The 60,948-nt window shown below is 48.7% G+C and overlaps 1 protein-coding gene across 1 annotated transcript; it reads left to right on the forward strand.

Annotated features, from left to right (window-relative positions):
- The first annotated feature begins 35,889 nt into the window (after positions 1 to 35,889).
- On the forward strand, positions 35,890 to 56,048 carry ADRA1D (adrenoceptor alpha 1D). Its single transcript, XM_037147840.2, has 2 exons — positions 35,890 to 38,068; positions 54,618 to 56,048. The coding sequence occupies exons 1-2, from the start codon at positions 36,958 to 36,960 to the stop codon at positions 55,217 to 55,219; spliced, it is 1,713 nt and encodes a 570-aa protein (XP_037003735.2). The 5' UTR covers positions 35,890 to 36,957; the 3' UTR covers positions 55,220 to 56,048.
- The last annotated feature ends 4,900 nt before the right edge of the window (positions 56,049 to 60,948 follow it).

Here is a 60,948-nt window from a genome sequence, read left to right on the forward strand (position 1 = left end):
ACTCAGATGCCCAATTCCACAACACATCATCTGTACACTATATTGTGTTCAGCAATCCAAAACAAGTCTCCTTCCGTCACTATTTCCTTTTGTTTTTAAGTGATGAAGAAAGTGATGGCTCACAGAATAACCAAAAGGAACACCTACATCAGTTCTCTCTCTCCCCTCTGCTCTCTATTTAATGTCGGCTTCTCTCTGAGCAGATCTTCATGTCTTCATGGATCAATGGTAGTAAGGTCACCAGTGCAACTTCAGCCTTACATCATCTTACATCTTTCTCACACCAGAAATCCCAGAAGAAAAGCTGTACCTTCCCAAAAGCTTCAACAAATATCTCAGACCAGCCTAAGTTATTTGCCCATGCCTAATAAGAGCCATGGACATAAAGTAAACTGGTTTAAAGCCTAGAGTAAGTGACCACCCCAGAGATTTGGAAGTTGGAGTTAACTCCACAATAACATAGACAGGGTGAGAAATCAAAGGTCTATAAAGGGATAGAGGTTTGCTCAAACTCACACAGCCCTTGTGTACAATCAATAAGAAAACAACAGACAAGCCAACAGAAAAATGAGAAAAGTTTTGAATAAGCACTTCACTAAATAGGACATCTAAATGGTCAATAAACACATGAAAAGGTACCCAACATCATTAGTCATAAGAAAATTAACAAATTAAAACCACAATGTTAAACTGGAGTACAAACTTCCAGTTTTTTGTGGGTTTGTTTTTTAATTTTTTTTTAATTTTACTTATTTATCTTTAGAGAGAGGGGAAGGAAGGGAAAAACATCAATGTGTGGTTGCCTCTCACGTGGCTCCCATTAAGGACCTGGCCCACAACCCAGGCATGTACCCTGACTGGGAATCAAACCTGCGACACTTCGGTTCACAGCTCGCACTCAATCCACTGAGCTACACAAGCCAGGGCCAAACTTCCAGTTTTAAAATAAGTCACAGGGATGTAGTGTACAGCATAGGGAATAGAGTCAATAATATTGTAATACCTATATACAGTGATAGGTGGTTATTAGATTTATTATGGTGGCTGCTTTGTAAAGTACATAAATGTTCAATCACCACTTTGTTATACACCTGAAACTAATGTACTAATATATGTCAACTATAATTAACATAAATTTTAAAAAACACAAGGTAATGTTATTATACAACCATCAAGATGGCTAAGTGAAAAAAGAACAAAAAGTACCAAGTATTGGGAAGAATAGGAACAATTGGAAACCTCATACATTGCTGATAAGAGTGAGGTTGATGGAAACATTTTAGAAAACCACCTGGTAGTATCTACAAATACAAAAAAGCTGCCTACCCTGTGGCCCAGCAAGCCCGGTTTTTGGTGTTTGAGGGATAGAAAGGCCAACACATATTCAACAAGATACGCACAAGAACATCAAAGGAGTTTTATTCACAACAGCCAAAGACTAGAAACAATTTACATGTCCATCAAAAACAGAATGAATAAATAAGCCATGGTATGGTCATAAAGTGGAACACTATACGGCAATGACAGTGACCTGTTGCTACATCCAACATGAGTAGATCTTACACCTAATATTGAGGAAAAGCTGTTAAACATAAGAAGAACATGCACCAAATGATTTTATTTACATGAATTTCAAGAACCGACAAAGTGAATCTAAGTTATTAGAAGTCAGGACAGTGGTTACCCTTGAGAATGCAGTATCTGGAAAAAGAGCACAGGACAGGGTACAGGGCTTTTGAAGTGCTAACCATATTCTGTTTCTCTAACTAGGTTATGGTTACATGGGTGAGTCAGTTTATGAAAGTCCACCAAGAAGTACATTTTGTTCATTTTTTTGGAATGTATTCTATAGTTCAATTTTTTAATTTTAATGAAAGACCAAAAAAAATCCATCCCATGAATGAATGAACTGGAATCAATAAAACCAAGGCCTTTATCTCCCAATCACAGGGTTTGCCACCAAACAAATTGCTCAGCACAGCTTCAGGGGCTCCTTTAACTTGTGCCAACCAAAGCTTAATACCTCCTATGTTGTGGTCTGTTAGACTGGAGTCCCTCCTGACCAGTTTGCTAAGGCAGCTTCCCATCCTGACCCGAATTATTCCTGTAAGCCCGTTCTGCCCTCCCTGCTCTGGGAGGGAGGTGGCTGCTAGTATTTCAGACTCTTTTTTCACTAGCTGTTTCTCTTCTGGAATTTCCTTGGGCTAAATGTTCTTTGAGTGTTTGGCTGGTCTTGCTGAGTTCTTTCCAACTCCTGTTTAATTCCTCTAGTGCCTTATTATTCCTGGTAGATGGTCTCCTTTCTTCCTCCAGTGAGCATCCACAGCTGGTTCCCACAGCCCACTCTGGCATTTCTGCTTGAGGGCAGTCTCCGACCAGGGGAGGGTGCTCCTGAGCACGGGGCAGGCTGGAAGTGCCCAGTGAGGTCAGGAGCTGCTGGGAAAGCCCCAATTTCCCACTCTTCAGGGGAACTGTCCTGAGGTTTGGTCCACACACTCACTCAGAGGCCCCCAGCAGGAGGAAGCCCCAGTGGCCCATCTGCTCGTTAATGCACTCTTCATTGATGTTTCCTCCCTTCCCAATCTCACTTCCCCACTCCTCATAGTGACTCCCGGGATTACCTCCCAAATAAACCCCTTGAATCTAAATTGTTGTCTCAGGGTCAGGTTACTATGTACGGTGCATAAAGCTCAAATATGAGAAATTCCTAGGAGTAGAGCTATTTTATCATCTCTCTTCTGGACTGGTGGGATTTAAGAGCAGGTTAAGGGGGGCTGAAGGCAGGGAACACAAAGAAGGATTGTCAAATATTTTCTTTTCTTTTTTCTTTTTTTTTTTAATGGTAAGAGCAACTCAAACCTATTCATAAATTACTGCGTTAAAGGAAGAGTGTCTTAAATAGAACATGCCTTGGGCACCACCAAGTCAGAGTGTACATTGAGGTAAAGCATAAATTGCCAGACAGAGATGTAGCACCTGCCTTGTTTTTCTGTCTCTCCTCAGACTCCATCCTATCCCCATCCCTATCACCCAACCCCTTCACCCATCCCAATTTCAGCAGTCTGCTCAGTTTCCTTGTACTCTGTCTATAGCCACGCTTCTCTCTGCCCTACAGTCCACCAACATCCACCACTCCCTCCCTGGAGAGTCACACTCAACGCTCTCATTGGAGAAGGTCTGGAAGCCAGGACATCTAGGTCTGATCTATGGGCTGCAAGACATAGAAGGAGACATGGAAGGAGACACTGACAGTGCCCCATTCACAACCCTGTCCTTACCACTGCAGCATCCCACATCCAGGAGCCAGCACCCACTCTCTGGCCACCAGTCTACTTTGCTGCCTGCAACACAGCCTGGCAGTGCCAAAGGCCCCTGAGATCAGTTCCAACAATGACAGTTGAGCTGGTGGATGAATATGCAGCTTCCTCTCCCTCACATGAGGACCACCCTGAGGCATGTGCACTACACTGCCCCCAGGGTTCCCTGGTGGGACAGGGCCCCAGCTGTCTCAGTAGTTAAGTGGATTGAAAACACCCCTGTATGGACAGACTTCCCTTCCTTGTCTTACTTCCTGGGATCACCTCTCTAAGGAAAGTACTTGCACTCACATCCTCACCTGAGGGAATCTTCTTGGGGAACCCAACCTATGATAAGAGTTATCAGGTCCCCTCTCCCCTCAGAGTCTCTAGTCCAGGGATACCTCCTGTCCTCTCAAGTGAGGGTACCTGGGACAAGATGAGGCTCACTCAACACTTGAACACAGTAGGAGAACAATTAATATTCGGCAATGATGATGAAAGATAAAAGCTCAATATGGGAACATAACAGCTATTGTCTCTCAAATGTTTTGTGCAAGTCAGGAATTTCTTCATCTCATTTGAGCTGGGTGGCCATCCAGGGAGGTAGGATTTATTATCTTAATTCACAGATGAAGATGTTGATGTTCAGAGAGCTCAAGGTCACTAAGAAAGTGAGGAGCTGGGACTTAAATCCCATTTGACTGCAAACTCTGTTCTCATACCCTTATGCAAAACTATCTTTCTAAATGAAAAATCATCATCTTTATATCCAACCTTAGTTGTATACTGAATTTGGAGGAAATTACCTTTTCCTACTTTTCTACCCTGGAAACTCCTATTTACCTTCAACATTCAGCTCAGGCTTCAGCTGATCATGGAAGCATTCTCTGCCCCACTCCAAACACAAGACTGGGCTAAAATGTTCAGGGCCCCACTGGATCCCACGCATGTGCCCCAAACCCTGCTGTCACTCTCCACTTACCTAGCCACTCACGCCTCCCCTCCCCACCCTACTCAAAATCCTAAGCCAAGACTTCTGCCAAGATGGAGGCATAGGTGGTGACGCAGTGCTTCCTCACACAACCAAGTTTAGAGACAACTAAATATTAGCAACAGAAAACACAGCCAGAACACAGAAAATTGAACTTTTCAGAAGTCTGATAACAACAAATTCTTCAGCCTGACCGGTAAGAGGGGTGAAACCAGCAGCTGGAGGAGCAGGGTTGCACAGGAAAACTCCGTCAGATGGACTCAGGCACGCAGAATCCAGGCGCAGGGTTGGACCTGGTGGGCAACTCAGCGAGTGACCGCGGGGAAATAGCAAGGGAGCAGGGCTGCGGGTTGACTGTGGTCTCGCATCCGTGCGTGGATAGACAAGCAAGGGAGTGGGCGATTGGACCGGGACCCAGCAGGTCCCCTCGGTGAGCGGTAGCAGAGGGCGCCGCCATTTCCCCGCTCTGACCCCGCCTCCACAAACAGCGTCATAACCCAGCGACCAAAGTGGCCCTGCCCTGGTGAACCACCTGAGACTCTGCTCCTCACCCAGCGGCAGGAAACATCAGAGGGGGCTACCATTTCCCCACTCTGACCACGCCCCCACATACAGCGTCACAACCCAGTGACCTGGGAGTCCAAGGCTCCCCTCCTCGTACTTAACGGGCGTGAACAGAACAAAATGGCTCAAGAAGATCTCAAAGCCCCAGAGCCTATAAATCTAAGCGATGAAGAAATAGCAAAACTCTCAGGCACACAGTTTAAAACACTGGTGATCAGGATCCTCACAGAACTGGTTGATTATAGCCACAAATTAGATATACATATGAAGGCGAAACTAATTGAAATGAATGGAATTACACAGGAAATCAATAGCGATGAAAAGGAAACTGGGACTCAAATCAAGGGAGTGGACCAGAAGAAAGCAAATAATTGCCAAACAGAAAAGAGTGAAGAAGCAAGAATTCAAAAAAATGAGGAGAGTCTTAGGAATCTCCAGGACATCTTTAAACGTTCCAACATCTGAATTATAGGGGTACCAGAAGGGGAAAAGGAACAGCCACCAGTAGAAAACTTATTTGAACAAATAATAAAGGAGAATTTCCCCAAACTGGCAAAGAAAATAGACTTCCAGGAAATCCAGGAAGCTCAGAGAGTCCCAAAGAAGTTGGACCCAAGAAGGAACACACCAAGGCACATCATCACATCATCATTACATTAGCCAAGATTAAAATTAAGGAGAGAATCCTAGAAGCAGCAAGAGATAAGGGGACAGTCACCTACAAAGGAGTCCCCATCAGACTGTCAGCAGATTTCTAAAAAGAGACCTTACAGGCAAGAAGGGGCTGGAAAGAGGTATTCCAAATCATGAAACCCAAAGACCTACAACCAAGATTACTCTATCCAGCAAAACTTTCATTTAGAATGGAAGGACAGATAAAGTGCTTCTCAGATAAGATCAAATTCAAGGAGTTCATCATCACCAAGCCCTTATTATATGAAATGTTAAAGGGACTTACCTAAGAAAAAGAAGTTAAAAAAACATGAACAGTGAAAGGACAGCAAACTCACAGTTATCAACAACCACACCTAAAACAAAAGCAAACTAAAAGGACAGCTAGATCAGGAGCAGAACCATAGAAACGAAGATCTCAAGGAGGGTTAGCAACAGGGGAGTGGGAGGAAGAGAAGGGGGGCGAAGGTACAGAAAATAAGTAGCATAGACAGTAGATAGAAAATAGATGGGGGGGGGCAAGAATAGTATGGGAAATACAGAATCTAAAGAACTTGAGACACATGGTCATAAACTAAAGGGGGGTAATGGTGGGGACGGGGAGTTAGGGTGGAGGGGAATGAAGGGGGGAATATAACAACTGTAATGGCATAATCAATTAAAATAAATAAATAATTTTAAATAAATAAATAAATAAACTGAAAAAAATCCTAAGCCAAGAACTGAGCTTGCCTGAAAGACAGGACATAGGGTCTCTCACTCAGAAAGATTTCAAGGTTTCCAACTACATGTGCCAAAGGCCTGAGACCCCTCAGGATACCACATAGCAAGAGGATTCATAGTAACAAAATATCAATAAACCAAACTGAGTATCATGAGGACACAATGTCTCTCTGCACATCTCAGCCAGGAGAACAAAAGAAAGTTAACATTTACCCAACATGCCCCTTAGATTTCTGGGACTCTGTTTTCTCATCGGACCTCAGTGACCCCCCCCCCACAGCCTTCCACCTTTGACAAGGGGTAATGGTAGGGATGTCCTAGTGCCTGTGGGGCATCTCAGGAAGACAAGGGAGTGTAAGATCCCTTCTAGGGACTCACACTAAAATCAGGAAGGCAAGGCTCTCAGACATGGCCCAAACAGTGGTATGTCCAATTGATGCCCAATTGGTTCAGACTGGAGGAAGTGAGAAAATAGAAGAGAATGAATCAGAACCATTGCCTATCTTCCCCTCAGATGAGAATTCTTATGAATGTAGTTGATTAGCCATGTTCTTGGTAAGGGCTGAGTAGACTAATATTGATAGAATGTGAGGAAGTGGGAGTAGAAAGAGAAGAGGGTCAGACAGGGTGTAATATCAACCAAAGTGTCAGAAGAGTAACTCTGGACCAATACTTCAGAGGGTTACATTCCAGAGTTATCCAAATCAGGGACAGAAGAGCTGGCATATTGATACCTTCACACCTGTCAGTCTTTAGTTAGAGCAGCCCCTAAGGTGTAAGATCCCAAGTTAATTCTCTGAACACAAAGTGGATTTTGTGCGCAAGGGAGTCTGGGAAATGTAGTTCTCTACAACTTGGAGAAGATCAGGGAGAAGGGCATGAATTTGGTACATGAGCAAACCAATGACAGGCATGCCTGGTGACTTAGGAGACTCAGTCTTAGAGTCATAATGCTTAGTCTGGTTCCCAATCTCTATATCATGTTTTTAAAAGATACTCAGAGTTACCCAGCGAGTTCTCAGAATTTCCTAAAATTAGAACCTGATTGCCTATGATTATAAGGTTCCAAGGTAGATGTCACCCTCCACAACTAGACAGTTGTTCAGCCAGGTGGTGTGCTCAAGGGAACTTCCAGCCTTGAATTTTCAGTTCTCTGAAATTCCACAAGGCCTGGCTTCTTGCCACTGGAAAGGAGATGAGGACACAGTGTTTCATACAGTTAGGAGACATTGGTGATTATGAAGAAAAACCAAGACTGCCTCTATGACGGCAGAAAAGTAGGTTTTGAAAAGGCTTTTCTAAAAATTGTTAAAACCAAAGAAATGCCTGTGTTTCCTTTCAGTTTTTTGAAAATCAACCTCCAAAGCATCCAGATGTCTCCACACTGACAGCTTTGAGAGGCAATAAGAGCTGGGGTGGATGTAGGGAGCCAGAGGAGACTGGGCAAATGCAGGACTGGCTGGAGTCCCTACAGCGATCAGACACAAGAGGCCTTGCTCACCTGCTATACTGGCCACTCCTGGGAGGCCATGTCTGCCATGAGTCACATCATGGAGTTAGGTCCTACCTTTCAGAGAGTTAGCTGTGGAGAGTGGCAGCACAGCACAGGTGAGAGTCAGGGACTCCAGCATGTCCATGGGGTCTCTGATCTTTCCTCCTACAGGATCCCCCAACTTATGCCTTCAAGCAAACTGGGGCCCCTTTTGTTCACCTCTAATCCTTGCTCAACCAAAGGTTCTGATCCACCTTTAGGGCTTTTTCCCTCCTCCCATCCCCTGCAGACTCCATCCTCAGTCCTCAGAGGTCTCAAATGCCTTCTGCAACATTTCCTCACCCAATTCTGCTCAATAATAATTGGCCCAGCCTCTAAGCAAATCTTTTCTCTCCCCCACCCGCCATGAAAGCACAGTGGCCCAAAATATCATGAGCTGTAAACTCTGTTACACTGAAATGTTTGGGAGTAACAGTGTCTTTATATGTTCCTCCTTCCAACCTTGCCTGGAGATGCAAGACCTAAGAAAGGAAATTGTGCTAACTGCAAGAGTTTGAGCATGTGACAGGCCAATAGGATAGTTTGGATGAGGAAGCCCCTCTGGAATTATCAGTCACCAGAGCTAGTGGTGCTAGAACTGGAAGAGTATAGGAAATACAGCTCCCTTTTTAACCTTCCACAAGCTCTCCAGACACAAAGCAGATGCTCCCTTGGGACCCAGGCCCATCAAGCTGTGGATGCTGAATCAGAGGACTCCATAGTAGGGAAGGCAGAATGGGGACCAGATGCCAGACATCCGTGCCAGCTGATTAACTAGTAATCAGTGTGACAATTTACTTTCCTCGGTTCTTTGTGACTTTTAATTCAGATTAAAATCAAGTCAAGACCAGTTGCAAGAATATTTCTTTGTGATCCCAGAGCGGGCAAGTCTTTCTAAGTAAATAGCCAGAAAAAAATTACTTGCATGTTCTGCTTGTAAGCCAAATGAATGTTTGGGTTCTGAATGCTTCTTTATTCAAGACCAAAAAAAAGGCATAGATAAGCTATACTTTGAGTCATAAGCCATGGCTATGAGAGGACACCTGAAATCAGGCAATGGGGCTCCTTGGACTAGTTTGAAATGGCTGATATTACTGTCCAATCTATTACCATCAGAGGTACCAAGATGCAGTACCCTCCTCAGACCCACTACTTCCATCCTAATCCATTACATTACATCCATACATTTTTCTGTGTATCATTATCAACTTGGTGAGTTTTGTCATCTTCTTCCCCTTCTTAATGACCAACATCATCACCAATGATATCAGTCATCTCCCCCATTCCACCCAATATTCAAGTTCAGCTCAGCATCCCCTTGTCTGGGCAATTTTCAGGCACAGCTGGTAACTCCTTCCCCCATACCCCAAAGTGGCATGCCTCTATGCCTCTGTGGGGTTTATCCATGGGCCTGTCTTCTCAATAGGCTGTAAGCTTCTCAGGCACTGAACTGATTTTCAGCCTTTGTTTCCCTAATACCTAGCAAATGCCTAGAATATAGCAGGTTTTCAAGTTCACTTAAACAAGAAAAGGCTGAGAAGACGTTTCAACAACATGGAGTTTTTTTCTGCCTTCAAATTCTAGGTGCTCTGTCTACACAGCTCTAAGTGAACACATTCCTTTCTCCCAACATTCCCCCCGCCTCCCCACTGTATCTGCTCTCCTCAGGCAAATGACAGTGCTTATGTGTTCTTTTCTGTACCTTCTCACTCCCAGCAAGTGGCCAGTTTAATGTACAGCCTGTATGGTTATTAGAAAAGAAAGGGCAACTGTAGACGGTATTTGAGAATAAACATCAGCAAGGCTTGATAGCAGACGGGATATAGGAAATAGAGATGAGGAGGAAGCTAGGTGACCCAAAGGCTGCTGCTGACAGTGACAGGAAAGTCAAATGAGACCTGAGGACAAGACAGGGGTAGGGGTGAGTTCAGTTGAGCACAAGTTGACTTTAGGAGGTCAGTAGTGTTCGGGGGGCGGGGGGGGGTCCAACAGGTCAGTAGAAATTTACGACAAGATGAGCCCAAGAGAAATGGTTTGCTCAGAGCTTGGCATGTAGAAGTTGATCTCACCCACCTTGAGATAAAAATTGAAAGCATACCATATTATCCATTTGAGTTCCAAGGACAAGAGAGTGGGCCAAGGAAAGTAGCAAGCCCAGGAAAGTAGCAGGCCCAGGTCTTCAAAGTGCTATGGTGTATTGGGGCAGGACAGGGGGTGAGGACCCCAGGAATAATTTGACATAACTGTGCCATATTAGAGCATGAAGCAAAAGGGAAAATCAGTTAATACTCATTCTGTATTTACTTAAATTTTTATATTTTATTCATCATTTTAAAAAATATGTCATTAAAATGTTACTAATCTTGAGGGACAGGATGGAATATAACAGTCCAGCAATGTCCTTCAAAGGAGACCTGGGGCATCTGAGCCCCATGGACAGAGCCCAAGCGCTGTGCCCCACCAGCCTGGATTCAAATTCTGTTTCTGACGGCTCTTAGGTGCATCAGCGCAGGCTAGAGATCATGACACCCTACGGAGTCATCATCTGAAAAATAACTCCTTCGTAGCAAAGTCAACACAGTGTCTGCCCTACACAGGTGATTCCCAAAGATTTGTCTCCACCTCGGAGCACTTCCGGTGGTGAGGAGGAAACCGGAAACCTAAGAGGCTGGACAAAGAGGGGGTGGGGGTGGGAGGGAGGAGGTGCAGATCAGAAACCAGGCTCCATCCTCTCCACATCTGACAGATGAACAGAGCCAGGCAGAAATAGGACATTCTGTCCACAGTCCATATTTTGTATATTGCATTACACTCTGTTTTTTAAATATCTATGACTTCCTTCCATTTGGCGGGGGACGGGGGTGAGGGGTGGATGGAAAATCAAAACCTTCACTTCCACTAAGCCAGGTGCTCAGAGGGGCTGGAACCTGGCCACTATCTTACCCAGTCCACTCTCCCACCCCAGTCCTCTGGAAGCAGCAGAAGAAGCACCACAGCCCCTTTGATCAGCAGCTTTGTGGTGACAAGCCACAGCCGCTCCAGCAAGACTCCCAGAGGACTGCGGAGAGGCCTGGTGGGGGAGGGGCTCTCGGCCATCATTTCCTTCCCAACTGGCCCTTTTCAGAAGCCTGGAGCTCCCCAGCAGTTTTTCCCTGGTGGAAAATGTCCATGTTTGGTGTCTGCCCAAAGGAGAATCTCTATGGAAAGTTTGAGAAAGATTCCCTCTGGCTGGGGATGTGAAAAAAGTTTGAGCCTTTCCCATTTGGAAAAAAAAGAAAGAACATATTTGAGAGGTGGTTATTTTTGTCTCAGATTCAGAAGGCGCTGACTTGAACAGTGCTCACTCACAAGGCCTGCTTTCCCATCATTCCACTGGTGAAAGAGAATGGAATGGGCCAGGCAGAGGTGAGGCCAACCCCAAAATGCTCGTGTGTCTTCTTAAGAATGTCTGTTTTTTCTTTTAGTACATATAGCCTACAGATAATAAAGTGTACAAATCTTAATAATTTTATGGATTTGGCTTCATGAATTTTTTACAGAAGTATATAACCATATAACTAACCCCCAGATCAAGATATGAAACATTTCCAGTACCCCGGAAGGTTCCCTCGCGCCCCTTCCCAGTAATACCCACGAAACTAACTGATTTGTTTTGCTCGTTCTTAAATTCCATACAAATGGAATCATACAGAATGTATGCTTGACATCTTTTTTCATTCGTTCAACATAATGTCTGTGAGAGTCATTCATGTGGTCACACATTGTATTAGTTTGCTAGGGCTGCCACTACAAAATTGCACAGATTGGGTGGCTTAAACAACAGAAACTTATTTTCGCATAGTTCTAGAAGCTGCAAGTCCAGTGAGATCAAGGTGTCAGCAGGGCTGGCTCCTTCTGAGGTCTCTCTCCTTGGCTTGTAGGTGGCTGTCTTCTCCCCGTGTCTTCCCATGGTGTGTGTCTATGTCTAATCTCCTCTCATAAGTACACTGGTCACATTAGATTAGAGGCCACCCAATGACTACATTTTAACTTGATTGGCTCTTTAAAGACCCTGTCTTCAAATACAATCACATAAAGTACTGGGGCTGGGACTTGAACATATAAATTCTGGGGGGGGGAGAAAATTCAGCCCATAATACTGATTTGTCCTTTGTTTTGTTTTTTATTAAATTTATTGGTGTGACATTGGTTAATAAAATTACATAGGTTTCAAGTATGCAATTACATAACACATCATCTGTACATTGCATTGTGTATTCACCACCCAAAGTCAAATCTCCTTCCATCATCATATATGTAACCTCCCTTTACCCTTTACTACCTTTCTCCGAAAGCCCCCCTTTACCTCCAGTAACTGTCATACTATTGTGTTCATGAATTTTTGTCTCTTTCTTGTCTTATTTGTTTATTTGTCGCTTTTAGTTTTATATCCCACATGTGAGTGAGATCATATGGTTCTTCACTTTTTCTGAGTTATTTTCACTTAGCATGATATTCTCAAGATCCACCCATGTTGTTGCAAATGGCAGTATTTCATCTTTTCTTATGGTTGAGTAGTATTCCATTGTATATTTGAACCACATTTCTTTATCAGTTATCAGTTATCAGTGGCTCTCTCTCACACTGCTGTGAGGGTCCCCCACTCTTCCAGAATCTTGTGGCTCTCCTTTTCACCTCACCAAGAGGGGGTTCCTCACTCTGCTAAAACCATGTGCCTCTCCTTTTCACCTGGCTGCTCTGTCTGTGTTTAAATTCCCACACCAGTCCTCCTTTGCAACCCCATTTCCAACTCCTCCTACAATTGGTTACACCTGCCAGGACTCCCATATCCTCCCAGCTTTACCGGGCTGCCATAGTGAGTCCGGGCAGGTGTGGCCCCATGGTGTGGAGCCAATCAACTCCACGCTCTCACACAGGCACTGTAACTCAGGGGACCAGCCCCCAGTTACATCCTGGGTAGAAGTCACTCCCTTTTCCCTGGCTCAGAGCAGGGCCACAGCTATTTAACATATCTATGAAACCAGTTAAAGGTTATAAATATGCTAAATGGCCATGCCAGAGGTTAGCTGTGAAACTGTTGTTATGCAAAACAGCTCTCAAAGGTCCTGCTCCATTTGTCCCTTCCCCCAACTGACACCTGTGAGGGGGGGTAAGGGTTGAGGACATCTTATATGTCTTTCTAATATTTCCTGGATCCCTTGAGTTCTGGACCCCATTCCAAATCCCTCTTTTGGGGGGCCCCCCTCTTGGCTGGGCCCTGTTACAATAACCCTGACTTATCCAGATCCCCAAATGCAAGTCTGGCTCCTCAGAACCAGCAGCACAGGAACCCATTTGGAAAAACATGAAGCAAATCCTTATCTTATTCCTTAAACTAAAATAAAATCCAGTTGAGGCAAACTTTCAAGTATAAAAAGAAGCCATGGAAGTATTAGAAGGAAATAATTGATCAATGTATTTATAATCCTTTTATAGGATTATAGAAACCCAGAAGTAAAAACCCAGAAGCCCTATAATAAGTGATTGATACATTCAACAATCTAAAAATTAAGTTCTTTAAAATATCTTTATTTATTTATTTTTAGAGGGGACGGGAGGGAGAAAGAGAGGGAGAGAAACAGCAATGTGTAGTGGCCTCTCACACACCCCACACTGGGGACCTGGCCTGCAACCCAGGCATGTGCCCTGATCGGGAATCAAACCAGAGACCCCTTGCTTCACAAGCCGGCACTCAGTCCTCTGAACCATACCAGCCAGGGCCTTAAGAATTAAAAACAGTTTGAGGATGAAAACACCATGAAGAAAATCAAAAGATAAACAGCAAACTAGGGGTAAAATTTACAACACATTTGTCAGAGGGCTGACTTCCCAAATTCATGAAAAACAAAAACTTGTACAAAACAGAAAGGGCTTAACAACCCCCTAGGAAAATGGAGGAAAGTTTTAAAACAGGAGGTGACAAAAAAAGAAATGCAGGTGTCCAATATATTACCTATAAGAAAAAATGCTTTACCTTAAACATCAGTGAGTAAATGCAAATGAAAATAAGATATCTTTTTAAAATGATTGTATGTTGGGCGGGAATGCAAACTTTTAACAGGAGACATTTGTGGAGAGTTTGGGGAAACAGGGTGTGCGCACTGTGAGCGGCTGTGTGTATTGACAGAGCCCTTCTGGAGGACGATTTGGCAGCTCCACCAAGTTTTATACCCCTTGTAGCATTTGGTCCAGAGTCCCACTGTTAGCAAATTAGCCTTCAGATCAGATATAGTGACAAAAGCAGCCAGTATATATGTTTAAGATGTTCATTACTGCTCTGTTTTGTAAAAGAAAAAAAAACCTGAAAGCAAGCTAAATTTCACCCAGTAGGGAAATGAGCAATAAATTGTAGTATATATGTTGTAATGGAATGCTCCAGGCCTGTAACAAGAATTAGGCAGACTTGTATGTAATAATAGAAATAAGTCTCCAAGATATATTAAGAAGAATGCAATTCACTAAAAGTGAGTGAGCCTTTTTATAAATTAAAAACTTGAGAGTGTAAATTAAAAACTTGAGAACTACAAGCACTCAGAAAAGTGTAACAGTGGCTTAAACAATAGAAATGTTTAATTATTTAGTGTAACAGACGACCTGAAAATGGGGAGACCAGGGTTAGTAACAAAGTCATCAAGGACCTGTTCCATTTATTCCCCCATCCCCAGGCTGCTTGATATCTTATTATCACTTTCTGTTACCAGGTGGTTACCTCTGCTTTGGGCACCATATCCACATCAAAGGCAAGAAGAAGGTAGAAGATTTAATGCCAGTGTATGCTCTTCTCACATCTGTCTCTTATAATCACATGACCCAGCCCCCATCATCCAGTTGCAAGTGTCTCTGGGAAAGTGAGTATCTAGCAAAAAATAAAAAATAAAAAGGAACATATTACCATGATTGGCTTAGCCAACCGTGATTTGCCTTCAGAGGCTGGGCACATCGCCACCCTAAACAAACTCCTCAACAGGGATCATCTGGGTTATAATCCATATTTTATTACAACAACAATCAGCTATTTTAAGCCTAATTTTAAAAATATTTAAAATGAATAGGTGAATAGACCATCAGATAGGCTAGAGGCACAGCCATCTAGTTGGCTTCACCAAGAGCTAAGGATAGATGATAACCCACAAGTTAGTGACTCCAGTCGGGGGCAATTTAGAGGATCTGCCATGAGAGAAGATCAAAGAGCAATTCCCAGAAGAGCACGGGGTCTACTTAAGTTCTCAGACCTCTCCCACAGGGCTACTGATGGGACCCAAAATTTAACAATAGCCTGACCTTTTTTTGAGGACAGGAATTGGGCTGGGGACTCCTCGCAGGGCCCAGGGCCCCCGTAAGTTGCTTTGTCCAAGGTGCTGACTCAGTTGAAATCTACTAAGTCCAAGCACCTGACTAATGCTGCCTGCTGAAGAAAGAAGTGATCTCACAAAATGCCCTGAATCAGAGTAGGACTTGGGTTTGTGTGAAGACCTCATGCTTTCTAGTGAGTCTCTTCACTTTAATAGTACTCAGTTCCCTCATATGTCAAGTGGGGCAAGTGGATCCATAACATCAAAGGCCCCTTATAGGTCTGAAGGCAGCAGTTCTAAACAAATGTCCTCCCTCTGCCAGAGCCTCTGCGAAAGTCACTCTCAGAGATTCTGCAAGTCCAACACACCCAGATTCAAATCCCAGCTCCCCCAGCTCTATAACCTTGAGCAAGTTATTTAGCCCCTCGGAATTAATTTATTCAGCTAAATAACAGGGAAAAAAAGTGGTACTTCACAGGTGACAAGGCTCACCTGGTTTCTACTCTAGCTCAAACTACGCTCTCTGAGGTCCCAAGTAGCCTCCGTGTATCTTATAGCAAACCCAATACGCTTTTATTCTTGTCATCTGAGGCGCCCCTAATTAGGCCTTCCTCTCCTCCTTGAAGCTCCTCCCACCCCTTCTCCGACCCCAGCCTCTCCTGGTTTTCTCCTCCATCTGAAATCACTGTTTCTGGTTCTCCTTTCTGGCATTATTTTTCTATCACGTTTTAAATTCCAGTGTTTTTAAGCACATAAAAGATGTTCAACTTCACTCACAATAAAAGGAATGCAAATTAAAACAAAGAGAGATCACGTTTCACCCATCAGCTTAACAAAACATTACGAGTCTGGCGCAGTCTGTGGGTGATGTGGTGGGGAAGCAGGCCCTCTTGTGCACTGTAGAAGTGCAAGTGGCTAAACCCCTTCAGAGGGCAGTTGGCACCAATGTATAAGACGATTTAATCCAGCAATTCCATTTATAAGAATTAGTACTAGAGATGAAACTACTAGACATATACCCTATGTCCCTTCTCTCCTTCTTGACAGTAGAACCTGATTTTGCTGGCAGTGCAATAAGCCAAAGTAAAAGACATTTCTCGGCTCCCCACCCACCGTCCCCCGCACCAGACAGGGATGGTTGCTTGACAAAGGTCCTGCTAATGAGATGTAAGAAAAAAAATGGTAAGGCTTACAGGAAATCCCCTTAAAAGAATAAGAGTCTCAGCTGATGATACCCCCTTTTCCCCATTGTCATCTTCCCTCCTGCCTGGAATGTGCATGCGATGGCTGGATATTCAGTGGCCATCTTGTAACCATAAGAAAAAGATCGTGGGGACTTTGCTGTGATATCATTGAGCCACTAAACTAATGCCAGCATTTGCCTACCACAGTACTGTTTATATAGCAAAAGCCTAGAAATAGACTGAATTCCCACTTGTAAGGAAATGGTTAATTAAATTATGGGACATGCATATGATGATATACTATGAAACTGTATTTTAAAAATGAGAGATTTTGAGTACTAAAGGAAATAATCACCAAGACATTTAGTTACATTTTGAAAGAAAAATGTAGAAAGGTAAGCATAATGTGCTGATACTTATATTAAATTGCTTTCTTTATAGGCTTAGAACATTTCCAGAATATATAAGAAACTGGTATGCCTCTGAGGACAGGGTTAGCTAGGGATCAGGAATGAGGGAGGGCTTGCCATTCACCATATACCCTCTGGTGATGTTTGAATGGTCACCATATTTCATCTTCCCAAAAAGGCAATTAGTATTGTACTGCTTTATCGAGAAGAGAAAAGGGAAAGTCAATGACGTCTATGACATTCCTTTCCCTTTGTTCTTTTCACTGAAAGACCCCACCCCATGGCCTCACTTGCCACATATATGTTAATGGGCCCAAACCTGAATATTCAGTCATGAACCCTGAGCTAATAATGAATGCCACAGTTATCTGTCTCACCATCCTCTAGACGTCACCCCATGGAGTCCCACAGGCACCCAATTCAGCGTGTCCAAACCTGCAACCCTGCTCCTCATCGAGCTGCAGCCTCAGTAAAGTGCTCCAGCCTTCAGCCAGAGATGCCCACTCAGTGGGCCCTGCCATCTGAAAGGAGGAATCCCATGAAGTCCTGCTTTCTGCCCTCTGTCTCAACCCTCCCCGAGCCCCAATCTGGTTTCCTTGGTCTCCCTAGAAATCCTGCACTAGTCAGAACTGTCCACGAGCACTGTGAGATGCCCAGACCCATATTAGGGAGCCCTTCCTTACCCCTCTGCAGCATGCACCACTCCCATCCCTTCTCATTCACTGGCTTCCCTTTTAGACTGGAAGTCCCACTGTTACCGAACAACAAGAGGTCCAAGGGAGGGGCAATACAATATTTGGCCTACCTAGGGATGCCCAAAACTGCTATACAACAGGGGCCCCTCCCAAAAACAAAATACTAAAATCTACTGGGCCCTTCTGTCCGCCGCCAATTGGAAAGACATCTCTTAATGCCAGAGATTTGTGAAAAGGAAACAAAATGTTTATTTAATGCTATTCAGGCCTAATGCCACCACTAAAATATCAAAGTCCTTTAGGGTATACACCTACACCCACACAGCGCTCCCTTCTCCCACTGTCCCAACTCCGGGTACCGTAAATCAGGAAAAGAGCACACATCCCTTTTTCAGTCCGCTGGTGCCATCAGCTGTGTCACTGTGCAGGATCTCGAGTTAATCCAAAGTACTGTGGTACCCTCTCATGGTCCACTGGCAAGAGTCCTTTGTACCCAGTTCCAGTCAAAGTCTCTCTTGCTTTTTCAGGCCCCACAGCCAAAGGGGGCACCCCAAAGCCGCGTGGGCCTCTTCTACCAAAGCTGCAGGAGTCCGCACTCCACCAAAAGCATGTGGCTTTCTTCTTCACCTGGCTGCAGGGATCTCCATTCTGGCAAAGCTGCGTGGTTTTTCCCTTTCACCTGAGAAAGAGGGGGGTCTGCACCCTGCCAAAACCACGTGGCTCCCTCTTTCACCTCACCAAGAGGGGGTCCTCACTCTGCTGAAACCGCGTGGCTCTCTCTCATCTGGCCAAGCGGGGACCCTTCATGTCCTAGAGCCAGTCTTTTCCAAGCTCTCACACAGCCCCTAGTTACATCCTCCTGAGTCCAAGCCCTTCTCACTCCGGAGAGCAGCCCTTAGTTCCCATCTTGAGTCCCTGCCACAACCTTCTCCCTGGCTCCAAACTTGCCACTGCTATTTAACATATCTATGAAACCAGTTAAAGGTTATAGATATGTTAAATAACCATTCCTCCAGAGGTTAGCTCCAAAACTGTTGCTATGCAAAACAGCTCTCAATGGCCTGGCTCCATTCATCCCTTCCCCCTGGGGGGGGGGGGGCGGTGAGGACATCTTATATGTCTCTCCAATATTTCTATACACTTTGAATTCTGGACACCTTTCTAAATCTTTTTTTTGGGGGGCCCCTGGCTGCACCCTGTATCACCACTTCTCTGTCTTTCTCTGCTAAATTCCTCCAGCTGCTGGCAGGGTCTGAAAGCAGGGGTCACTCGCCAGCTGCACCAGCTAAAAGACATGACCATCATTTCAACCTCCACATCCAATCCTGTCCCATCCACTCACCTTCCCCACTAACCTCAATACTCTTCACTTCTCTTCATCTCCAAAGCCACTGTCCTAAGCCAGGCCTTGTCACTTCACCCCCAAATCATAGCCACAGTCCTTAACAGGACTTCCTAAGTCCATTTTGGCCCCTCTGACACTGACATTATACTTCTTCAGAAAAGTCAATTCTAACAATAAAATAATTTTTTAAATGTCAAGTCTTATCTTCTCTGTGTCTGCACACACATTCCTTCTGCACATGGAACACTGCCACAATTTAGCAACACCATCCTTTCATTTTCCTTTTCATCATACCCTTGAAACTTTGCTCAAAGGTTACCTCCTCCAGGAAGCCATCCATGACATCCAGCCTGACAAACGGTTAGTATCTCCACCTTGGGACTGGAATCCCCCTTGTGGGAAGGGGTCGTGTCTCATTTGACTTATACCTCTGGTGTCTGGAAAAGTACCTAACACATGGAAGGCTTTCAGTGAGTGTTTATTGAATGATCAAATGAATGAATGAATGAGTTCTTGCTGGAATAAAATGAGGCAGTTAAGAATCACCTGATACCATGCCAGGCACATGGTATCTACCCAACAAATTACCCAACAACTTAACTTTCATTCCTTCCTTCCACTCTCCTGTGACTCAGTTTCCCCCAGTCTTTCCAGTCCTTGGGTACAAATGGGTCCCCTTGACAGGAAGGACGCATATGCTGATGGTTCTTGGTCCCATCCAATTCTAAGGGATACCCCCACCCACCTTGCTCCTCAAAAGTCCTCAGAGGGTCTCTCCCCTCAGCTCTCTTCACCACATCTCATTTGCTACATGTTTCCTCCTTTGTCCCAGCTCCAGGGCCCACAGAGTCGCTGTCCAGGCTCACAGCACAGCGTGACACAGGTGATCCTGCCCCAGGTGCTGTCTCAACGCTTCTTAGCTTCTGCTCACAGCCCCTCTCTCCACCAGGCTCATCCAGTGAGGGGTACCCCAGACCACTTGCCCTCTCCATCCTGTCGTCTGCTCCCCTGAGCAGACCTCTTGCTCTTACACCCACTGTGGGGCCCCCTTACAGCCCTGTACTCACTCCCAGCAGGAGCAGCCCATGGGCTCCAGGTACCCCTTTCCTGCCTTCGTCTCCCAGAGTCCAGGGCTCACCCAGACCTCCCTGTGTCCATTTTTGCCTCTCAGGCCTGGCCTCAGCTGCTGGGGCTCTGACTGCACAGCTGGGAGGTGGGTCCCCACAGCGGCCAAGAGGCCAGAAAGCACACAGTTCATTCCCATCTCTGCTTCCCTCCAAATCTGAACTGTGACTAAGAGGGAAAAAAAAAGAAAAAGAAAAACAGGAGAGAGAGACGAAAACCATAGGAACAGGACGTCCTTTTCTATTGCCTCTCCAACTCTGTCAGGGGCTTCGTCCAAAAGAGACTTTAATTGGTCAAACTATGTGTTTTTCACTGAAATAAAATGCCATAAGTGAAATATGATTCACATTTGGCACAGCGGGCAGGGGAGAGGGACCTTGCCTTTGTAAGGCCTTCAAAAAATTGGGGTGGGATGGAGAGCACCCAGAACCCCCATGACCCTCAGGGGGACAATGACACATCCCCAGGGGCACCCTGGAGTCTGTGCACTGTGTCAGTGTGCACTGTGTGGACACCGTGTGGAGTCCACTGTATGGAGTCCCTCCACTGTGTGCACAGACTCCACAGTGGCCAATACCGTCTCCCCTCACTTCCCAGCTGGGCACCCAGTGCTGACCTCTCACCAGTTGCCTGTACCCTAAGTGTGGGGGGTAGGGAGTGGGGGCCCTGTAGCCTGGAATCTCAAGGGCCATAAAGAAGAGGAGGCCAGTAGGAAACTTCCATCCCCCAAGCAGAGAGGGCACCCAGAGGTCAATGCAAGCTGCAGGGACTGGAGCAGCAACCTCTGTTCTGCTCACACCCGCTCCTTGTCCCATCTCATTCTACACTCGACAGCAGCCCAGTTAGATCATTGCGTGGAGTCCCTCCAAACAAGAAAGAGGCTCCCTGTCCCCTGGGAGATAAGAGTTAGAGACAAGAGATATCAAAATGATAAAAAAGCAGTCAACTCAGTGCACATCACAAACTCAGAACCACTCCCTCCCATAAATTTCAGGAGCTCCCAGATAAACTCACCCCCTCACCCAAACCTACCCCAACTGAGGCCCAGAGTCTCACCATGAGAACTCCATTTCCCCGACTTGAGGTCTGAAAACCCAGGGGCATGGGGCTTATCAGCTCTCTAGAAGGGTTTGATGAGAAGACCAGGCAGTAATAAGCAGGCCACTGGAAATCCCCTCTATGTGTGTGATGACTGGCAGGAGGAAGGGGAAAGAAGGCGGGAAGGTAGGTGGAGAAAAGGTGGAAGAAGGAAAGCTCCAAAGAGCAGAAAGGAAAAGCTGGGCGCCACAGACCAATCAACCCAGCTTCCCAGTGGGTTATAGAAGCCCAGGACCAGGACAACCCACAAAGCCACAGGATTTGAAGCATCCTCCAAGGGACGTTCAATGGAAAAAAAACATCTTAGGTTGACAGCTTAGGCCAAGGCAAGAGGAAGCATAGTTCCAAAAAGACTCCAGTGAAAACCTATGCATTTCACCTGAGAAGAGAGAGGTCCAGGGAGGTTCTTTGGCCAGCAGTTTGTTACAACTATGAGCAAAGAGAGCTGGGCCCCAAGGAGGGGATGGGCGGGGAGGCAGCGGGGACAGGGAATTCCTCTGGGGATGAGGAGAATGGAAATGGTGGGCTAAGGGGAGGGAGAGGCCAGCAAGCTGAAGCCAAGACAAGTGAGCTGGAGGCCAAGGAGGGGCAGAAATGTGCCCAGAGACCAATGGGAACTGTTCAAAAGATTGAAACGGCAGAGCAGGGAACCAGAAGGGACCCTAAAGACCAAGAGTGCCCACCTCACAGCCGTGTCTGGCACCAGCCCTATGGGAAGAGCAGGTGAAGTGCTCTGCAGGCCTTTTGGGGAGCCTGCAGTCCTTGGCCCACCTCAAAGTCCTGGGACTGCCTCTAATTGCACCAGGGCCTCGTCTCAGGCTGGCTTCCAATGCCTTGATGTTTGCTTTGCTCTTCAGAACCTGATGTGCTGAACCTCAACTGGCCCTACCCAAGCAAATGTTCTAAGGCAAGGGTGTCCAATCTTTTGGTGTCTCTGGTCTGCACTGGAAGAAGAGCTGTCAGGCTACACACTAAATAAACAAACACTAGTGAAAACTGGTGAGCAAAAAAAAAGGTTTTAAGTAAATTTACGATTTTGTGTTGGGCCGTGTTCATAGATGCCCTGGGCCGCATGTGGCCTGAGGGCCACAGGTTGGACACCTCTGCCCCACTTTCTTGCCATGAAGGCCCCACCTTCTTGCTATGGAGGCCCCACCAGGCAGCATGCTTACTCTCTCTCTCTCTCTCTCTCTCTCTCTCTCTCAGTCTCCCATCCTACAAAACAGAAAGAGCCCAAGATAAGAAATCCAGGTCTGATCAGGGCTGAGGACATGCTGACACCCACCTCTGGGCCTCTATGTCCTTCATGGGGAAAATGAGGGTCATAGCCCAGCCATGCCTATGTCACTTGGTGCTTTAGGATGGAAAGAGGTAAATGCATATGAAAGCTCTTTGAAAACTTTCAAATGTTGTGAAGGTTTATTATGATTATTATTCATGTCTGATTTTGCCGCCTCTGTGGAGCCCAGCTCAAGTTTGTGCCTACGCGATGCCAAAACAACCAGTCAAATCCATCAAAAAGTCACTCAATTGAGTGGGAAAAAATGCAGGCAGTGCTGTTGTGTGCTATCAAAAAATAAAGCCACCAGCATATCACTGGTGCTTTTGAGAACATGCAGTGAGTTGTTCTAGGATTGTTTTGAGTTTTTCTAGGGCTTTCACCTTCTATGAACCAAAATAAAAATAACAATGGAAAAAATCAAGACCCTCAATTGTTTCCTGGGAGCGCGTATGGCCTCAAGATGCCAGGCCATATGGGGAGGAAGGACAGACAGAAATTCTGGCAGGGGAGAGCCATCTTTTGTCACTCTTGACCCCCCTTACTCAAAGCAAGTCTTAGGCCAGAGGGTGTGTGCTGTTGGCAAGGTCACCTTCTCCACCAAAGAAGCAACTTTGGAAGGTCCCCACATGGCTTAGGGAGGAAGGCGATACCTGGACAGTCATCCAAACCTACAAAGGCTAACGAAGCCTGGCCTGGACCACAGGGGCTGGCACCCAAGGGATAGAGACCAGGGGTGAGAGGGCTTGGCATCTGGAGGAGAGAATATTCGGAGATAAGAATCTGTCTGTAAAACATAAATGTCCCAAAAGGGTTGCTTTAGAGAGGCAAGTAACTCAAGCCCATTTGTTTTGCTTCATGTGAGCAATTCCACCAAACATTGTGCAAAAGGGGGAAGATGAAATCAAGTTGCTAAGATGAGGCTTGGCTACCATCCATGAGTGTTATTTATGCAGGCCTCTCCAGCGCACCATTCTCATCAGGAGGTATCTGCCTCTAAAATGAAGTTTCTGGATAGAAATGAGAATATATATGAGTGATAAATGAAGTCACATTCTGAATGTTATTCTATCAGTTAACAAGCTCCTATGCATTTCCCAATCTCTTGCTAGAGGCAGGTGGAAGGTGAGGGAGGGGCAGGGGTGGGGAGAGTGAAGGAAGAGCAGGTATGAGAAGAGCTGTACAAAGTCCCTGCCACAGGGTGGTAGGAGCTGAGAGCCAAGTGTAGGTTGGAGCTGTCCCTAAGGACAAAATAGGTCTTGAGATAACATTTGGAAAGACATTTGGGGAAATAGTAAAGTGACTCTATCTAAATAGATATCTTGATGGTTATTAGCATATTGTTTGAAATATGGGACCGGACAGATGATTAATGTAGTACATACTGTCAGTGTTCCACCTGTATACATTTAAGACCACCTATTTCACAACTTCCACCTGCCAGCACCTGCAGCTCTTTTCCTAGGGGCTCCTTCGGGCTGCTGGAGCTCTCCCTGCACAAGTAGGGAACAGGCTACAGTGACAAGGAGTTAATATCCCAGAGTTACCACCCTAGCAGTAATACCGATAACTAATGGGAATGAGGGTGTAGATACCCAACCCCCTCACCCCACTGTGAGATAACTCGGGTTCCTGTTCTTCCACAGTCTCACAGAGCTCTCTGGGGGATTAAGCCCCAATTGCACACAGTAGTAACTGCTTTGATAACTTACCTTCCCTTCTCTGTCTCACTTCCCTGCTCTTTAACTGGTGTTTCCTAGGATCACCTCCCAAATAAACCACTTATACTTGAATCCTTCTCTCAGAGTCTACTTCTTGAGGTACCCTAGCTGAAATTATATATATATATTCTTATCATCCTTTCTATTTTAATTCCACATTTTTATCCTATTTAATCATCCATCAGCCTAAGGACATAGGAATTGTTCTCATTCGTTCAGATGATGAAATAGAGACCCTGAAAGTTCAGATGACCAGCTGCAGGTCACATAACAAGTAACTGGCAAACCTGGGGCTGGTTTAACCTCCTATTTTCTGACTCTTGACCTAGTGCTCTCTTCACCACATATCACCATCTCTGGTCATCCTATCTCCAAGGAAACTGACTCTGCACAATAATGTGGCCCTAAAGTTCACATGGCAGTATCCTTGCAAGAGAGGTATAAAATGATATACTTCCTAAGACTTCGTATCCAGCTACAAATAATATTTACCTTTTCATATGAACAACAACGTAGTACAGCCAAGAATTCTTGAGTCACAAGGAAAATTCCCAAAGTAGTGGGAATTATCTATGGGTATTAATAAAGGCATAACATCTGTTATTGGGAAATATGGGTAAACAAAGATAAACCATTTATTTTTTTACTAAGGTAGTGGGGTTTTGTAAATTTGAAAAGAAAGTGCATAGTTTATAGCACTTTGTAAGCAAGCATCTATCTTTCAGAGCATGTCCCTCACAGTCTCCCAAGATGATGAGCGACAACACCTGCTTGAGAAATGGCACAAGTAGCATGTACCCTACTTTCTTTGACAGGGAGAAATTCGTCCATACCGAATTACTTCTCTCAGTATACCCAAAATATGAGATCTTCACCAGGCTACATTGGTCAGTTCCTCACTTAGACTGAGGTAATGTAGACACACTAATTCACCTAAAATGCACATTGTAGGGATGGGTGAAGAAACAAGAGTTCACAGAGAGAAACAATGCAGACATGAAGAGAAGGGCGCACTCCACAAGGACAGTGGCCCCAGCTGGGAATCAATTTTTTCTCAATATTATTACCATCTACGATCCTTAAGTTTGCTAATCAGCTGACCTTCAAATAAGAAGAGTATTCTTTGTTAAGCCACAAGGGTTTATTTCTCACAGTTCTGGAGGCAGAAAGTCCAAGCAAGATCAAGGCACTGGCAGAAGAAGTGTCTGGTGAGAGCCCACTTCGGGCTTGTAGACGGCTGCTTTCTGTCTGTATCCTCACGTGGCTGACAGAGAAAGAAGAAGCAAACTCTTCCATGTCTCTTCTTATAAGGGCACCATCCCACCCGAGGCCCTCACAAACTAATTACCTCCCCAGGGCCCCATCGCCACATACTATCACATTGGGGATTAGAGTTTCAACATATAAATTGGAGAGTAACCAAACATCCCATCCTTAGCAGCAAGGTAAGCCAAAAACTAATTTTTTAAATGGTCAACCATAAGGGGAAAGAGAGAACTTGGGAGATGAATGAATTTTTGGAATCATGTATTTCATATATTTTTTTAAAAAATAAGTTAATACAAAAGGGAATAAAAGCATCTCTAAAAGTAAAACCAAAAAAGGCCGAAATAAATAAGTTAACTGTATATAAAGTTGATGGAAAAACCATACAAAGAATAATAATTTTAAATGTATTTTGACCATGTATCCCTAGTGATTTATTTAAGGACAAAATGAGCCAAAAAGAAATCTTCAGTCATACAAAGTAGTCTTGTTGTTGACAATGCAGTTAGTATATTTGTTTCCTATTACTGCTGTAACAAATAACCATAAGTTTAGTGATTTAAAACAACACAAATTTATAATCTAATACTTCTGCAAGTCAGAAATCTGAAATGGGCCTCACTGGGTTAAAATCAAGGTGCCACCAGGGTTGGGCTGTGTTCACTGCTGAATACCCTGAGAAAGAATCTGTTTTCTGGCCTTTTCCAGCTTCTAGAGGCTGCCTGTATTCCTTGGTTTGTGGACCCCTTCCATCTTCGAAACTTGCAGTGGCCACTCTAATCTTCCTGCCATCATCCTGGTTCTAACTCTTCTGCCTTCCTTGTCCCCATTTAAGGACCCTTGTGATTACATTGGACACACTTGGATAATGGAGGATACTCTCCTTGCCCAGGATTAGACAGTGAAGAAGGCCCAGGTGCCCAATGGGAGTCTCCAATGGGACAGGAGTAGGGCGATTCTGTTTCTTAATCTAGGTAATGGTTACACAGGTGAGTTTATGAAAATTCAGTAAGCTATTTATCTATGATCTGTGCATTTTTCTCTATATACATTGTACTTTAATAAAAAGTTTACTTGAAAATATCTTACTGTGTGGAATATTTGAAATTAAACACAGACATCTTTCTGCATCTGTCTGTGGGCCCAGCTCCCTCTCCAGCTGCAGCTCACGCCCTCAGTCCTCATTCCCTATGCCCTAACCTCACTAGCCTTCATTTGGTACCAGGAATGCCAAGATTTTCCTGGCCTGAGACTTTCCTACATGCTTTTTCTTCTGCCTGAGGTGAGTTTGTCTGCTCCTCATGGAGCTGGTATTTCTAAAAACCCAATCCAAGTTGAAATGGCACCCACTCAGAGAGGCCTGTCCTCACCAGTCCACCTACACTGCCCCGCCCCCTCCATGATCCTGTCGCAAGTGCCCGTGTGTGTTCTTCATTGCACTAGATTCATTGCACTTATTTTTTATCATCTATATGACGGACTATAAGATCCATGAAAGTCACAGCCATATCCTACTCAACATCTTACCCCCTATGACGAATGACATGATCAATAAATAATGTATATGTGTACTACATATGTGTGATGTGAATAAATGAAGAAATGGAAGGAATGCTCAACCCACAAGTGCAGCACTGTAGCCAGACAGTAGGTGAGGTTTCGTTGGCAGAATCTTGTGGCCCCAGTGAAATCACCCTAGATAAGCAGTAATTGGAGACTTGGAATTAGAGTTACTCCTAAAGCCAATCTTTTAAGCAGAAGGAAATGCATTCAACAGCACAGTGAAAGGAACAGTGCCCCTATCATTCCTGCCATCTCCTCACCCCTAGCAGCCTGTGAGATCAGGGGTGTTACAGCAGGTTCACTCCTAACACAATGGCACAGGGGCAGTTATTATTGTCAGAGGATGTGACTGTCAAAGCATCTTTGTATGCAAGTGTGATGACGCTTTCCTCACACAGCAGGGAGAGACTGCAGGCTGTAATTTCTCCCTAACCCCCTATTATCAAAGAAAGCCATGTCACTTTCTCCCAACCTTAGAATATACCTAAAATTACTCACCCAAAGGTAGCAGGTACAGCTGAGGAAGCTCTCTTAATGCCAAAGGAGAGGTTAAGAAAGTAGGAAGAGCTTAAATCAGAGATGGGGTCAACATCACTGAATCAGCCCTTCACTGGCACCCTACCCTCAGAGAAAAGCTTCTGGTCAACCCCTTTTCTTCCCTGCCCTGACCAGTCACCTGCTGAAAGCCCAACCCTGCACTCTCTGCCTGAGTACATTCCACCACAGTCTGGCCCTCACCCTGCCCACAGCTTGACCCTTACTCTATCCACGCCTGATCTCTCAGCCTGGCCCCAGATGGAGCCCTGAATCCCAGGCACAAACAGTCTTGTCCTTGAATGTACATCTTATTTCCTCATCCAGATTGTGAACTTTCTGGGGCAAGACACCAATAAATCCTCAGACACTGAATATACAAACATAAAATGGCCAGACCATATATGACAATAAAACTATGTCCTACGATCTGTAGCCACCAGCCCAGAAAGCCAAACACCTACAGTAATCAGCCCAGAATGGTCAGGAATTAGTCTATGACCTCCATTTTCTTTACTTTTTGTACATGCTCCCAACTCAGGGACATCCAAAGAAAGGCAAATGTGCTCCCCAAGACCCAGCCGGCCTCTTCCCCCTTATGCTTCCAACTGTTTTCCCTCCATACCCCACATTGATGCCACCTCCCTCTTCCCCTGTCCCAACAACTCCTAAGATACTTAAATGCCATTTGCCTCTAATGATCCGTCCCTGCCATGAGCCAGCTATGCAGAAAACTGTAGAATTCAAACCTTGGACCAGAGCTGAATCAACAACTATAATTAAGGATTTCCTTAAAGCCAGCAATTATTCATAGAAGAACTTAGAATTCTGTTGAGTACATATGATTCAGGGTTACCTGACCTATATCAATTTTACATATGCTGCTCAGAACCTCAGATGCTGACTCCTAGATGACAAAAGCCAATTGAATTGACCTGGGTTCTCTTTCCACAATAAACCTGAAGATCAAAACAGGCCCCAAAGTAGGGCAAAATCTCCCAATGGTCTCCCAAAAACATTTCTAATTAAAATCTAGTGGGTCATAATTCAATCCTGCAAAAGAAAAGCTAAGCTACGGTGCCCCGTTGTTTAGTCAAACAGTTGTCTAGATGTGAGTGTGAAGGTCTTTGTCAACGTGATTAAATAAAGAAAATCGCCCTCAATACAGTGAATGGGTTTTATCCAATCAGTTGAAGGCCTTAGGAACACAACCTGAAGTTTCCCAAACAAGAAGGAATTCTGCTTCAAGACTAAAAAATCCTGCCCGCGTTTCCAGCTTACTGGCCTGCCCCAAAGATTTCAGACTCAACACTTTAATTTTGACCTGAATTTCCAGCCTGTCCTGCATTTTGGAGTTGCCATCCCACATAGTTGAGTCAGGGATTTTTTTTTAAATTTAGATTTAAATGTAAAACATATATGTACATACATGTACATACATGCACATATCTCCAATTAGTTCTGTTTCTCCATCAAACAGCTGGATGGCCCACTTTCCAGAGGACTACCTTTATTACCAAGGACAAGTGCAGATATTATGAACAAAAAGCACACAGTTAAAAAAAATCATTTTATTTTGCAAAAGAAAAGCCTAGACAAAAAAGGTCCCTCAGTTTAGGTCAGTAAGGGTTCTTCGAGGGAGGAAAAAACACTCAATATCCTGCCTTACCCATAAACATTGGAGGTGAATTCATTATAAAAATAAATGGTCACCCTCATCAATTTCTGGTAGATATGGGTGCTGCTATTTTCACAATAAACTCTGCTTTGCTCAACTTATTTCTCAGAGCAAACCTACAACACAAGTGGCAGATACTTCAAATAGCTCACAGAATTGCCCAGTCTTCCAGCTTATACCTGTAACCTTTGTGCCTATGGCTGAAAATTTTTCCTTCCCATTCTGTGATATCCCCCTTGCAAATTTAATATGAAAGGACTTACTTTGCAAATGTACAGTAGTCATCCCTCAGCCAAGTTTTCAATGACCTGTGGTCAACTGTGGTCCAAAAATATCAAATGAAAAGTTCCAGAAATAAACAATTCATAAGTTTTAAATTGTGCGCCACTCTGAGGGGCAAGATGACCAGCCCAGGACATGAATCATCCTTTTGTCCAGAGTCCCCCTGCCTGTCATTAATCACTTAGTCACCGACTGGGTTACCAGATGACTGTCCAGTATCTCCGTGCTTCTGTCCCAGCAACCTTTATTCTACTTAATAATGGCCCCTAAGTGCAAGAGTCATGAGGCTGGCAATTTGGATGTGCCAATGAGAAGCCATAAAGTGCTTCCTTTAAGTGCAAAGGTGACAGTTCTTGACTTTTAAAAAACATCATATGCTAATGTTGCTAAGATCTACATAAGGTAAGAACAAACTGTGAAATTGTGAATAAGGAACAAGAAAACTATGCTAGTTTTGTTATCGCACCTCACACTGTAAAAGTTACAGCCACGATGCATGATAAGTGCTTAGTTAAGATGGAGAAGGCTTTTAAGGCGTTGGTGGAGGACATGAGCAAAAACCATGCTCGAATGACAGCAGCGAGTTGTGCCAGAAAGCAGGGAGCCTAAACAAAAACTTCAGCAAAGGATCCCCTGGATTGAGTGACACCAAGCAATTTACTGCAAGTGAGGGATGGCTACACAGATTCAGGGACAGGTTTGAACTGAAAAATATAAAAATTATTGGAAGCCCTGGCTGGTGTAGCTCAGTGGATTGAGCGCAGGCCTGCAAACCAAAGGATCGCGGTTCCATTCCCAGTCAGGGTACATGCCTGGGTTGCAGGCCAGTTCCCAGCAGGGGAAACATGAGAGGCAACCATACATTGATGTTTCTCTCCATCTCTCCTTCTCTTCCCCTCTAAAGATAAATAAATAAAGTCTGTGGAAAAAAAGAAAAAAATATCAGAGATGCTACATCTCCCAATAAAGAAACTGCTGCCACATTTTAGGCATCCACCGGAGGGCTTGGAACATTTCCTCTGTGCATAAGGGACAAGAAGATCACTGTAATTTGAATATACACCAGGGAGTCTATTTACTCAGGTTCCAAAGGACTTTTCCATCATAATCAAGTGGTGTCTGCTGTGATATACCTTTACATTCTCCATTATATTTGATGTATACACCAAAAAAAGATCTTGACACTATCTGTGCCACTCTGAAGGGAATGCTTTGACAGATCACTGTGCCAACTATGGAAGCTCAACCAAGGTATATTAGTTCCCTGTCGGTGCTGTAACAAATTAACACTAACTAGTGGCTTTGAATAGCAAAAATTTATTCTCTCACAGTTCTGATGCTAGAAGTCCAAGATTCAAGGTGACAGCAGGACCACATAGCCCTCCAGAGGCTCTAGGGAAGAGTCCCCTCCTTGCCTCTTCCAGCTTCTGCTGGCTGCTGGCCAGCCTCAGCCTTCTTTGGCTTGTGGTCATAGCACTCCGGTCTCTGTCTCTGTCTTCCCATCGCTTCCTCCTCTGTGTGTCTGTGTCTCATCTCCCTCTGGCTTACTCATAAAAATACTTATGTTCAGGGTCCAGCTGTATACTCCAGGATCATCTCCTCATCTCTAGATCCTTAATTTAATTACATCTGCAGAGGCTCTTTTTCTAAATAATGTAACATTCACAGGTTCCAGGGATGAGCACACAGACATACCCTTTGGGGGATGACCATTAACCCACTAGACAAGGTTATCATCCTAACTAAACCACCAGAGAACAGATCTCTGGAGGGATTCAAAGAAGCCATTGTAATACCAAAATTTAACCTCTGGTTTTAAAAATAGAAAACGGGGGAAAATCTGGCTGTGATGTCTACTCACATAATTTCTGTCATTCTCAAGGTGGCCAGTTGGTGAATCCAAATGATTTCAAAGGCTATTAGCTGAGTGAGTCATCACTGCTCCTTTGCTACAGATGGAGAGACCCAGAGCAGGCTTCTTCCCAGGTCAGAGCACACACAGCCTCCTGCAGTGTCCACGGCCAGCTTCCTTCAAGGCCTGAGGTCCTGGACAACAACCCAAGCCGAGATCTATAAGAACAGGCTAGGCATATTTTGACATTGGGGTTCTCTTATTCCTGCTTTGGGATCAGGGCATACGGCCCTCAAATCTACCTCTCTGTTGGTGCTTCTCAGAAGCACTCCTAGGAGAAAGGTACCCACTTGCAGCATAGCCAGACCAAGTTCTCTAGAATGTATAAAAGCTATCCCCAGTCATCTCTTGCAAAAGGCTGGTGCTCTGGGACACAGATATAGATTCTAACCCTCAGTGACACCGAGAGGTACCTGGTCCTTCATGCTTTCATTCATTCACTTCTTCATTTGTTGATTTATACTTCTATCCACTGACTCAACAAACATTCACTGAGTCACTTCAAGAGGCCAGCACAGCACTAGCCACTGAGACAAAAGGACAAAATGCCACAGTCACTGAAAAGCCCAAGAAGCTCACTAACTCCAGGCATCACAGGTAGACAATAGAATTACAAAATACAACTCTACAGAGGAACAAATCAAAGACAAGGGGACCCCAATGAGGAAGTAAATAGGATTTCTGCAGACTAAGTGATGAACTTGCGGAAGAGAAAGAAAGGGAGAACTGGGAGGATCTCATGTATGAGGCATGAAGAACACTGAAGTCAGGAAGGCTAAGCCTCACCTCCTAATTTTTTTTCCTGGGACACTTGGAATTTTTTGCTTTCTCCATCTTTCCATTCCTCCAGGGAATCATTCAAAGTAAATCCTCATTTCTTCACTGTCTTCTCCAGAGACTGAATCTTGGCCCAGGAGAAAGGAAATGGAAAATGGCTTTGGGCCATCTCATTTGTGAGCTGGAAGGCGGACATCCCAGCAGGAGCTGTCTCAGCCTCCCTAATTGGGATTGGAGTCATACAACCCTGCCTGGCCTCTCAAGTTGATTATAGGTCACTTCCTCTGAGTTGACTGACTTATTTTAATTCCGTGTTAGGAAATCTCCCTCATTAGCATTTGCTGCTCCATTTGGGGGGGTCATAGAATTTGTCAGGTTAGCAAAGTTTATCCCTAGAACTTTCTTATCTTTATTTTCATTAGCACAGAATATCCCCATGGAACCTCTTCCCCACTCATCCCAGTTCCCTGTCCCACAATAATGAGTTTTCAGAGGCTGGAGGAGAGAGCAACCTTGTATGTCACCTCTACTAGGAGGTAAAGAAATTTGTGATGTAATGAAAAACACTGGCCCTGCTTGGTATGGCTCAGTGGATTGAGTGCCAGCCTGTGAACCAGAGGGTTGCTGGTTCAATTCCCAGTGAGGGCACATGCCTGGGTTGCAGGCCAGGTCCCCAGTTGGAGGTTGGGCAAGAGGCAGCCACACATTGATGCTTCTTCCCCTCTCTCTAAAAATAAGTAAATAAAATCTTTTTTAAAAAAAGAAAAAAATAACACTGGTTCTTGGAGTTAAAGCACCCAGATTATAAGAAGGGAGTTTCAGGCACTAGTAAAGGAAGGTGAGAGATTCCCTTTGGCACTGGGTAGATTAAACTAAAGAGGGATTGCTTACTGTCTGTCCATGAAGTTTAAAGCAATGCTAGCTGAGTCTCTGTCCCCACCTTAATTCTCCTTTTACATTCCAGAGCCAGGTGGGTTGGAATTGTTATTGTACCAGCCAGAAACATGCATCTTGAGCCTGGTCTAAAAGGTGTCCACCAGGCCTGGGTAGAGTGTTAGCTGGGAGTTCAGAGCAGCCAAGCTATATGTTCTTCTCACCATCCACCCATCAGGCATTGCCTAACTCATGCCCACGTTGAGTCTTCCTGGGACTCTTGCTCTCCTGCAGCATGCACAGACTGGGTGACCATCAAACGTATTCCCTTTTTTTACTGGGCACTTGGCTGAACCATGTTCCCCCCTTGCGTCTAAGTGGGGGCAGGATGTGGACAGAGGTGCGGTGCTTGCCTCCTAAAATGTTTACGGAACCCTACACACTCCTCATTTGTTCTTTAGGCCTTTGAATGTAGACAAGCTAGAGGAGGATTCCAGGGCCCTGGAGAATTCCTAGGCTCTGAGAAACAGTAAAGCGACACATTACAAGGAGTTTAGATCCCTGAGTTTTCCTTGCCCCATGGAGCTCCATCAGTGAGAGCTGCCCAATCAGGTACATTCACATTGGATGTTGAGTAAATGAGAAATAAAGTCTCATTGATCTAAACCATGGAAATTGGAAGTGTGGGGGGAAGATAGTATAGCTTTTAACTTACTGTAGCTAATCTACCCAACTCTGAGAATTTTCCCATTTAATGGGTCTTCCATATTTGCTCAATGTCCTGCTTCCCAGCTTATTTCCTCCCCTGAAGAAAAAAAAAAAAGAATATCTCTTAGGAGCAGAAGCAAACAGTTGAAAGTAAACAGTCACCCAAGGGTCCCCGGAGCAGTGGGCCGCCTGCCAGGCCCTGGGTAGGAATATTGTTCCATTGACATCTATCCCCAGCCTTTTTCATTTCTACTATGATGAGAAATCTAGTCAGTAACTTCTAACTGCATTAATTTTAGGCAAACATTAGCATAAATAATCAAATCATAAATTGGACTCAAGTCCCCTGCAGCCTCTTTGACAGGGGTGGGGCTGGGAGGACGGACTGGGAAGAATCTCCTTCCTGCAGAAACAAGGTCCCTTCCTGAGAGGTGGCCGGCCCTGAGCATCGCTCTGCCGTCCTGATGGTGAGAGAGGGTAGCACCGAGCCCTCAGCCCCTCATCTAGTGGCCCCGCTGACCGCAGAATTAATCTGCCATAAATGACACAATTAGGGGGATCAGCAAGGCTTTGGTTATAGGTCAGGTTGTAGCCAAGGGCAGGGTCACCCCAGTAAATGCACAGGTCAGACTAGGGCTCCAGACTAGGGCTCCTTTGCAACGGAAGAATACAATGCAAGTCCATGTTCTTCATAAAGACTGACCCCAGAAAGGGCAGCTTTGGCCACGTTTGCAGGGTTGTGCATGATTTTGTACGTGTTTGGGCTCCACTGCTATTCAGAGATGGGGAGGTACTGGAAGAGATTGGATTTTTATTTTCTTTGAAGATTTAATTGAAGATAATCTCCAGGACCCAGGCATCCAACGCAGAGAAAACTGTTGTCCACAGCAAAGGAAAAGCTCTCCTCCTAATCTTCTTGGTAGCACTCCTGCCACCTGAATGTGAGCCTGGGGACGACAGGGACTTTGCTTTATTCAGTGTCACATCCCCAGTGCCAGGAATAGCTCCTGGCATAAGCTGTTGCTTAGTTAAACTGTGTTGAATGAATAATAAAGGTTGCCCGGGCTTGGTAGTGTGGAAGGGAACTGGGGGTCGACTGGCTCCCCTCCACAGACAGGATTATCAGGAACGCCTTCTCCTGCGTTCTTTCCCAGTCGGCATTCTGACTCTGAAAGTGACAGCCACCGACACCATCTTCGCCAGAAAGGAACAGGCCCAGATCTTCTCAGTCCCTGCACAGCCTCTGTAGTGTTTCTTCAAACCTCCTCTTCAGAGGCTGGCATTCAGGTTTATCAGACGAGGCACTAACTCAGTTGTGGGACGAACCTTTCGTTTTCTTTCTTCTCATCCTAAAGGGGTCTCAGGAGGAAGAGGAGATAAGCACAGGTGTTTCGTTTTTCGTCTTGAACAGAAGCCATGCCACTGGATCACAAAGAACCCAAGGGCCGGCGGGGTCTCCAGGGCTCATCTTGCTTTTATTTCCTCTCTGGTAAATTATCGAGGACACAGGTAAAGACAAAAGATGTGGTGGGGAAACTTGCGGAGAGCCTTGGCAGAGCTTGTTCTAAACTACTATTCTAACAGCTTTGGCTGCCTGGGCTGGGGAAGGGGGGCCAGGGGCCAGGGGGTCACCCACCTCTCAACATTTTGTGCTTTTCCTCCAAAGCACTTTCTCATCTAGGACTCAGAGACCTCCTACCCAAGTCATCCGCAGCCAGTGGGTACCAAGGCTGTGAGTTCTCCACTTCCCCCCAGACACCTCTCCAACAGGCTCTACTCTCCCTGGCGTGGCACAAGCCCCCCTCATCCCGCATGGGTACAACGGTGCTGTCCTCCCTGCAATTCCTCCTTCCCCTGCCACCTGGAGTCCCCAGCTCGGTGCCCACATGACAGCAGCCTGGCTAGTATTTTCTTTTTGTCTCTCCATACCCAGTCCTACCCAGTCAGCAAAAGGCTCCTCAAACTCTGCACCTGGGTCCCTGGTTCATTCCAGCTCCACACCCCTTCTGCCCTCGGTCCTCCCTGTGCAAATCTTGCCCCACCAAGCCCCATTCAGCTAACAAACAGAGACACTGCTCAGGAGACTTAACATAAATTAACCCATTTAACTTGGACGCATAAAGTAGACACTACTCTCACCCTTGTTGTAAGAATGAGGAACTGAGGCACAAAGAAGTCAAACAGCTAATACGGGGTGGAGCCTAGATTTGGAGCCGGACTGTCTGACCCCTCCCCCTTAACCACCCCGCCAAGTGTCCTTTCCCACCCTCCAGCGCTTAAACCCTCGCTCCCCGGAAGGAGGCCACTTATTTAGTGTGGCGAGAAAGTTTTATTCGACCGTCTGATATGGAGTCAAGTAACAGTGCGGAAGCCAGTCTGTGCAAACCGATGTGTCGCGATCAGGGCCCACGGTCTGTCACCATACAGTCTCTTGTTTCTTCGCCCATCCCAGGCCTGGACAGGCATCTGACCCCTTCCGGGGCTTTTTCCTCGCCACCGCACTGGACAGAGGCTATCAAGACCCTCCCCTGGCCAGCAGCCCGAGAGAAGGAAGCAGGAGCGACAAATCCATCCAGGCGGTCCCGGGAGGCGACTCGCCAGGCCATCGCGCGGTCCAGTCCGCAGTCCGCAGACCCCGGGCGCTTGCTGCTCCCTGGCGGCCGGAGCCGGAAGCCCGGGGACCCGGGAATTGCGCCTTCGACACTGCAAGCACCCAAGGGCACCCGCGAGTGACGGAGAGGCTGAGGACAGGGAGGGAGGAAGGGGGACGCAGCTGAAGGGAAAGAGAGCGGGGCCGGGGAGAGGCGCGGGAGGGATCGCAGGGCGGACCACACGCAGAGAGGGTGGACGTGGGCACCCGCAGCGAGGCTGGGGTAGCTGCCGCGGTGCTGGGGTGCGCCGCAGCACCCCACATTCTCCGGACCCCCAAAAGCCCGCTTGCCAGGAGCACAAAGCCCCTGTCCCCGGTGAGTGTGGCGTCACCTACCCCCGGCACAGGCCGCCCCCTCTCCTCCCCGGCGCTGCCCCTCCTCCGTCCCGCCCCCAGCGCCCAGTCGCGAGCGCCGCAGTGGCCGCCGCCTGCACCGCCCGGGCAGGGAGCCGCCGCTTCTCCCACTCGCCTAGGCACACTCGGAAAGCGCAGTGCGCGGGCGACCCGGCTCTTCATCCGACTCCACGCCGGCCTCGGAGAGCCCCTGCCGCTGCCCCTGCCGCTGCCCCTGCCGCTTCGCTCCGCTCAAGACCTGCAGCGCTCGGAAGTCAAGGGAACTTGGGCGGGACTCCGACGGTACCGGCGCGCGCGTCCGGACCAGAGCCCTGCGGCTATGCCCGGCGCCCCCCTCCCTGACAGTCACTTGTCCTGCGTCGGGGCCCGGCCCCCGACGGCCGCGCCTTGAGATGACTTTCCGCGATCTACTGAGCGTCAGTTTTGAGGGACCCCGCCCGGACAGCAGCGCCCCGGGTTCCAGCGCAGGCGGCAGCGGGGGCGGTGCGGGAGGCCCCGCCGCCTCGGAGGGCCCGGCGGTGGGCAGCGTGCCCGGGGCTGCCGGCGGCGGCGGCGTGGTAGGCGCGGGCAGTGGCGAGGACAACCGGAGCTCCGCCGGGGAGCCGGGGGCCGCGGGCGCGGGCGGCGAGGTGAACGGCACGGCGGCCGTCGGGGGTCTGGTGGTGAGCGCGCAGGGAGTGGGCGTGGGCGTCTTCCTGGCCGCCTTCATCCTCCTGGCCGTGGTCGGCAACCTGCTTGTCATCCTCTCGGTGGCCTGCAACCGCCACCTGCAGACGGTCACCAACTATTTCATTGTGAACCTGGCCGTGGCCGACCTGCTGCTGAGCACCACGGTGCTGCCCTTCTCGGCCACGATGGAGGTGCTGGGCTTCTGGGCCTTCGGCCGGGTCTTCTGCGACGTGTGGGCCGCCGTGGACGTGCTGTGCTGCACTGCCTCCATCCTCAGCCTCTGCACCATCTCCGTGGACCGGTACGTGGGCGTGCGCCACTCGCTCAAGTACCCGGCCATCATGACCGAGCGCAAGGCGGCCGCCATCCTGGCGCTGCTCTGGGCCGTAGCTCTCGTGGTGTCCGTGGGGCCTCTGCTGGGCTGGAAAGAGCCGGTGCCCCCCGACGAGCGCTTCTGCAGCATCACCGAGGAGGTGGGTTACGCCGTCTTCTCCTCCGTGTGCTCCTTCTACCTGCCGATGGCCGTTATCCTAGTTATGTACTGCCGCGTGTACATCGTAGCGCGCAGCACCACGCGCAGCCTCGAGGCAGGCGTCAAGCGCGAGCGGGGCAAGGCCTCCGAGGTGGTGCTGCGCATCCACTGTCGCGGCGCCGCCTCAGGCACAGACGGGGCGCGCCGGGGGATGCGCAGCGCCAAGGGCCACACCTTTCGCAGCTCGCTGTCGGTGCGCCTGCTCAAGTTCTCCCGCGAGAAGAAGGCGGCCAAGACGCTGGCCATCGTCGTGGGCGTCTTCGTGATCTGCTGGTTCCCGTTCTTCTTCGTCCTGCCACTTGGTGAGTGACGTCTTTCCCACCAGCCCCTTCCCTTCCTCCCTGGCCGGTGGCCGTGCCATCTAGGCACCCAGGCTTGGATAGCGCTCCCGGGGGGACGAGTGGCTCTCCACCTGAACGTGGAAGGTGGACTTAGCAACCTCCCTGGTCTCTTAGACAGCTGCGTGGCTCCGATTTGTGGAGGACAAACAAGAGGCTCTTCGTGCTTATAGGATTTGTTTTACAGGTTTCTAACTTTTCTGTCCTTCCCCCTCTTCATTGCCCATTACAGGCCTGGGCTCGATTTATACTCTGGACCCTGCTAAATATAAAGGTTGTGGAAACCCGGGAGGGCATTTGCCCATAGTCTCTGGTCAATAGGGTATGTGCTCATCCACATATTAACACACACACACGCTCCCAGATACCTGTCAACTCCCAGCGGTGGGCTCACAGGGAGGGTGGACCTGCATTCATTCAGGGGCAGCAAGCCCAGGCCAGTCAACATGCACATCAGCAGGCACCAGAAGCCACCTGCTTTGTCCCAGCACTCATTCAGTCTGGAAGCTGGCCCCATGCCGAGACCCTCCCCAGCCAGTGTCTGTGAATGCCCTGGGCTTCTAACTGCGACAGGCTCCTCTTAGAACTGTGTGTGGGTAAGAAGGAAGGGGAAAGAGGCAAATGATCCAATCGAAGGTTAATGTTGTTCTATTGTCATTTTCTAAATTTACTGAGTCCTTCAGCTCTTCTGGAAAACTCTCCCATGCCCCCCCCCCACAAGGGTCCCTGCAGTGCTGGGAGGCGGGCAGCTGTTCTCAGGGGCTTCCTCCCACCGCTGAGGGCCTTCCTGGAAGCCTCGAGGCTGGGTCAGCACAGGGGAGAGAAGAAGGGCATTTCTGCGGACGAATTTGCCCTGAGTCATTTCACCCACGGCTGCAGCCTCAGCAGGCCCGCGCTGGGGCCTCCCCTGCCTTCCCCAGTCCTGCTGCTTCCAAACGCTGCAGCCGAGTCGGCAAAGGGACAATGGCCTCCCTCCTGCTCCCTTGCAGGCCCTCTCCACACAGAGTGACCTTTATAAATTATAAATTAGTGCCGCTACCTACGAAAACCCCTCAATGCTTTCCCCACTGCCGTGGGGAAAAAAAATCCAGACTCTCTACCATGGCCTAGGAGAGGGTGACCTTCAAAGTTATTATTGTCCAAGCCAAAATGAAACACTAGGGATATTTGTGCTGGAGCCACAGGCATGGACCAGGACAGTGGGGACAAACCTGGGTGAGTGGTCCCTCTCTTTGCCCACATCCATCAATCACGCCCTTGCATTTGCTCTCCCCCCTGTCTGGCCCACTCTCCCCAACCCCTCCTGGCTAACTCCCCAACTTTCAGGTCTTGGCATAAATGTCCCCTCTTCAGTAATCACATCTGTGTGTCACTTGGTTTGGTGTCTGACTTCTCCCACTGGCCCAGCTCTGCAAGAGCAGGGTTATACTGGCTCTGTGGTCACCAAATCCACAGCACCCAGCACCGTGCCTGGCATGTGAAGAGCACTAGACCCCAGCAGCCAGGACCACAGGCTCTGGTGCCAGATGGCCTGGGTTCAAACCCCAGCCCCACTGCTTACTAGCTGTGTAACTTCCAGCAAACCCCTGAACTTCTCTTTCCCCATCTACAAAGTAGGGATGGTGGTGATGGTTATAATGACGACTTACAGGGGTGTTACAAGGTTTCAGTGAGATATCATGTGTGACTATGACGGTGGCACGTGGCCAGCGCCATGTGGGCTGTTGCTTTTCTAGTATATGCTCAATACGAGATAAGAAAGGAATAAACCACTGACTTGAAAATCACCCAGCCAGAGAGAGGGAGGGAACGGGGGAGGGGGAGACAAGTAGGGGCAGGAGAAAGTCCGTGTGGCCCGCCTTAGAAACCCACCACCACCCAGTATTTAGAGCCCCCCAGGCTCCTTTCCCTGCCAGCCAGCTCCTGCTCTGGCCTCGCCCGGCTGTGCCCTGTCGTCCCAGGTCCTCTCATCCCGCGGCCCCCCCACCGCCTCTCGGTTCACGCCAACCAACCCCCTGTAGGAAATAAAAAACCTGTGTGTAGTAGAACGCCACCTCCCTTCATGGCCTTTTCACCTCTTCTACAATTTTTAGCTACAGAACAATGCAGAGATGATAAGAAAACAATCCAGCGAATGCCCTTGTACCTGCAATCACCCATATTGAACGGATGCTCACACTGCGCCCTATCTGCCTCACATCCCTTTCTCTCTCTTCTAAGAAACAGGGCGCAGCCGCCACTAGGCTCCCTCCTCCTGCTCTCCTTTGCTCCCTCCCTGCCTCCCTCCCCAAAGGCAAACCTGGTATTCAGCACTCCCACACGTTTGTGTTCTTCCCACAAATATCAGTACCCATCATAATAATAATTTATTGTTTTGTGTGCCCTTGGGGTGTGTGTAAATCGCACCATGCCTTGTGCATCCATCTTCGTTTGCCCTTTTCCCCCACGTTGTGGCGCTGAGCTTTGCCCGCACCCATGCTGGCTCACACGGTGCTGCCTGAGAGGCTCCGAGGCGTGTTGACGCCGTCTCCCACCGAGTGTTCCCTGTCACTAATTCCTCACTGTCACAATCAACACTGCAAAAGGCTGCTGTTTTCTCAGGTCGAGATCACGTGTCCCCGCTCCCAGCAAGTCATTTCTAAATTTCCATGGCTTTTGCCCCTGGCTGGTACACACTGCCCTTTCTCGGCTGTCCCTCACACCTGGCGTGGGGACCCCAGGGGGGTGGGACGGGTGTCCCTGTCTCCTCCTTCCTACTGGTCCAGGCCGGGCCCAGCCTCCCAGGGCGTCTCCCTGAGTCCCAGAGCAGAGCCCATGGCTGCTGGTGGAGCCGAGCAGAGTGGATTCTGGCAACAGCAAACAGACAGGACAGAGGCCAAGCAGGGACACTGAGTATTCCAATTGCCATGATGTGGCTCGGTGGGCGGAGCAACAGAGAGAACTGGACAGAGCCTGAGTTAGGGGAAAGAGCGGCCTGAGGGCTCACAGGACGGACGAGGTGGCCAGAAGGATCTGACACCCCCAGCACTGCTCCCAGGCCTGGGAGGAGGAAGGCACCATTGAAGGAACAGGGAACATTCTGAACAGCAACTTTCTTTTTGAGGGTGGGGGGACGTGGCATCCAAGGTGGCCTTTTGGTAGGAGGTGCCGTGTGTGGTGGGGGTGGAGGGCATTGGGAACTTAGGTAAGGGGGCCAAATGGGAGTGGTTGCAGAAGCAGGAATGTGCAGTATGGTCTCCCAGAAAGAGGATGGGGGAGCAAAGGAAAGAGAGGATCTGGGGACAGGGCCTGGGGGAGCTCCCACTTGGAGGAAATCAGGAGGCAGAGAAGCAGGCAGCCGGGACTGGCACCTTTCCGCTCCCAGGCACCGGTCCCTACAGCAGGTGTGAAGAGCAGCAGAGATGAAGGGGTTAAGAAAGAGTAGTGGTTGCCAGCAAGGGCACAGGCCATGGGAACAGAACAAAGGCACCCTGTAGGGCCAAAACCCAGGGAGTGTCAGACAGACCCAGGATGCTCCCTACCTGCACCTCCAGACCCAAAGCCAAGTGGAAGCTGCAGGCACAGCTGCAGTAGTGACATAGCCAGTGAGTGGCCCCAACTGCCCAGAGGTCACCAAGGGCCCTAAGAAGGGAACTTGAGGTCCCAGAGGGACCTTGGCACAGGGAACGGTTGACTGCCATCTATAAACCTGAAACGTTGTGTCAGGCCAGAGCCACAGCAGAGAGAGGTACTGACGGGATGTCCTGAACCATGGGGACTTTGGGGGCCCAGGTCAATGGCCAAGAGAGATTGGGACAGAGACACCAGCCACCTAAAATCCTGAGGGGCCTGAAGAGGGGCTAGGGGTCATCCCCCACACCTCCAGCTGTCTCCTTTCCCCATAAGGAACAACTGGAGGGCATGTGGCGGGCGGGCAGAGGGTCAGCTCAATGAACTTGAGACATCACATGTCTGACCCTGTGATTTTGGGCAGCAAGCCCCTGCCTTTCCAGGACACCTGGGGAGCTGTATAAGGACATGAGAAATAGCACTCACCCTCGTGAGAGAGCACCCACCTGCCTGGTGGTCCATGCTGATGCTCAGCGGGGCTGTCTGCTCCGTGCAGAATGGCTGCACATCCCGGTTTGCCCAGGACACTCTCGGTTATGCATGTTGACCCACATGACTACTAGTAGTGCCCCCCTTCACCCCCAAAGATGTTCCAGTCTGGACGGCAGAGTACATGGCCCCAGTCCTGGGAGGAAGGGCTCTTGGCACTCCTGCCCATGACAGAAATGTACCTCCTGCCCACACTATAGCCAGCTGGAGCAGGACTGGGTGCCTGAGAAAATCACAGGACATTACAGAAAGGTCCCTTCTTATAAGAAACCTTTAGCCCAATGTCCAGAAGAAACCAAACTCGCAGAGCGTGTATGGAGACAGGCAGCAGTTAGGGCCTGCTGCCTGCAGACGTCCACGGAGGAGCCCCCAAAAGGGAGTCATGGCGGGGGTGGGGCATGCAGGAAGTGCACCTGATGAAAGCCTCGTGCCCCGGACACACAGTGCAAGGGTCCCCTCACCCACAGCCTTTTGGTGTAGAAATGCCAGTCACCCTCCCTGCAGGCAAGAGGGGGACAGAGGGACTGCAGAAGCACTGTCCCAGGCAGGAAAGTGCCCATCTGCGGAGAGCTCCCTTCCTCTCTCAGTCACCTCCAGAGGCCCCATCTCTCTTGACAGTCTCATGGAGGCTGCACCTCACTGAGTCTGGCTTTGGCCTGCCTGGCAAGTACCTGCAGCCATGCCCAGAGGTGGACCTGTCTACACACAGACACACAGAGTCCTGCCCCCCGTCATTCCTACCAACCACAGACCAATGCCCAGCTTGCACACTCAGCTCCCTTTTGTTCGGCAGGTCGCCAAGCCTCACTGGCCTCCTAGTTGGCCTCCTATTTGCCCTCCAAATGTGTAGAGTGTGTCAGTCACCCACAGTCACCCAAAGCAGCCTCAGAGGCTCAGAGCCCACGGCCCCTCCCAGATATGCCTCCAGGCATGTCAGCTACTGGGAGGCTCTGATATGGGAAGTCCTAGGACATCCTGGGACTCCAGCCATGTGTGACCCCATATAAGGGGCTCCCTCCCGTATGGTCAGCCTAGGTCCCATGATATTGCTGCCTCCCTGACCACCACCAGATCTAGTTAGGTGCTCCCTCATGCTCCAAACACTCTGCCATACCTTTGCAGAGTGCACAGTCAATATTCTTACATATACCACCAAGTGTGAGGGCAGAGAAAAATGGTGCACATATAGGCATAGAGGAGTGGAGGTGTTTGAGGGTCACCCTGTGGTTTGGAACACCTGGAATATAGAATCTATGAGAAGATAGGTCACAAAGTGAAGCAAGATCCCATCAACCCAATAGATAAATAAATCAAGGCATATTCATTGACTGGGCTACTACACACCTAGGAAAATGACAAACCTGATGCCCACAGCAATGTGGATGAGTTTCATGGACACTATGCTGGGCAAAATAAACCAGATCTGAAATTAAAAGCTAACACATGATATGGTTCTGTGTACATGACATTCAAAAGCAAATAAAGCTAATCGGCAGTGATAAAAATCAGGATGGTGGTTACATACATAAGAGAGAGAGACAGGCGGGTAGTATTCATCGGAAGGAGTGCAGAGAAACCTTCCAAAGGGTCAGGAATATTCTCTCTTGATCTGGGCAGTAACTACATTGGGGTATGCATACATAAAGTCATCAAGCCATATTCTTAAAATGTATGCACTTCATAAACTTATGCCTTAGTGAATAGAAGGAAAGTGGGCGCAGACCAGAGGAGCCACGCTGAGGAGCTGGTGTCCACGCTGGAAAGCACACTTTGGCGGCCAGCTGTGGAGGGTAGAATCAGCATGTGCATCTGCAGAGTGGTGGCCAAGTGCCAAAGGACCCATCTCCACAGGTTCCCTGCAGTCATGCAGGGGTCTCATGTAGGGGTCTACAGACACGAGGAGAGACATGGGGTGCTTCAGGTCCTCAGTAATGTCTACTCTATTCTGTCCCTTGCCCCAAAAACTTGAAGAAGGGGCTGCCATTACGTCTCCTCTCTGTGCCTGGTGGCATCTGGCAAGCAGTAGGTGCTGGGTCAATGTGCATAAAGGGAGGAAGTGACAGGACCCATGGCCTCTTCACGTCCTGCAGTGACAAGAATCTTGATGACAAAGCACGGCCCTCTTTATTTTTTATTATTTTATTTTATCATGAAAAGAATAGGACATGACATCTCTCTTAACAAATTGTTAAATGTCCAACACAGTATCATTAATTAGGTGCAATGTTGTACATCAGATCTCTAGACCTAAAACTTTATGCCTGCTGATTAGCAATGCCCCTCTTCCCCCTCCCTCCAGCCCCTCTTAGATTCTATGATGTGACTGCAGGCATACCTCATTTTATTGTGCTTCGCCTTTGTGCTTCACAGATGTTGTGTCTTTTACAAATTGAAGGCAAGACCCTCCACCAGCAAAAAGATCACATCCCGCTTTATTGCAGTGTTCTGGAACCAAACCCGCAATGTCTCCGAGGTATGCCTGTATCTTAGATACCTCACACAAGCAGAACCAAGCAGTCCCTCTGTGACTGGCTTATTTCCTTTAGAGTAACAGCCCTCTAGGTAAAGCCAACCATCCTTACTAGTGATACATTGGGGATGACCTCTCATTTATGTGACCTAAAAAATATTTTTAAAACAAAACAGCTAACATTTACTGAGTGGTTACTATGAATAAGAAGTGATCTAAGGTCAGGGGTTTTTTCCCATTTTTTAAATCATGGACAGTTTCAAACACATACTAAGTAGACAGAGCAGTATGATGATTCCCAGGGACCTGTGACCCAACAACAACAGCTATCAACCCAGGGCCAGTCTCCGTTCACCTTGACCCCAGCCCACTTTCCCACCACCACAGACTATTTTGAAGAATATCCAGACATCATTATCAGTTCATCCATGAATTCTTCAATATGTATTTCAGAAAATAAGTACTTTTTAAAATAACCATAATCCATTATAACAGAAAAAATAATTGTTAAATATGTACCTAGTGTGCAAATGTTGCCTATTGCCTCAAATTTTTAATTTGTTTGAATCAGGATCCAAAAAAGGTATGTCCATTGCATATGGCTGATATGCATCCCAGGTCTCTTTAACTGATAAGATTCTCCTTAGCCCACAGTCTGGGGATTGCATCCCCATAGTGCCATTTAATGTGTCCCTCCTTTCCCTGTACTTCCTATAAACTGGTTTGATCGGAATCAGGTTAAGTGTTTTGAGCAAGACCCCTTTTTTTGGTAATATTAAGATTGGTCAAGGGTTTAGGAGCCACCAGCCTGATCCATCCATTATAAAGTGTCCCATCAACCTTTCACCTGCTGGCTTTAGCAGCCATTAACCATGGCTGTCTTTATATCACTGGGACTTAGAGTGATGCCATCTGAATTCTGCCATCCCTGGTACATTTGTTCACTAAAATTCTAAAAAAGAATGTACCACTACTTGTTTGGTTACTTGAAACAGAGTCTGTACAGGAAAAGCTGATCAACCTCAACCTTGACCAAACCTTCAACTCCCTGCCCTTACCTTGCCCTCTGGTTAGTTAGGCCTTCCTTCCCAGCTACTGCCACGATCCATCATTTCATCTTCTCTTGCCATCTTAAATTCCCTCTCCTCCACCCACTTCTCTGAGCCCTAATCCTTGAATCTGACCATTCTCCCATGTGGAACACACTGGTGTGCTAGTAAATACTTCACAACTGGCTCTGGAGTGGGGGTTAATTTGTAGCACCTGCCCATTTCCGTGGTGAAAATATTCCCACTGTGATCAATTTCAAGCTACCAAGGAGACATGAGCTGGATTGTGAAGTTCCTAAAAATTTCACAATCAGATCTTGCGAACCAGTGTCTAGCTAAGCACTTGCTAAAGAAAAATCACACTCTCCATAAGCAGACTTCCTCCTCCAGGGTTTCCCAGAGGTCCTACATGTTCCGTTTTGGTTCTGAATCTCTCTCAGTCCCTTTCTGTCCTAAGGGATCTCTATCTGTTACTGCTCAGCCCTCCCTCTTTTCGACCTTTCCTCTGCCCACACACACAGCATGTAGATGAGTCCCAAGCTTCCCATAAAAAATTCACCCTCAACTCTGTGGCTCCTTCAACTCTGTGGCTCCTTCACCCTTAACCCCTCCCCATTTTCTCACTATGATCTTTCCTCCTTTTTACATATTTGCAAGAATATCCTGTGCTACTTACTTCTTTAAAAATATTTTGATATTAGTCTTTTTTTAATTTATCGATTTGTTTAGAGAGAGAAACGTCCCTTGTTTTTTGTTGTCCCACTTATTCATTGGTTGATTCTTGCATGTGCCATGACCAGGAATCAAACCTGCAACCTTGGCACATCAGAATAATGCTCTAACCAGCCAGAGTCTACTTTTATATTAATCTTAATTCTAAATGTCAGAGCTGGGACTGGAACAAAAGCCCCCTGGCTCCAGAGTCCTTTTTACTTCCTGCCAGGGTCAGAGGTCAGGCCAAGGCCAGGGTTCAGTTCAGGTCAGGTGGCAGCCATATTTTAAGCTTTAAATCTCACCAAACCCCTCAGCCCCTGCACTCATACACCAGGCTCAGTTTCCTGCTCCTTTATGCCCCAGACACCGGCCACAATGGGGTTCTGAGCATTGCCATAGGAGAAAGTCACTTTCTGGGTGACCTCATCCTCTCATAGACCCCAAAAGACTCCCAGAGCCCTTGAGCCCATCCCTCAAGGGAAAGTCTCTGCCTGGCCCCACCTGAGCCCTGCCCCATCCTGCTTCATGAGCTATATGCTCCACCCAAAAGTTCTGCTGCAAACGCTAGAGGATTGTCTGCCCTCCTTTTGCTGGGTGGTAATCCAGCCCAACAGAGTTCCTGGGCCCCTGAGAGCTGATATTGAGGCCTGGTGGACAATGCCTGGCAGCTGAGTGCTGGGACTTCCAGAGAGAGTGACCACTGCTTGGAGACCTCCCCTCCACTGGCATAAGCACTGATCAGCTCAGACCTGTGAGCCATTGGTCCATGCAGCCCCAGAGCTGAGAGGCTCATGCTCTAATCAGGGTCCAGTTCAGCTGAACATAGGAGCCATTTGGCAGAGGTCAGCCTTGGGCGCTCAGAGCTTGGGGTTTGGCTACTCCAAGGCCACAGATCAGGAAATAATGAGTGGGACCCAGAGTAGGACTCGGGACAGGTCTGTGACTCATCTTCCTACCTTGGGCTTCACCAGCCAGCCTCCGTGGCTCTAGGACCGGCCCCTCACCCCCGACTAATGACGGAGGGAGTAGGGAAGGGAGAAGGCTGGTGCAGCCTGACATTTCACAGTTTGCTGCAAGTTTTGAGTAAGACTGGCTGTGAATTCTGACTTTCTGCCAAGAAAGAACACGTTCCCTCCTAGTGAGTCCAAAACAGTGCTATTAATCACACAGTCCACCCCTTGGCATCAGAGCTGTCAATCTTCAGTGAGGCTTGGCCACATTGGTGACCATGAGCCTTAACTGGTATCTCAGCATCACCACCTGGGCCTGGCCATTCCTGTTTCTTAGGAGAGGGGACTAGACTGTGATGACCCAGGCTGCAAATACTTGCCCCACCAACCTCACAGGCTGCTGCCTCAGTTTCCCCAACAATGTGTAGGCCAAACTGTCCCAGCCAACATGCCAGAGAGCAGGCCCACCTGCTAATACAGGGCAAGCCCTGCCACTTCTGACCAACAATGTCTGCCCACCCGACACATTACGTTAGACTCCTGACAAAGGCATTCCAATTTGGGAGTAGGGGAAGGCAGGTGGGAGCAAGCTTGATGGAGACTCACATGAGAGAATAAGGTCAAGGAGCAGAGTGAAGCAACGATCTTTCTCCTGCATCCATACTACCTCTCCTCATTGGCAGGTAAATGCAGCCACTACCCTGCTCCAACATGCCTGTTGAGTAGAGACAAATGGGCACAGGTGTGCACACTCATGTCCTGTGTTTTCCAGCAATAGGCAAAAGAATTGGTACAATGATGAAGGCGTAATCCCACCATTGTAGGTTGCGAAGCAAGCGAAATGGCCTGAAAACATGGCCTTGAGTGTCTTGGGTCCCATGCCTAGAGGCAGAGCCTACATAAGAACAGGGTTTTTTTTATGCAAGTGATGGACCGAGGGCAGCTCTCGGGAGGCACCTGTGAGGAAGGGAAGGCAGTGGGCTAGGGCAGGAGAGAGCTAACCCAGGGTATGGTCTCAAACTCTGGCCTCAGCCTGGTCCCACTGGAGCCCTGGAGCAAGATCAGCAGCACAGAATTGTACCACCTGGAGGCAAGGAAGCTGGCCTTCTCTGTCCCACATCAGCCTGTCCCTGGCTGTGAACTGCCCCTTGGTGGTATCTCCTGGTTGAAGCAGCTCCCACTGGCTGAGAGCAGTTCTCCACAAAAGAGGATACTGTGAGCCTTCACAGCCAACATTCACAGCAGCTAGAAGCTGGGGGCACCTTGACAGGGCACCAGCAGCATCTACTTCAAACCTTAGAGGTGACTTTTGAGCAAAGGCTTGAAGGAGGGGAAGGACATAGCCAAGAAACTTGGTGTTCCTCTTAGGAGGTAGAGGTCAGTTTGATGCTCTCTCCTGAGAAGTGGTTCCTACAAACAGGCAACAACCCAGCTCTTGTGAGTGTTCTGGATGGATATGCATACACAGTAGCCAAACCTGATGTGGCAGCCCCCACAAGGCACCCTTGAGGTCATACAGAAGGCCAACAAATGCCCCCTAGCCTGATGGAAGCAGAAGTAAGATGTGCTCAAGAAATATACAGTCCAGAAACTACTACCACCTCCCCAGATGCCCAGGGGAGTGGGGTTAATCACAGAAACACTCCTAGAGAAAGTAGTTCCAGGCAAAGTCTGAAGCCAGGGAAGATACCCGCTATGGTGGGGGGGGAGCATCATGGCCTGGCCAGCATGTGAAAGCCCAGAGCTGGGGCTGGTGCAGCTACCAGAGAAAAAAAGCAAGTGTGTGTGGTCTGACCACCAAGATCTCTGGAAGAGCAGGGGAAGTTCTATTTCTATCTTTACATGATGATACAGGAAGGCCAAGGGCTTTAGGGCTAGACTGACTCAAGTTCAAAACTTGACTCTGCCCCTTGCCCTCTGGAGATAAATAAATCTTTCTGCACAGTGGAATGGCAGTGCCATGAAAATGAAATGAAAGTACTTACAGGACCCAGAACGGAGCCTAGTAGGTACTCAGCACTCAGAAAAGCATTTCCTTCCTCCTCACTTTAGAGGCCACCTAACCAAACACCACTTATTCATTCATTCAACAAATATTTTACAGCAACTGCTCTGGGTCAGGCTGGGATGAAAAGAATAATTATTCCCATCCCTGCCTTCAAGAAAGCTAAAATCTAGTGGAATCAATAGAGCAATCATCTACTTTAGTAATTAGAGTAGAGGCATTCATGACCAAGTGTAACCCAGGTTTGGTCAAGGAGGATGCCTGACCCCAGGCTGGAGGGGCAGGTGGGAGGAAGCAGAAAGCACCGTGGGAGCAGTAGGGACCAAGCAGAAAGGCCAAAGGGGCCCAGCCCTGTGAGAAGACCTGCGTGTGGCTTCATGTGGCCTAATTTGGAGAGAGTTAAGATGAAGACAGCACTGGGTCCTAAAGAGCCTTGGATGCAACACAAGAAAGTTTGGGCTTATTCCTCAAAGCCCCCAGAAGTCACTCACAGTTTTCAGAGGGAAAAACAGAAAACCTTACAACTTTTTTTATTTTAGAAAAAGCATCCAGCATCTGTGTGCAAAATGGAGAGGACAGGGGACCACTGGGGGCTATCAGAGCCTTGCAAACCAAATGAGATGCCAGACTCAGGAATGATGTGAAGAGATGGACCCTAACTGGAGACAAAGTTGAATGCACTGGACATGGTGACAAGTTGGACATGTAGGGCAAAGAAGAAGGACTCATTCATCAAGTATTGAGCACCTACTATATGCAGTGTGCTCATGAGGTCTTCCAGGTGATACGAGGATAATACCAAGAAAACAGGTGCAAGACCTGGCCCGTGGAATGTGGGGAGAAAATGATGGCCACAGTGAAGAATAACTCAAATAGTTTAGGGGCAGGTGATGGGTGCTGTCAAAAACAGTAGAGCCGGTTGAGAGGAATGGGGAGCACAGGAGGTGAGGAGAGGACACTGCAATTTTAAATGGGAAGTCAGAGAGAACTTACTGCCTTCACAAAACTCATAAGGGCACTCCTACATCCAGCAGTGGGGACATGAGGAAGAGGCAGCAAAGGAAATTGACAAGGAGTCAAAAATCCAAGAGAGTGGCACCCTGGAAGCCGCGGTGAGGTGACAAGTGTCCAGAATGTACAAGAGAAGTGTCTTCAGGTTGGGGACCTGTGTGGGTTGGGGCTGTGAGGCAAAGCAGTGGAATGAAAAGCAGGTAGGGAAGAGGAGACGGCAGGCATGGATAAAAAGGGTGACGAGACTGGGGGCACAGCTGAGACAGAGGCAGTGGTGGGATGCAGGGTGCAATAGAAAGAGAGGGGTCAGAATGTACGCAGCACCTATGATGTGACAAACATGCTGTGAGAGTTACCATTTAAGGTTAAGGTAGATGGGAAGCTTAGAAGTGGGTAGATACGCTAGGGCAGGTGTGAGAGGCGCTGTACAACTAACTTTGCTCACTTGGGAAGGGATGCAGTGAGGAAGGCTTCCAGGAGGAAGTGCCATGAAGCTGGCACTACCAGGTGAAGAAAGTGGAAGGGCATCCAGAATGATCATGTGCCAAGGGCATGACTAAGGAGCCTGCCGTGGCTGGAGGACAGTGAGACGTCAGTGTGGCCACTTATCTGATGCCTGTAAGGACAAAAGTGAGATCACAGAGAGAAGCAGGAACCACAAGAGAAAGGAGAACAAGGAGGTGATGCTGGGCTCCAGGACAGAGAGGTGGGAAGGTAAGGAAGGGCATCCTACGAGAGCCTCTGGTTCGAATAACAGCTGCCAAGACTACTTAGCACAGCTGGGCTTCGTGCTTTCAAAAAAGCATGGGCAAAGTGGGAGCCAACTCAGGCAGAAAGGGGGACTGCCAGGTACTGGGAGAAAGAGCCCACAGCTTCCCATTGAGGCTTTCCTGTATCTGTGCTACAGGTGCTGGCAAAGGTGTGTGCTGGGCAGCTGGAGAGGGATGCAGAGGCAAGATAGGTGGGACAGCTGGTCGACCCAAGAGCCATAACTCAGAATGGCTGGGGGAGGAAAAAGCTGAGAGTGGCCAAGAAGGAGCTTGTTCCACTGATGCCCCCACAGCAGGGCTGCATTGCAGGGACAATGCCTGTGAGCCAAGTGCCCATCCTCAGGGGTCTCAGGACAGTTCCTCATCTCATCTCTGACATGCAAAGGGAAGGAAAGTGCCTGCCCACAGTCCTCTCTGGCCCAGAGATCCTTGAGAGAGGCTATACACTGAGAAAAAGGGGAGGCAGGGAGGCACAGGGGAGCCTGCATGTAGCACTCTAAGCAGACACAGTTGTGAGACTCAGAACTGCCAATTATGAAGAGAACAGGAAATGTCCCTTGGGAACTACTGCTTGTAGAAGCTGGAGCTCAAAGCACAAATGTCTGTATTTTCCAGGCAAGATGTCTGTGCACTGTGGGCAGAGAGCAAATAAAGTTGTGCAGATGCTGTTGGTGCCTCGCCCACCTCCCTCAGACCTTCAGTGCACTAGTGGGCTAACTTCCGCCCAAGCACCTGCCTTCGTCTCTCTGCCCACCAAAATCCTCCTTGTTCACACACACAGCAGGTAGGAGGTGTGGAAAATTAACCAATGACTTACAGGAGTGGTGTATAGACACCCCACATCCCTCACCCCATTGGTGGGAGGGGGCAAGGAAATGAATCCAAGGATCCCATTCTCCACTGTCTCCCAGAGTTCCCAGGAATTCCCTAACACCTGTTATTGGCTTTCTTCTCTTCCCTGTCTTCTTCCCACTCCACTACTGGTGTTTCATTTACCTCTCAAATTAACAACTTGCATTTGAATCCTTGTCTCAGGGTCTGCTTCTGGGGGAGCCCAAAGTAAGACAGAACACCAGCAGGACACAGTAGGAAAATTGGGGGGGGGGTGCTGAAAGGCTGTTTGAATCCCAGCTCCAACCATGTAAGGAATCCCCAGCTGGCAGCAGGCTTCCACACAGGTTGGTTGAGAACAAACTAGAGAATGAGTGGTTACAACAAGGCCCAGCTCATACAGTGTGCCATGTCACCCACCAATTCAGACCAAAACCACACTGATATCAGTGCCCTTTGGCTGGTGTCAGGCTTTGTCGCTGAAAGCATAGTCCACTGATTTGTCATCCTGGGCTAAATATAAAAAAATTGTGGGCTGAGTCAGAGAGTTATTTTCAGCACTCTGTCTTACTTTGCAACCATTGAGGGATGCCATTCGGAGAGCTGCTTTCCTGGAGGCGGGGGTGAATCCTGGTGGGCCCCATAGTCCAGGGACCACTACCCAACTCCTCTCCTAGGGGATATCGTCTCCTCAACACACCTGACTGATGTCCCGGCCTCCCCCAAATCTATCGGGCCCAGGCTTCTGTTTCTGGCCGCTCTGCAGAGCTGGTAAATGGGTCCCTTCCAGGCCTGAGGTCTCCTCTCTCGAAAGCCACAAAAACAGGGAGAAGGGGAGTATTTATTAAGAACTTAAGTTCTAGACCCTGAAATTCATGAACCTTCACAAAATCCCTGCCAGAGAACTATTACTGTCTGGACTTCACAGAGAATGAGACTTAGCTAACCAAATAACTTGCTCAGGGTTCTATGACCATGGTGCTAAAGGCCCGTGCCACGCGATGCTGCAGGACCTCTCTCTTCTTCCAGGTGTCTCTTAGCACCTGGATTCTCTGTATGGTGAGAGGTGGGTGATATGCAAGGGCCCCAGATACCTCTGCCCCCTCAGTTAGGGAGCCTGCTCTCTTTTCTCTGGGGGGAAGGGAAAGAGAGAGCAGGTCCCATGATTCGTCAAGGACCCCTACCCCTGCTCTGTTCAGCCTCCTGGGCACCAGCAGCTTCTGCCAGGAATGGGACATTCCTGCCACCTACCCTCTACCTCTGCTGCTGCTGCTGCTGCTGACCAGTGAGGCTGAGAGAGTGGCCTTCGCTTCCTGGATTGTGCCTTTGAGTTTTGTCAGATACTTTTTTGGAGACAAGACTCCTTCAGGTCCATGCCGGAGATGCCAGGGGAGAGGTTTACAGGAAGGTCTTCCTGGCACAGCTCAGACCCCAGTGCCCCTACCTCACCCCCTCCCGCCTGGCACTGCTCCCTCAAGCCACCCCAGAAGCCTTTCTTGGCCACTCCCCCTGGGACAGCCCTGCTGTCCTGAATTCCCACACCCATGGGCATTGTTTACTGAGGTTTAATTCTAGGTCCTAAATCTCACCTGCTTAAAAATATCCAGGGCTTCTGACCACAAAATAAAAGCTAAACTTCCCAGAGCCCTTCTGTCCCAGAGAAGTTTTCTGAACATACCCTATGTGGCAATCCCAGGCCCCAGCCTTGTCACTCTCCTGCCCATCTGTCCTGTCCACTCCTACACCCTCCGTCTACCTATCCTGGCTGGCTCCTGGCCATTCTCTGAGACCCCTGGGAGGTCACCACCGCACAGGCTGAGCACCACCATCACCCCACCTGCGTACCCATGACATCTGACCCACGTTACTCGCAGGGAACAGGGCAATGTTTGACGTGAGCTCAGCGCAGTGCCTGGCATGGGGCAGAGCCTCGGTCAGCATGGATTGCGGGTTTTTACCATTTTGGGGCTAGGGACTATTTAAGAGCCTTTCTCAGGGCCACGCTTTCAAATGCACTAAATAAAATCCAAAGGACTGCAAGTAAAACTGATTTGATGGAACCTCTTGCCAAAATATTTTTAAATGAAATTTGTGATGTAGTCATCAATGTGCCTCTCTGCTAAGGCATGAAATAAGGTCTAGCGGTGCATTCCAATGACCATCCTCTCCAAGTGGTGAGGAGCACGGCCAACATTTCAAAACAACTGCAACAACCGAATGTGATAGAAAAATATCCGCAGGACCAGCGAATATTAGATTGAGCTTTAGGAAACGGCCAGTGTTGCACCAGTTTTGAGCTACAAAAACTGTAATTTCATGTAGCTTTACCTAATTCTACTTCAGTTTTTTGCCTACCCTCCTTGTTGAGGGCAATACTCAGTTTCAGGTGGTTGTGAGTAAAACTGAAGATGACCCTTTTTCCCCATCCAAGTTCATGGACCCCCTCGAATTATATCAGGAACCGTTTGGGGAGAGATACCTTGATAGCCGCCAGTTGATCACTTAGCCAGGGCCCCGGAGTTCGAGGAGGGTGGCCCCTTGGCGTCCAGGGGCTTCCTGAGCCTCCGTCCTCCCTGAGCATCTCTCTAACCCACCTGGGTCTCCGTTCCCTGCAGGTTCCCTGTTCCCGCAGCTGAAGCCCTCCGAAGGCGTCTTCAAGGTCATCTTCTGGCTCGGCTACTTCAACAGCTGCGTGAACCCGTTCATCTACCCTTGCTCGAGCCGCGAGTTCAAGCGCGCCTTCCTCCGCCTCCTGCGCTGCCAGTGCCGGCGTCGCCGGCGCCGACGCCCCCTCTGGCGCGTCTACAGTCCCCACTGGCAGGCCTCCACCGGCGGGCCCCGCCCCGACTGCGCCCTCGGCCCGGGTGCCGCGCTCCCCGGGGCGCCCCTGGCTCTCACCGAGCTCCCAGCCTCAGGCTCCCCGAGCATGCCTGAGGTGCAGGCTGCCGCCGCCGGCTGCGGAAAGCCGCCCCGCGCTTTCCGTGAGTGGAGGCTGCCTGGACCGTTCCGGAGACCCACCACCCAGCTGCGTGCCAAGGTGTCCAGCCTGTCGCACAAGATCCGCTCCGGGAGCGCGCAGCGCACAGAGGCCGCGTGCACCCTGCGCTCGGAGGTGGAGGCTGTGTCCCTTGGCGTCCCCCACGATGTCGCGGAGGGCGCCACCTGTCAGGCCTGTGAACTGGCAGACGACAGCAACCTCCGGGAGACTGATATCTAAGGATCCCTCCCCCCTCTCCAGCTAGGCTGGGGGTGAGGGTGTGCTGGGTGGGGGCGGAAAAGGCAGGGTGAGGACGAGGGCGTGGGGAGGGAGGCTGGCTTTGTTCAAGTGGCCCATGCGGACCAGGGACTCGAAACTGAGGCGGGAGTGGTGCCCCGGAAGGGTAGAATTTTATGGGCCCCCACGTGGACACAGTTGCCCCAGCTCCTCCTTTCGGAGGGAGGGGTTGCGGAGTCCATAGAGCCATTTGCTCCCAATCTCTTTGACAAACACTGCCCCGTTCATGCCTGGAACCCTGGGTGGACAGCCCCAAGTATGGCCAGGTAGGCCTGTCCCTCCTCTTGCGGAGAAAGGGGCGGGCGCAGAGGCCCTGCTTGGCTGCCCCGCCGCCTCCCTAGGGAAAAGTCGTCGGGGCCAGGGCTTCTCGATGAACACCGGTCCTCCTTACTGCCGGCTGGAGGAACCTTGAGGACCTGTCCCCGCCATCCACAGTTTTGGTGGCAGATTGGACGACCATTTTACAGGCCTGTTGTATTTACCGGTGGACGCGCTCTCCCCTACCGGAACTCCGTGCGCACCCCCCCCCCCGCCCGCATCACCTGGCCCTGCCCCTCCTTACGTCCTCCAAGGGCCTTACTGTTTACACTCTGTACATAGCTCGTTGTGCCTGTGCCCATCACCTCTCGCCGGGATCCGGAGCCGTCAAACGGGGAGAACTTTATTTGTCATTTTGAGACATATTTATTGGTAAGAGTACTTCTATTTTGTCCAAACTGTGCAAACTGTCCCTCTTTAGCTTATAGTCTATAAAGAACTTCTTTTTTTTTTTTCTTTGTTTTCTAAAATGTTTCAAGTACTAAAGGCCTAGGACTGGATAGAGCGGGGGTTCGTTCACCTTTCTGGTTTCAACTTAACTGTCTCTCTACCCAGTGGCTGCTGTCCTTTGGGACTTGTAGTCTGACCAAAGGACTCCAGAGGGGAGGTTGTTGACTTTTAAAATTCACATGATTAGTCTTGGACCTGAACAGTAATCATCAGCACAAATTTTCAGTTTGTCAGTCTCCCCAGGTGTACCTAAGACACTCTGAGGGCCTCAGTGGAGAAGGCAGCCACCGGCTAAATGGGAGAAACATGACAAGAAAAAATATGCAAATCCAAGTAGGCAAGTGTACATGGTGAGTGAGAGAATGCCTACCTAGAAACCATGCCTATTAGCCCAGAGCTAACCATGCTTGTTAGCTCCGGGGGGCACACTGGGGGCGGCCCCTGTGATCTCCCAGAGGTGGGGGTGTTGGTCAAATCAGGGGTCAGCAGTGGAGCAGACCCTAGTCTCAGAGGGCTGAACACTGGGCTCCTGGTCAGGGGTCAATGGCAGGGGAGGGTCCCTGAGCAGGGTAAACATTAGTTACCCCATGCCAGAGAAGCTGAGCCCCCAGAGGGTCAACAGTGGGGGCAAGGGAGCAAGGTGGGGAGGGAGTCTTCAGAAGGATTTTATCGGTAGGTGAGGGGACCTCCTCGCCCCCATGAGAGTAGGCATGGAGGCAGGCGGTACACACAGCTCGGCCAGTACTTTCTGTCGGCATGATGATGAATCGGCAAACCATGTCCGATGTTCAAGCCTCAGCACCCGTCTCCTGGGCACAGAGGCCCTCTGCACACAACTACCTCCTCCTGCACCTACCACACCAGGTGTGGAGCCTTCAGAAAATGGCAGAGGGCTGCAGAGCGCCCAGAGGAGGCGCACTACAGCAGAGGCATTCAGGGACCCAGCTCTAAGCATCAGTTAAGCACTGAGCTGCTAAGCTCCGGTGCAGAACCTGCCAAAAAAGTGGTAGAGTGGCCAAGAAGAATGGAGAGCGTAGCAACAGCCCTTCTGGAGGAGGGAGCCTTTTGCAAGTGATTTGGGGCATTTGGGAGAGGGGCATTCACTGCACTGTTTCCTAGGTCCTCGGTGCCCCAGCCTCCCATCCTGGCCCACACGACTCATTAAACACTGTCCCTAAAGTGCATATTAAACAACGGGGCCTTTGTCTCCAGGTAGCCCCTGTGAAATGTCAAGGTGACTGGAGGGGTAGGGGAGACTCAGTACCCATCAAAATGGGAACAGGAGTTCCTTTTCACAACCCTCAAGAAATGAGAATGTCTGTTGGTGAGAAAAGCATAGTCCTGTGAGATGTGACAGGGAAAAAAAGAGAGTCTCCAAAGACATTGACATTTGTCCAATTGCCCCCCCCCCCCACCCCTTACTAAGCCTCGTTCCTGCTTCCCACCCGAAACCTCTAGCTCCAGTCCACCCTCCTCTCAGGCTGGGCTCTTGCCACCCATCTTGCTTTGCTTCCCACACTCTTCAGGACCTCTGTCCCCAGCATTCCACAGAGCCACTTTTGTGAGTCACCTGGGACCTTTCATTTCCCTAATCTCCTCCCCTAATCCGTCTCTACTGCCACCCACACTTGTGGCCACTCCCACTGGCTGAAAAGTTCCCCTCCTGCCTGAGCCACGCCCCTGGGATCTCCTCTGGTCCCCTGACCACACTTTCACCGACTCCTGCGCAGGCGCCTTTCTCTGTCCTTAAATGTCCCCCAGGGTTTGCTTCTTCCTTTTCTGCACCCTCCACACAATCTCATCCACTCCAAATCATCTCAGTCTCAGATACAAATGGCTCCCAAGAGTCTGACTGTAGCTCCCAATGTGTGTCTGGATGACATCCAAACACCCCGAATGCAAGCCCACTCACCTTCTGCAAAGCCATCTCATCCGCTCCTTGCAGGCACGACAAGGCCACTGGTGCTGGAGCTTCTGGTTCCCCATGGCCCTGAGCCTGCCCCCACACCCTTTCCATGCCTCATCATCTTCCCAAGGTCTCCCTCCCAGATCCGCCACCCAGAACCAATCCCAGAGCATTCATTCCTCAGTCTTCCTGGTAGCTCACACCCAAATCACCCTGGCCTACAGCAGTCCAGTGTTAGAATCCATATCTGTGTCCTTCAGGAGTGGGCTGTCCCCAGGGCTGCTCAGGACTGGTGTGAGTGCTCGTTAAATATTGGATCTATGGATCCGCTGACCCTTCCCTGCGACCCTGCCCACCTGGTAGCTGATTTTTGCAAGACCCTCACCCCATCTGATCCCATCAGTCCCCAAGAAGCTACAGCCTGTAACTTCCCCCAGGCGGAGAGCCAGTTGAGCCCTGGACCTCTGCAGGAATACCTGCCCTGTGTGCCTTCCAGCCCACCTAACACTCCCACCTGGAGCCCCACCTCCCTGCACGCCTCTCCCCACCACCCCACTCCAGGTGCTGACAGGCACTAAGGAAAGGTTGGGACCTTGGTGGCTGTCCCCTCAGTGACCTGTCAGAGCTCTGACTCCTCAGTGCCCTCCTGACCCTGTTTCTATTCCCATCCTTTAGCTCCCCCCGCCCCACCCCCACCCCCCCTCAGGGGTTACATACTCACCATGCACTTGGAAAGAATTTCTTTCTTTTTTTTTTTTTAATTCCTTTGGCTTTGGGAAGCACAAAACCAGATGCTTATAAAGGCTAAACTGGTTCTCTACTTGGAATAGCTCTCTGGGGAGCCTGGTGGACCCAGCTGGTACTGGGAGTGGGGTCTTTGGGGAGTGCTGCATTCTCCTGCTGGATTGGGCTGGCATGTCTTCCCTTTCCCCACCGACCCCTTGGCAGAAGCAGGGAAACAAAGGAAAGCTGAATAGGACCCCGGCCTACATTCTCAAATTGCTCTGATCCGGGGGCCAATGAATTCGACATTGCAGGGAGAACTTAGAATCAAGAAGAAATCTAGAAACTGGAGCCATGACAGGCTGAACTTTCAGAGCCAAGAGCCAGGAAGAGGGATGCACTGGAGGCAGCTTCAGGGACCTCCCCCTGACATTTGTGGAAGTCCTTCTGTTACCAGTGGAGTTAGAAGTTAGACCTCAGTCTTTGAGTTGGGCTAAGAAATAATTCAGAGCCAAAAACTCAAATACAAGTGAAAGCTTATTTATAAAATCACAGAAGTAGAAGAAGTGAGCCAGCTGGGGCTGTGTGGACTCGGGGAACAAGTTACAGGGGCAAAAGAGGGGTCCTTGGAGATCAGGAGAAGGAATGTAAAGGTAATGCCCCTGAGAGAAGAGGTGGAAGGCGAGGAAAGAAAGAGAGAGAGCGTTAGGTCCCTTGTCTCGAGGGTTTTTAAAGGCAGGAGTTTTAGGGGAGGTCCCAGGAGAGGATCTCAACAGACTACTCATCAGCTTTCCAGGTGTGTCCTTTCAGGGTCTTGGTCTCCACTGATTGGTTGACACTAGGGTCAGGGGTCATTAGTCATGACAGCCGGTCCTGGTGTCAGCCATGCACAGCATTGCTTCTTCTGGTTTTGCTGCCTTATGGGCCGGGAGTTGAAACACAAATGAGGCCTACACATCATCCCTAGTTTGACTAAAAATCTGTCTCTGTGGTCAACAGACCCAGGGCTCTGTTCCTAAGATTATTTAATGTGGGTCAGACCCTCACTGTCCTGAGTGCTCAGTGCTGGGGGGAGTGGTCATATGAGGGCTTGTATGGAGTCGTATGAGGCTATTCTGCAGCCCCCTTGCTCCTCCTCTAAAGGGTCTGAACCTCATGACTAGTGATACGCCAGGTGCAAAGGGGTCACCCTGGGGCAAGGTCCTAGCCTATTATACTTATTTTCCCAGTTTTGCCCACTGCCAGGTGCCTGGGACTTTCTTCCCTGGTAACATTCCCCGCCTGTCCTATCGTTTCTGCTCTGCGCATGCCTGTCTAACTGCGGACTCTAACACTTCCAGGGTTCTTCATTCGCATGACTCTGCCATGCTGTCTGCCACCAATTTCTAAACCAAAGGGGTCCCAGGTCCCATTCCTGAGAGAGACTCAGACGGGCCTCACTCATCTTTTGAACCAAGCCACATAAGCTGGTCAGTGACCAACCTATGGATTGACTCATTCAGAGACAAGTCTGAATAGCTGGGCAGGCAGATGGGAATGGGACAGATCATGTGGCACAAAACACAGCTGACTGGGTACCAGTGTCTGTGGACAGAGTGATTCTCCTAGATGGGATAGCAGAGGAGCAGGTAATGATTGGCATTTCCAGCAGACTGGGTCTGTTGAGAATGCAGCTGAAGTCACCAGGAAGCTGATCAATAGCTGAGTAAACATGGGTTGTTACACATGGAGAGAGATCTATCATGGAAACAGAGGCAAGATACACAGGGAGGTGGAGCCCTGGCCTGGGACACTCCCTCCTTCCATCTAAAAGGCTCACGCTTCCCAGCCTTTTGAAGTCAGAGAAGATCAGGCAGAGTGGGGGAGTTTTAGATGAAGAAGGTGATGTCAGCCTTCACCTAGGTTCACTGGGCTGTGTAAACCATGGCAGGACTCTAGGTTTCCCTCCAAGTGAGGTGGGGCTATAGGAGGGCTTGAGGAGAGAAGTAACAGGACCTGACCCTGGGTGAATAGGGCCCCTCTAGCTTTTGTGTTGGGGGAAAGAAAGAGAAAGAGACCAGAGCAGAAGCAGGAGAGCAAGTTAGAGGGAGGGTGGCAACCACAACAATCCAGGCAAGAGATGATGGGCCTTTGGTCATCGGCCACACGGATGGAGATAAAGGATAAGAAGAGGTAGATTCTGGAGATTTTGAAGATGGCATTTCCATGTAACACACCCACGTCCATCATTCCCAATCTACCATCAAGACCTGCTCGCCTTGTTAGGAGCCCTTCA

The sequence above is a fragment of the Artibeus jamaicensis genome, unplaced genomic scaffold, assembly GCF_021234435.1.
Source record: "Artibeus jamaicensis isolate MK-2021 breed Jamaican fruit bat unplaced genomic scaffold, CSHL_Jam_final contig_685, whole genome shotgun sequence".
In the NCBI taxonomy this organism is placed as follows: domain Eukaryota; kingdom Metazoa; phylum Chordata; class Mammalia; order Chiroptera; family Phyllostomidae; genus Artibeus; species Artibeus jamaicensis.

Coding starts and splice junctions, on each gene's coding strand:
- ADRA1D (XM_037147840.2), top strand. CDS start 36,958: ATGACTTTCCGCGATCTACTGAGCGTCAGTTTTGAGGGACCCCGCCCG. Junction 38,069..54,617: donor CTTCTTCGTCCTGCCACTTG/GTGAGTGACGTC, acceptor CGTTCCCTGCAG/GTTCCCTGTTCCCGCAGCTG.